The sequence below is a fragment of the Pleurodeles waltl genome, chromosome 3_1, assembly GCF_031143425.1.
Source record: "Pleurodeles waltl isolate 20211129_DDA chromosome 3_1, aPleWal1.hap1.20221129, whole genome shotgun sequence".
Lineage (NCBI taxonomy): Eukaryota > Metazoa > Chordata > Amphibia > Caudata > Salamandridae > Pleurodeles > Pleurodeles waltl.
Window position 1 is genome coordinate 182,989,956 of NC_090440.1, and position 71,860 is coordinate 183,061,815.

General features: G+C 46.2%; 1 protein-coding gene across 2 annotated transcripts; it reads right to left on the bottom strand.

Moving 5' to 3' along the window:
• Window positions 1-26,440: 26,440 nt before the first annotated feature.
• Window positions 26,441-41,119, bottom strand: CYP1A1 (cytochrome P450 family 1 subfamily A member 1). 2 transcript variants are annotated; one of them, XM_069222130.1, is made up of 7 exons: window positions 40,576-41,119; window positions 36,648-37,505; window positions 36,207-36,333; window positions 35,649-35,738; window positions 35,421-35,544; window positions 32,037-32,123; window positions 26,441-28,460 (listed from the first exon to the last, which is right to left on the bottom strand). In XM_069222130.1, exons 2-7 carry the CDS (start codon window positions 37,485-37,487, stop codon window positions 28,169-28,171), a joined length of 1,560 nt encoding a protein of 519 aa, XP_069078231.1. In that variant the 5' UTR covers window positions 37,488-37,505; window positions 40,576-41,119; the 3' UTR covers window positions 26,441-28,168. The 2 variants fall into 2 exon arrangements, with proteins under 2 accessions (XP_069078231.1, XP_069078232.1); XM_069222131.1 differs by lacking the exon at window positions 40,576-41,119 and adding an exon at window positions 40,111-40,195.
• Between the last annotated feature and the right edge of the window lie 30,741 nt (window positions 41,120-71,860).

The following is a 71,860-nucleotide window of genomic DNA, read 5'->3' on the forward strand; positions in this document are numbered from 1 at the left end:
GAGTTTGTGAATCTTTCTAATGGCCAGACATTTCTCTCTGTGTCAGAGAAAGTGTGCTTTCCTGACCCCTCGTCCACATTTCTGCTTTTATGTGAACCTTAGAACCCTGCACTGACATTCCATTTGCTTGTTGAGTGTTCGACGGTGCAATGAGTTTATGTCACATGCATGATAGTAGGAACTTGTGTGTGGTATAACTCTGGGTACTAAAAACAGTGGGATCAATTCTGGATGCCCCTGGGTTGAATGGCACTTGAAAGAGGATGAGGACAGCATTCCTCACAGAGTGGAAGTGTGCTACCTGCATTCATGTTGCTTGCTGGTGGAGACAATTAAGTGAAGTGGATGGAGACAGTGCTCTCCTTAGAAATTGACTAAGGACCTTGGCAAAGGGTTGTTGATTAGTCAGCCTGCTATTGATTGCCTCTCAGGGGAAGGCAAGGGCCAATGGCTAACCTCCTGCCAGAGTGTGCTGTGCATACTAGAAGTTAGTTTCATTTTCTTCAAACAGCCTTTCCAGTTCCCACGTGTAGACAGACCTTCTGAACCAAGCACTGGAAAAGAACTGGACCTCTCCATAGCTTACTTGACATGGTGCTCCTGAGTTCCAAGGCTGAGCCGCAAACCATAGGCTTTTCATTGTTCATTTGAATGGCCTCATCAGGTGAAAGACAATGGATAAATAACAGTTTTATCTTCTTGAAAGGGAGCCTTGGCCCACACTACAACGGGAATTGCTCCCATCAGCGTAGACAAATAAAAGAAACGATATTGAAAACGTACGCTTGTGCCTGTATATACATCAGACACATAACTCAGAAACGTATACATTACAACCCGCATAGCACCGCTACCCGATTAGACACAAGCTTCTTAATGTGCATAACCGAGCTGCACTTGATGCCACTCTGAGAGTTACAGGTTATGTGTAGTCGTCATGTATTTGGATTAGTTCCTGGTATATTTAATAAAATGGTATATGTACGTACAGAAACACACACACACGCACGCACACACACACACACATCCCCCCCCCTCCCACCGAGCACCATAGCATTTTAGCAGCATTGCAGTGCTTTGGCAAACTCGTGGTTTTGTGTTTGCCTTTGTAAACATGGGATTAGAAATCCTTGTTTGCACAGAGATTTCCGATGAAAAGTCAGGGTTGGCTGAATGTGTTACATTTGACATGTTGTCACTTGGCAGCCGAGCAGAACCATTCCTTCGTGCTGCTCATACATCCCCTTTTTGTGCAATAGGCTTGTTCTGCTTTTGTAGTATTCTGCATCTTTTAGTAAGAGGTGGTTGCATTATAGCTGCCCATACTATAACTCTATCATTCTTGTATGGGCAGCTCTCATTGTCCCTTGTTTTTCATGACAGACTGTATTTGTGAGAGATGCTTGCAGTGCTTCTAGAGATGCGTGCAGTGGTTCTTGAGAGATGCGTGCAGTGGTTCTTGAGAGGAGCTTGCAGTGCTTCTTAAGAGATGCGTGCAGTGCTTCTTGAGAGATGCGTGCAGTGGTTATTGAGAGGATCTTGCAGTGCTTCTTAAGAGATGCGTGCAGTGCTTCTTGAGAGATGCATGCAGTGCTTCTTGAGAGATGCGTGGAGTGCTTCTTGAGAGGTGCTTGCAAGGCTTCTTGAGCGGTGCTTACAGGGCTTCTTGAGAGATGCGTGCAGTGCTTCTTAAGAGGTGCTTGCAGGGCTTCTTGAGAGATGCTTGTGGTGCTTCTTGAGAGATGCGTGCAGTGCTTCTTGAGAGATGCGTGGAGTGCTTCTTGAGAGGTGCTTGCAGTGCTTCTTGAGAGATGCGTGCAGTGCTTCTTGAGAGATGCATGGAGTGCTTCTTGAGAGGTGCTTGCAGGGCTTCTTGAGAGATGCGTGCAGTGCTTCTTGAGAGATGCTTGTGGTGCTTCTTGAGAGATGCTTGTGGTGCTTCTTGAGAGATGCGTGCAGTGCTTCTTGAGAGATGCGTGGAGTGCTTCTTGAGAGGTGCTTGCAGTGCTTCTTGAGAGATGCGTGCAGTGCTTCTTAAGAGGTGCTTGCAGTGCTTCTTGAGAGGTGCTTGCAGTGCTTCTTGAGAGATGCGTGCAGTGCTTCTTGAGAGATGCACGGAGTGCTTCTTGAGAGGTGCTTGCAGGGCTTCTTGAGAGATGCGTGCAGTGCTTCTTGAGAGATGCATGGAGTGCTTCTTGAGAGGTGCTTGCAGGGCTTCTTGAGACGTGCTTGCAGGGCTTGAGAGATGTGTGCAGTGCTTCTTAAGAGGTGCTTGCAGGGCTTCTTGAGAGACGCTTGCAGTGCTTCTTGAGAGATGTGTGCAGTGCTTCTTAAGAGGTGCTTGCAGGGCTTCTTGAGAGACGCTTGCAGTGCTTCTTGAGAGATGTGTGGAGTGCTTCTTGAGAGGTGCTTGCAGGGCTTCTTGAGAGACGCTTGCAGTGCTTCTTGAGAGATGCGTGCAGTGCTTCTTGAGAGGTGCTTGCAGGGCTTCTTGAGAGGTGCTTGCAGTGCTTCTTGAGAGATGTTTGTTTTCAGTATCAAAGATAACGACCAACCTGAGCTCCAGGCAGGCATTACTGCCCAGCACAACCAGCATTCTACATTCTTAGCTTTCATCAGTCCATGATTTTCATGACAATATCTTGTCATGCCAGCCATGTAATCTATACAACAGCGAGGCGTGATGAAAGAAGCAGGGCGTTGAGTGAAATGGGAGATTGGGAATGAGCAAATGAATAGGAAAACGGGAAGCTGAAAGATATATTTGAGCAAATGATGAAGTTAGAAGTGAAGGAAACCAATGTGATAAAGTTCTGAAAATAAGAAAGAGGGCTATAGGTGGAGGTAGTTGGGGAATTAGAGTTACAGAAGAGAGAAGATTACAGAGGAAGAGGTGGTGGTAAAAGTGCCATTGAGTGAGACAACGACAGGAATAAGGCTGGGAATATGATGAACTTAAGAGATAGTGATGTTTAATGATCAAATATAGGAATGAATGTGAGAGAGTGAGTGCTACACAAATTAGATCATGAGGTGTGCAGATTGAAGGCAAATGTGAGGGGAGAATGAGAGATAAAACTGAGAGAGGTAGGGGTGAGTATGGGATAAGTGGCAAAGTTTAGAGAATGGGTGTACTAGAGCTGGAGGTAAGCAGAAAATAGGAAGAGAGAGTGAACTAATGAGAGATGTAGGTGCAAAGGTAACTCAGGAGAAATAAAGGCTGGAAAAGCTGTCTTTAACAGATGTGAGAAAACAAGAAGTGGAGGTGTGAGGAAACACGTTATAGGTGTGCAAATGAGACATACATGAGTAAAATTGAAACTGCAAGGGATGAATGGAATTGGGGACAAAGGCGCGGTAAAAGGGAAACTGGGAGGCAGATATGAACAGGGTGGGCAGGGAGGAAAACTGGGAAAGAGGAATTAGAATGACAGAGGTAAAGGACATGAGTGCAAGTGAGAGGTGGGGGCAAAAAATTGGTAAGGGGTAGAAGAAGAGAGAGAGATTGTGTGATATGTTAGAAGCCGAATGGGGGAGATGAGAGATAGAGAGGAGAGGCAGACTTCGAAAGAGGGAAACTGAAAAATGTCAGAGATATTAAAGGACCAGTAACAAGGTCCATTGGTGCATTGCGAATTGACTTTTTAATAGTACAAAGGCAGAAGTTTGGTTCTCTCCCATCTATGATAGGTTCACGTCTCTGTATCTGAGCACCGGGTCTATCCATGTCACCAAGAATTTCTTTTTTGCAGCACTTCTTTACTGGGGTTTTCAACACACAAACGTGATAGAGCGAGCAAACCGTGTGCAGACAGAGCAGCAGAGCTAACAATCAGGGGAAGACGCTGGCCATGTACAGAACCCAGAGGTGATGGAACCGCCTGATCAAGAGACCCAGAGAAGGAAGAATAAGGGCCAAAGCCCGGGACCAGAGTGTGGGGCCTGCCCCATCATACCAGAGTGGGTCAGTAGCACGGAACACCCAGGGGCAGGAGGCTGGGGGTGTCAACAGCGGCCACTGACCCAGGGTAAGGGGAAGACACCGAGATACCAGGTAGAGGGGATCCATGAAGCACTCGAGGGCAGCATCCTTGGGAAGGAGGGGTACCGGACAAAAGGGGCCTCTGCCTATCCGCGGCAGGAGCAGAGCGCTACCAAGAATTTCTACTCTTTCAGCCCCATAAACCCCTCGTTTTGTAAATCAGTAAAACCAAAAACGATTTTTGAAATGCCCTGCTATCTCCCTGACTACAGAACTGTCTAGAAGCTAATTGTATCACTGGAAATCCTGCTGACATATTGGGAGTAGGTTGCGAGGGTGATATGCTTATAATGTGTAGTAATTGTAAGTTCCCCCTCTCCACAGTATCTGGTAGAGATGCACCCTAAGGTTTCACTATGCTCCTATTTTAAAGGGAATCAGCCCAAACAGGTTCTGAAAACATAGACAGTGGACCCACATACTCTTTCTGGAATATGTGTATAGCAGTGGGATCCAAACCAGCACACTTCATTCCAGGTTCAGGTTTGTCATGACCAAGGATGGTAGTGCTCAAATACTGCTGTGTGATCAGGGCTGGCGTCTGCATGACTGACAGGCTCCTGGAGGTGAGGGGGCTTCACCTGATGTCTGCACAACTTGCTGGAGAAGCTGAAGCTCTACTCGGCACTCACAAGCCTGTCTGCCGGCCTGCTCATAGAGGGCATGTGAGTGCCTGATCCTGCAGGAGGCGAGACTGTCCAGGAAGAGGAGTCATTTGTGTTCCCAGCACGAGGAACACCCAGAGACTTCAGAGCAAATGGAGCAGACTCAAGTCATGAGGGTTCTCCCATCATAGAACGTGAGGTGGACTACACCTTAAAGTGGTACTAAAAATTAATTCAGTGCAGTCCGGCACACCTACGACATGCAAAGGCATGTTATTGCATCTGTCAACTCACCCTCTCAAGTGATTTCAGAGCAGGAGCTACAGCTTGAAGGTCACAACTGCCCAAAGAAGCAACCTCCCACCCCCCCCCCCAAGTGAACTCAGACCAGAGAACCCACAACAAGCACCTGTCCAATTTTGGCATGGAGGCCCCATCTGTCGAGAAGGGTACACTTGTAGCAGGCACGCCATGCTTTTGCACCACTCCCCGCAGTCCCATGTGAGTGGTGTTGTAACTGAGAGTACCAGCCAGAGGATCATCTGCCAGCCCTAGTTAACCACGACAGGGCGAGCGGGTAATAGAGCCTCGCATGAAAGGCAGAGCTACATCTGCAGACTGAGCCTTCAGTGGGAACAGTGACTGTTGCCTGAGCAATCCCTTTAATTTGGGTACAAACTATTGAACTGAGGTGCAAGGTACTCCAAGGAAGTAGAGGGCTGCATGCCTAATCTGTTTCTAAGACTACAATACAACAGAAGATCTACAGACATAATGGCCCCTCCTGTTTAACAAGGCATCGTAATTAGATTTGCAGTCTTGCCACTGAGCCCCATTGAAAGGTGTTATACCTTTTCTGTGAATAAAGAGCTTTGGTTTTAATAATGTAACCACTGTGTTGGAAAACATCTATTGTGTCTCCTTGACTGTTAAGATCTGTGCTCCTGCCCTCCACACAGCCTCCATGGGAAGCCTTTGAGTGCCTGCCCTTGCTACCCTAAGAGTTAAATGCAGAAAGGGTGTACCCAGTTTGCAGCGCCTAGTAGGACGATCCCTGCATCCCAGTAGCAAACAGTCTCAACCACCAAGGATGGGACCTAGACGCCCCCGTCTGCTCGGTGTCCTGTGGGTCTAACAATTATACAGTGATAAGCAAAAGTCATAGTGCTATAGAAAATACATAGGCTTCAGAAGGAATAGTATATACATTTAACAAATAAATCAGACCTCCAGCAGGACCTGTGGAAGAGTATTCTGCATTATCTAGTTATTACTGGTGGTGTGGGTCGAAGGAGGATGTAGGAGTTTTGTTAGGGAGCCTTGTAAAGGTGAACAGACATTCCAGCATATAATTCTGACACATTCCCAAACATCTTGGTGTGGGCCTGTAATCTCAGGAGCACTCGTGAGCCGCATGTTTCTCTTTTCCACTGGTCTTAACCTAGGTTCCTTGTACATTCTCTGCCCCCCCCCCCCCCCAAACAAACCCAGAGTATTAGATACTTTACTCATAGTTGCTTCATTTTGTTTGACCGCGAGAGTACCACCCAAATCCCAGGGACGCCTTGTGGCTCCCCAAGAGCAGAAGCAGCAGAGGAGAAGAGGCCTTCTGTAAAGTACAGACTTTTAGACTAACAAATAGTAAATCACTGGCAATATGACCCATTGACGCCAAGATGACAAATTCTATTGCCGAGACAAATGATAAACCGCCTATGAATGGACAGCCTCACTAACAGATTGTGCTTACAGGGCACTCGAATAGCTGAGCAAGCCCACTGCCTACAGCCCCCTGCTCACTCTGCAACCTTTGGAAGCGTCAGAAGTCTCCTTTGTTGTTGATGTTCCACCTCCTGCTGCTGACAGGCCTCAGGGTAACGCCGAAGGCTTCTCGGTGTCTGTGAGTTTTAAAGTTTGAGTGTCGGGGCCGGACTGGGAACCCAAAGGAGCCCTGGCAATTTTTGTCAGACCAGCCCTCGAGTCGGGTGGGGTGGTGGGGTTATTCAGTGGGGAGGGAGAGAGTGTGAAGCTCTGCTGCATTCGTTACTGGGGCAGCACTGCTGCAAAACCGGCCCCCACCGCTTCAAACCGGCCCCCACCCTTTCAGCCTCCCGGGAAAAAGCCCGATGCCCGCTATGGCCAGTCCGCACTGTTGACTGTGGCATTTTTTTCTTTTATCATTTATTAGTGTAACTCTGCTTTGGAGGTGGCGGCTACGGAAGGCGCGTCCATCCCGGGCAGCTTGATTTTGTTCATCAGCCCAGAGTAATAGCCCAGTGCGAACAGGGCCGTGTAGAAGAAAGGTCGGACGCTCCAGTACAGCAATTACAATTTAGGTCTTGGTTTTGGGACTACTGACTTGTGCTGCGACTTTTGCGAATTTGAACCCTCTGTTTTCTAGATTTTGGGACCGCCTCGACTTGCATAGAACCCCTCTTATACCTCAATATTGAAAATTTGCTTTTGAATTTGGGCGGAGGTGGCGTCTGAGTTGCTTACTACTGGGGATTTTATGGCAAGGTAGAGGTAAGTGGAATTGGACTGATTTTAAGTTATGACTATGTTTTATGAGCTTTATGATTCACGTTGAGGATAAAGGGAGGCATAAGACCCCCTACCAAGTGTAAAGGCCTGGAAGAATTAATTGAGTTATAGCTTTATGTGTAATTGGCTGTTTTTAGGGTCGAGAAGTCAGCATAATAGTTAATACAAATGTTAGATTCGTGTCGTTGAGCTACGGTGCCCTCAGATAAATCTGAACTATGGAAGGCTGCAACCCCAGAACACTGGAGAAGAGGAGGGAGGGGAGGAGATCATTCATCGCAGGAATTAGAGCCTCAAGAGCTGCAACACCAAGGGAATACATCCAAAGAAAATATTGCTATTTTAAAGTAAAATACATGTGGACCAAAGAATAACGAAGTGACTGGCAGAGCCAAGCTGAATGTATCAACCTGAAAGCTCTCTTCATTGATAAAATCAATCAAATACTTTGTGGGGAAACATTTAAAGAACAAAGTGAGTCAGACACAAAATATATTATCACCAACCAGCGGAATCCACATAAGTGTTGACCTGCCAAAGTTATACTTTATCAACCCCAGGTTCGGCCTGAGCTCTGACATTACAGGAGTAACAGACATGGCTAATACTAATGAGGGCCTTCCAGAACCAAGAGGTTCCTCATCTTCACAGGTATTTATGCCCTCGTCAAATGGACATATATACAAGGAGAGAAAGTAGCGAAGCTGGGTAAAAGATCAAACAACACAAAGAGGAGTAGAGAACCAGTAGTATCCTTGTATTCCCGATGAGTCTATCCCTTCAATCGCGCTGTCTGATAAGGAAGAAACTGTAGTGCTGAATCCCCACTCTTGGTTGAATTTGGAGACATCAGAGTCCCCAGACGCTTATGCTGGATATAATGTTACCAAAGCAAATAACTGTAGGAGGAATATTTGAAGTAATAGTGCTCCACAATGTTGTTCTTAAGTCTCAAAAGACACATCTGCAGACAACTGCATTAGAACTAAATCAAATAAATACTCAAAAGCTTAGTGCAGGAAGGGTCAGTGGTGGAACTTCAGAAAATACCAAAATAGGAAGAGCCCCATTGGAATATATCTCTGTAAGACCAATGTCAATTTAAAAAAAGTGGGGCACAAATTGCCTATAAAAGTTATACTCTAAGAACTATGAGAATCTATACAAAATTAATTAGAGGTCAAAGGAAGGATAAAATAGAAAATGATTACTCAAACACTGTTGACCAACAGGACAAAGTTTACTTAAATCCAGTTGGTAAAAAAACATCTGCAATGAAATGAACGCTGCAAACACACAGAAACACCTAGACCTACAATAAATTCAAATAAACCATACACTGAGGCTCCAAGTACAGAATTCAGAGTTAGGCAAGTGGAAGCATAACAGAAAAAAATAATCTAGCAATAAAGAATGGGAGCAGGGCATAAAGACTTCAGGGATTAACCTTTTACAACTGAGACCTTAAGAAGCAAAGGGAGAATAGTCGAGTTAGCGGTAATTCACCATATATTATGATTGAGACTCCGGCAGATAAGAGTTTCTGGACCTACATGAAGCCACTACAAAAGGTGAAAAGTGGGAAAAGGATTAAACCCCCTAAACTGGTCACAAATACTTTATTCCTTGTCTAAATGCCCAGGCCTGAAAACGGTCTACAAACCATTTAAACCAGATGGGTGTTGCCACTAGTAAACCAGGATTTAAATTAACACAGATTTTAGTTTTCTTTGAGATAGTGCAAGAAGCACTCTTGAAAGGAGAGGAACAGCTAGTGATTCAAGGTATTAACATTATGTCGGAAAACATAGTTGTGAATGTAGATTTTCCTAGTAATTTAAGACGGAAAGTCTTAATTTTATTAAAGACACGGAGGCAAATATTATGCGTTCTTTTCTTACTTTAATTTCAACAGCAGCAGTCAAGAAACTACAACTCCCAAGAGGGTTAGCTATAGACTAACCAATGGGAGCAAAACAATAACTAGAAATGGACCAATAGGAATAGGCCATAAACCATAGAGAGCACCCTTGACTGCAAGCAGCCCTCTTTTCTTGAACGAGCAAGTCAAATAGAGTCATGAAACAAAGGGTAAATAAGTCCAATTATTGCCAAAGATAAAGAAATGGAGCAAAAGTCTTGAAGCACAGTGATGAGCCGAGAGGGCGATGGATGAGAAAGCTGATCCTGGACAGGTTGCGATGACGCCTCCGGGGGTCTCTTCTTGAAGAAGGAACTGATTGAGCTAGCGGCATTATCCGGAAGCTGGAGGCAATGCTGGAGTCGCTGGGAGGGAAACAAAAAGTCAATATTAATAGAAGTACTGTGGTGGGATAATATTCGCCTCCGTGTCTTTAATAAAATTAAGACTCTCCGTCATAAATTACTAGGAAAATCTACATTTTATGACAAGACCGGAGGCTCTATTATGCGCGTTTAAAGCTTTTCAATAACTAAGGAAGAAGCAGTTCTAACAGGTTTACAATAGAAGGTTTTGAAAACATTATCGTTTGACCAATCTGCCGACCTGAGAATGTCCTCTAAACTGGACCCAAGGGCAAAAGCTTTGGAGGCCATAGCCCCCCTGGAGGAATGTGCTCCAAAAACAGAAATATCTATACCCGCTAGAGACATAATCAATTTAATCCAGCGGGCCAAAGTTGCCGAAGTCACTGGACTGTGAGGTTTTCGAAAGGAGATCAATAATTGATTGGAAGAGGACTTTCTAAGGTTAACAGTTCTTTTTTCATATTCTTTTAAACAAAGACCCACACATAACTTTGGCTTGTCTGGAACGAAAGGATAAAAAACGGAATGTAAGTTAGTTTTGGTGCGTTTGGAAATGTGAAATAGGACCCCAGAAGGTAAGAATTGCCGGGCAGAAACATCTAAGGACCTAACGTCCGAAGTCCTTGTAATAGAAATTAAGCAGAGCAACATAGTAAGCTTGGCAGAGAGCATTTTAAGAGAAAGACTTGGATTATCTGGCCAGGAAAGGAAAAGATTCAAAACAAGGGAGACGTCCCAGATATGTGAATACTTGGCAGAAGGGGGTTTGGAGAGCTTGACTCCCTTCAGGAGACGACAGATCAAAGGATGGGACCCAATCGGGTTGCCATCAATATTTGAGTGGTTCATGGATATAGCTGATCTGTAAAGATTTATTGTGCGATATGACTTACCTAAGCCCGCCTGGGCGGCTAGGAAATTAATAATTAAGTTTAGATCTGCTGAAAAGGGATTGGAACATTTTCCCAGACACCAGCTTGCCCAAAGAGCCCAGGCTGATTTATAGGCGCGCCTCGTGCCGGGTGCCCATGCGTTATTAATGAATTCTGAAGCTTCTGCCGAAATAGAATGGGTCTGCTGGGCAGACCGGAAATGAGCCAGCTGAGAGTGTTAAAGAGTGGTCGAGAATCAGTTTGTGAGGGCGACCGAAAGGATCTTGAATAAGGGACGGGGAGTAAGATGGGGAAATCCACTGTGAGCTCGAGAAGGGGAGGGAACCAAACTTGAGATTGCCAAAAGGGAGTCAACAGGACGATGGATGCCTTCTGACGTCTGACCTGGTTCAGGACTCTGTTGATGAGGATAAAGGGAGGGAAGGCATAATTGAGGGATCCGGACCAATCTTGTAGGAAGGCGTCTGTAGCCAACGCTAGAGGGTCCGGGCGCCAGCTGAAAAAGTGGGGAAGCTGGGTGTTGAGTCTGGACGCAAAGAGGTCTACCTGAAAAGGACCCCATTTCCGTTCTATCTGATGAAAAACTGACTGGTGTAATTTCGAATCGCTGGAGTCCGAGAGGTGGCGTGAATGCCAGTCTGCATTGGAATTCAATGAACCAGGTAGATATTCTGCTACAAGGGAAAATTTGTGGGACAGGCAAAAATCCCAGAGGCTCTTGGCTAGCAGGGCCAGGGGTCTGGATCTGGTGCCCCCTAAATGGTTGATGTAAAGCACCGCTGATATATTGTCCATACGGAGCAGAATGGAGCATCGTGCTCTGTTTTTTTGTGAAGCTTCTGATCGCAAAGGAGCCTGCAAGAAGCTCTAAACAATTTATGTGCAATCTGGACTCCTCTGCGGACCATATACCGCCAGTCGATATTGAACCACAGCGGGCGCCCCAACCCGTGAGACTTGCATCTGATTCTAACACAAGATCGGGCACAGAGGGGAAGATGGATCTGCTGTTCCAAGCCTCTAAATGGGATATCCACCATTGGATTTCCATCTGAGATTCCTGATCCAACGAGACGAGGTCGGAAAAGGCCAACCCTCGACGAAGATGAAGGATTTTGAGACACTGGAGGGCGCGGTAGTGAAGGGGTCCTGGAAAGATGGCCTGGATAGAGGACGAGAGAAGGCCGACGACCCTTGCGAGGGCCCTGAGAGAAATAGTATCTTTTTGAAGAGTTAAGATTAGTTCCTTTTTTATTGCGGAAACTTTGGAACGGGGAAGGAATAGAGCGGCCGAAACGGAGTCTATTTGGAAGCCCAGAAATTCTATTTGTTGACAAGGCAGGAGAACTGACTTTTTGTGATTTATCAGGAAACCGAGATCTGAGAGGAGTGTGGATGTTATCTGTAGATGGGTCAGCAAAGATGATTTGCTCTGGTGCATGATCAGAATGTCGTCGAGGTAGATAATGAGCCTGATGCCTAGGGAGCGAAGGAAAGTGACGACCGGTTTCAATAGTTTTGTGAAGCACCAGGGTGCGGAGGATAGACCGAAAGGGAGAGAGGAAAAATGATAAGTTTTTGAATTCCAATGAAATTGCAGAAACTTTCTGTGGGAAGGATGAATAGGAATGGTCAGGTATGCATCCTGTAAATCTAGTCTAACTAGCCAATCGAATTGGAGCAAAATGTCCCTGAGATGGATAATGGTTTCCATCTTGAAGTGTCGATAGATGACAAACTGGTTGAAAGATTTCAGGTTGATAACCGGCCTTAACTTTTTGTTCTTTTTGTAGACAAGAAATATAGAGCTGATGAATCCGGACGGGTCTGGAGTGCAAAGGTGGATGGCGTCTTTTTCTAAGAGAGATTGGATCTCTGAATAGATTAGAGAGGACATTTCTAGAGAAAACTTTGGAAGAGGAGGAAGACCGTGTTGGACGGGAGGAGAAAGGAGTTCGATCTGATATCCCTGAACAGTGGAAAGGACCCAAGGGTCTGCTGAGATTGACTTCCATTTCTGAAGAAAGAAACGAAGTCGACCTCCCACGGGAGGGCCAAAAGGTTGGCTTACCTTGATTAATGGGCGGTCTGGAGAAACGTTGACCACGGTTGCGGAAACCCCTAGATCTTTGTGGATAAAAGTGGGGTTTAAACTTGTGGTAATAGGTATTGAAGGAATTGGCGGATCCTCTTGAGCCTTGGTTCCTGTATGTGCGGCCGGTAAAGCGGCTCCTACCTCTACCAGCCCGGGAAAAAACACGTTGGTTTAAAACTTTCTTGAGATTTTGTTGGGCTTTGTCCAATGAAGAGAATGTCGACACAAAACGACTGATGTCTTTGATGAAATTGTCACCGAAGAGTTTCCCGTCGGCCTGAATGCCGGGGTCCCGAGTGGCGAAGTTAGCTAACTTGGGGTCCATTTTGAGCAGAAGGCCCTTGCGCTTTTCATGAATAATAGCAGAGTTCGCATTGCCCAAGAAACAAAAGGCTCTCTGAATCCAAAGGGAAAGATCCAAGGGATCAATAGTCGAGTCCTCTAACCTGGCTGATTCGGCTAGATCAAAAATTCTTGCCAGAGGACCCACCACGTCCAGAAGCTTGTCCTGACACGTGGTCCAGGCCCTGTCCACTCCTTTACGAGGATCCTTACCAAATTTGGTAAAGAAAGTGATGAGAGAGTCATCAATGGTTGGGGTTGCGGTAATATTGGAATTTAACGACGGTCTGGGGCATTCGGATTTTAACTTGGATCTCGTCTGCTTATCTAGAGGAAGACGTAAGCGGGAAGCAATGTAATCCCCTACATGGTCCAACGGGAGCCATTCTGTCGAGTTAGGATGGTGTATGAGAGATGGGTCGAACATGGGAACACCCTCTGAGTCGACCACACTGGTAGAGGGGTCACCTGCCAAAATTTTTATGCGTTTGGGGGAAGGGGAGGATGGGGAAAAAGTATCATCAGGATTATCAGACTGAGATAAATCATCCATGTCCTCATCGTCCGTGTCCAAAATTTTTGAAATCACAATCTTTTTAGGCGCAGTGATATGTTTTGATTTTGCTTTGCATTTAGATTGCGATGCCGTATTTTTGGCAGGAATCCCCTCCTTAGAAGGAGGCCTGGGAGGAATCAAGTCCTCAGTCTGGTGTGAGGCAAGCTCACTTCCTGTTTGTGCGCCTTTACTTAGTTTGAAAGAGGGTAGTTTTCGTTTTCTGCTTTCCCCCGCAGAATGGGCCATAGATTTGGACACCATGGACATGACAGAATTTTCAATATTGTTTGACATTTTGTCCATAGATGCTTTCATAGCGTGTTTCACAGAGGACTGGATAAACTTATTAAGATCCTGTGTAAAGGATCCCTCATCCTCCTCGGAGGCAGACCTTGAAGGAGAACTCCCCAGTTCCATAATAATAAAGGAGTTAGTGTGGGCAAACACTAGAAAAACAAGCCCAAAAAGTGTGCTGTAGGCAGAAACCCAAAGAGAGGATATTTAAGGGTTAATAGGAGCAACACGCTCCTTGTGCTGGTAAATGGCTCCTCCCCGGGGCGGGGACTCAGAAGAACAAATGAGGAGCGAAGAGGCGCTGGGGAGAGGCTGCGATACAGACGCTGTTCCGTGCGCGCTGTGAGAGACGCGCGAAGCCATTTGAAGGAGGCTGGACACTGGTTCCTGCGCACGGCCGGAGACGCGAAACCGTTTGAGGAAGGCTGCCTCTGACGGGAGGACCGGTAAGGGATTCCCCGTGCGACGCGCGTACAACGCGCTGACTAACCAGAAGGAAGAGCGCGATCGAACGCTCGTTGGAGCGCACGCTACCCCGACGGTTGGTGCCAGATGGGAGGGGGGGGCTGGAAAAAAGGGGTAAAAACTGGATAAAACGGCCGCGAAGCGGTAGGCACTAAAAACAAATTACTCCCCCAACTTGGTAACAACAAAAATTACGCTAGAAAGATAAATAACAACAAATACAACATCTGCAAACCATTAAGTACTTAGAAGACCAAAAGAGAGTACTTATCTTGACTGCGAGCAGGAAGAAAAGAGGGCTGCTTGCAGTCAAGGGTGCTCTCTATGGTTTATGGCCTATTCCTATTGGTCCAGTTCTAGTTATTGTTTTGCTCCCATTGGTTAGTCTATAGCTAACCCTCTTGGGAGTTGTAGTTTCTTGACTGCTGCTGTTGAAATTAAAGTAAGAAAAGAACGCATAATAGAGCCTCCGGTCTTGTCATAAAATTGTGAACCTTTGGCAAAAAAGGGTCAGATTTAAGAGCCCCTTGCCCCATCTACCGACACATTAGCTTCATTTTTCAAGCTAATGTGGCGTTAGATGGCCATAAAAGCCGTACCAGATTTACAAAGTGGTGCAATACATGCATTGCGCCATTTTGTAGCCCTTTGCGCAACATCATGCATGCGCCATGCATAATGTATGCAAAGGGAGCGTTCCCCAGTTAGAGAGGACCAAAAAAATGGCGCAAAGAAATCGAAGAGATTTCTTTAAGTCATTTTTTTCTGCACTTTTAACGCCTACTCAAAGCAGCCGTTAAAAGGAGGCACACCATTATTCATAATTAGTCTCAATGGGCTTTGCAGGATTAGCATCAACATTTTTGACGCTAATACTGCAAAGCTCCGAACTAGCGTAAAAAATGTTGATGCTAGTTCCCTATCTAACTCCATGGTGCACTGTATCTTAGATGCAGAGCTAACATGGTGGTGTCAGGGGGCGCTAAGTGGTGCAAGAAAAGTGGCGCTTCACTGACGCAGCGCCACTTTTCTTAAATCTGGCCCTAAGTTTATTAAAAATTCATCAAAGAGTGGTAAGAAATCAAGTGCAACCAAAAAACAGCAGAGTACAAGGCAGGTGGACATTGTAAGTAAAGGAATATTGAGTGGTAATGGTGCCTATACTGTGGTGAATGGATATACCTTTTTGACACCTATTGATGAATCGGATGGGACTATGGTAATTTGAGTGCTAGAGACCAAAAGAGTTACTTTGCATAGCATTTTACTGATTTGAAACATGTGTGATGTAAGGAGACAACAACATTTAGAAATCTTTAACACTACTATTCACACTTATGGAATTACATGTTTCCTAGCTGCACGAAGACTCACCTCCTGTAGATGGGTTTCTTCGAGTAAATAGTTATGCGGCATAAAGTAGTTCCGTCTAGGGGCACTGTGATTTTGATATCCACTAATGTGGCTGGTAAAATAACGGTTATAAAATCCTCTTGCAAATAGATCGCAGTATTTCTCACTCTGAATTCATAATTGTCATAAATGTTTATATAGATTCACCTAATGTAAATGGCTATGAAGCCCAATTGGCCCTCGTCTACGAAGACCTCACAAAGATTTGTATCATGTATGAATCTTATTTAGCGCTGTTACTGGAAGATTTTAATCACAGAACCATAAAACGAGATTATAAAATGCTATTGAGTAAAAAGGAAACATTACATTATGATAATTGCTGGAAAAGTATTGTGATGTGATTGCAACAAACATTAAAAGAATCCTTCCAGTTGGTGCAACATGGGATGGGCAAGGCTTAGCCAGGCAAAATACGGTGCTCGACCGGTAAAAAAATACTTGGTAAACCTACTTTGAGAAAATATATTACAGCTTCTATGTAGATGAGCACAGTCATAACTCCTTTGTAATAGAAAAGGAGGTAGTAGCCCAGTTTTCAAGTGTGATCATAAAGGATATAATATTGTCACTAAAACTAACAAGACCGGCCAGCCTGAACAACCTGCCGGTAATAAAAAAAAAAAAAAGTTGATTGGTGGATTAGGATGTATTACTTGGTGTTCCAAAGAAGATTAAAGCCAATACTTTTTCCAGAAAGCTGGAAGGGAGCCATAATAATGTCAATTTTTTAAAAAGATGATCCGATTGCCCCACAAAATGACAGGTTGCTAAGTTTGCTAGATGTGGGTGAAAAATTTATTTTCTTAAATCATTTTGGGCCTATTGAAGGAATGGACTGAGCTAAAGGGCATAATCCCAGTTGAACAGTGAGGCGGCTTCAACGAGGGGCATTCTACTCTCGATCATTGCTTCAGGTTTGGTCCTTAGCACAAAAGCCTATCAAGCAAATGGGTAATTTCATTTATTGCTTCATAGACTTTCGCACTGTGTTTGATCTGGTAGACCCGAATCTGTTGTGGGAAATGCTAGTAAAAGTAAAAATCCTTCAAGACCTTCTCTTAATCCTTCAAAAATTACATAGAAAGACCTGTGCTTGTGTTTAAGTAGACAAGGAGGGAACACTATCGCGTAAGGTTCCTATTAAAAAAAGATTGAGACAGGGATGTGTGTTTGCCCCACCTTCACTCTTGATATTCTTAGTGGATCTACCATCTGTTGTAGTAGCAACTAATAGTTGTAGCCATAAAATGAATGGTTCACAACCCCATGCCCTCTATATGCAAATTACCTTGTCATTATGGATTTGACAGAAATAGGTCTGCAATGGAAACTAGATGAATTTTATAAATTTTGTAATAAGAAAAAATTATATTAAATATTAACAAAACAAAAGTCATAGCATTCAGGAAAAGGAATTTCTAGGCATCTAGTTCTGTGGTTTGGGAAAAAGTTGCAGGGAAGTGACCATATTGAACTTTTAAAAGTAAAATCACTTTCCACTATTTGTGGGCTTAAAAACTTTGGTAAAAAATATGGTGGACCATCCTTAAGACAGGTTTTATCTACCTAGCAAGCTATGGGTCACCCAGTTTTGCAGTATGGTGCAGAATAAGTGGTGAAGATGAATGGGATTATGTAGAGGTTAAATGTCTGAAGAATCTGCTGTCTTTACCCAGCTTCGCAATGATTCAGGCTATACGAATGGAAGCCGATTTAATAGCCTGAAGCTATTTAACCTCTGCCGATGTAATCAGATGTTGGGGCTTGGATGAGAAGAAGTTCTTGCCAAAACGGTGAGGTGTTTTCATATATTGATATCTTACCTGATGCAGCATAGTGACAAGCTGTGCTAACATTTAGAATTGGGATGAATCTATTTCTAAAATGTTCCATGGTAAAGAATGCAATTTCAGATAACAATAGCAACTGCACATGTGGCTTGAATATAAGATGTAACTACATATTTTATTGTATGTGGGTAATGCTGGTATGGAAAACTTTTTTAATGCCAATTTTAATTACATATGGAACTTTAGATCGAAGACAAGTTTCCGAAATTTTAATGGAAAGGAGGTACTTGGATGTGACCTGTGCAATAGGAGGGTTTCTATTAGCTGTGAATGCCTTTTTAAAGAAATGTGGAAATAGTTTTATTGTTTTTAATCCAGGAAAGTATTCATATATTGTACGGGTACATTGTGTTTTAAAGACTACAGCCTAAGTAAACATATTTTTTACTAACTATCTGACTATGTCGGGGGTCTACCAGGGAATTAGCAAGCTAATTGGTCAGATGACTAACTGGGTTATACTGGGACAAGAATGGATACTGGGTTTGTGTGTGGTCTCTGAAGGCAATACAAAGAGAGTACCAGAAGGCTCTAAGGGAAGCCGGACGTAACAATATATTGCTTTTGAAAATCTGCCAGAGTTAGAAAAAGTTACAGATTAAAACGTAGACACAAATGGCTGTTTTGTTTTTAACTTAGTTTCAATATTTTTTTATTTCAACTGTTACTTTCAATAGGAAAGCCTTGAAGGATCTACATTAAAGACCACTTGCTGAATTCAGAATTTTGTCTACTCTTCTGAAATGTATAGCTTTCTGGGATCCACCATTGGTTTCGCACCCATTTCTGCAAATAACTGGAAGGAGGTTGAAAGCACAAAAAATAGAAAATATGGACTATGTCCCAGTAAAATGCCAAAACTCTATTGAAAAATGTGTTTTTCATATTCAAGTCTGCCTGTTCCTGAAAGCTGGGACAATTATGAGTTTAGCACTGCAAACCCTTTGTTGATGCAATTTGCAGGGAAAAAAACATTGATGCTTTCTTATGCAGCACTTTTTTCCAATTTTTCCCCAAAAAGTCAAAATGTAGCTTTATTTTGCCCATTTTCTCTGTCCCCTGCAGGGAAATCCCCAAACCCTGGGTACCCTTAGCATCTTTATGTGGACAAAACATTCCGGGGGCCTAACAGTGAACTACCCCGAATAGACAAAAAATTGCTTTGCTCGGGGGGACGGGAATAAGGCCTGGCGGCGAAGGGGTTAAGAAGAGTGCAGACAAGAGACTATGAACTATGGCCAACACTGGAACAGAGATGCAGGAAAACTAGGAACAGAAGCAGGAGGCTATGAACTATGGCTACTACTCGAACGCAGATGCAGGGAAACAAGGAACAGAAACAGAAGACTGTGAACTATGGCTAACACAGGAACAGAAAAGCAGGAAAACTATGGACAGAAACATATACAACAAATACCCAAAAACAGGACAATGGGTTCAGAGAAAAATGGAAACAGAATCAAAGGACAAGCCTGAAGTAACAGCAGCAGGAACACAGAGCACAAAGACACACAACAGGAGTCAGCTGGAGGCTCAGGGGAGGAGCACTGGTGCAGGGAGCGAGCCACATGCAAGGAAATAACCAGTTTCAGGGAATCATGGAACTACCAATGAAGGGAAGGGTGAACTGAGGCTTGTACAAAGGAAAACCAAGGAAACCAGGAGACACAGACAGGGAACAGAAAAACCTGGAACAGAGAGTGAACATAAAGGGTTAGAATACAGACATAAAGAGTTCAAAACAACCTAGGATCCAGGACCACATCTAGTGAACAAGAAATCACCACTAGGACATGATCTAGGAAGGGTCTGAAGACAGAGGGAACTTCAAGGGCCATGATGCATCACCGGAATAGAGTAGAGTGGAAGCCGGGACTGGAATACAAAGTGTATCTGGCAAAGCAAGTTGTAGAAATGTAGAACATCATATTTAGTGATAACGTTAGGAGTCCAGTGGGCCTTTGTGAGCACTGCCTAGTGGCAGGATGGCATAATCCTGACAGACTGCCTCCATGTATTACAGTGGCACTCAACATAATCCAGCTCTACTTGAACATCCAAAGTCTTGGAAATCCACTGAAAGCCATCCATTATATTGATGGTCAACATATTCATATTCATATAAACATTTGTTGATCCTTTTACATTTGAGTCAGGACTAGAAGTGTGTGCTGCCCGTAGTCATGATGATTAAAACAATATGCCACCCGTAGTCATTCCACTAGGGTGAATGTAGTGACCTCATTACCCGATAATTCAATTTTCTGGACTGATAATCTCCAGTTTCAATCATGTTTAGAATACTCTTTTTCCTTAGATCTGTGTGATACATTTTGGGAAGAGGCTCTCCTTAGATCAAAAGAGACAGAAAGGAACACCTGACAAAGAATAGGAGACAAAAGTGTTCCTCTGTTAACACAGACAAGATTATCCTCCTAGCTAACCTGTCAGAGGAAGAGGTTCATGGATGTGGACTATATTAGGGCTTGCAAGCTGCCCAAAGACAAGAGCCTGTCCTAGTGCTTGATATGAGGGCCATCCTGCCTGCCAGGACCCTGCAGGAAGGTCTTTATTTTATTTTAAAAAAAACCTTAGTATTGTATTACCTAAAGCCAGATAAAAATTGCAAACATTTACTAGTACCCCGTTCTTTTATGATCTAAGTTTTACATTTAGCTACACAGACAGCTGAGTGGGAGCCATCAGGGGAGGGCAAAAGGAGCAGTAGTTGTTACAATGGCTCTATTGGCCTAGGTCATCACCCCTCACTGCCAACTTTAAAATCCCACTTATTTACCAAAAGCCCCCAATACAGTCTTTTCCCATTATTGACACTCCTTTTCACTGAGTAGGGATGGACCTAGTTCGTCTTTTGAATATTCCTTCATATGACTATAATTACATTCCTGTTCTGTTTTCATAGCGAGCCTTGTGTCCCCATTCTGTAACTTATTAGTAATAAACAAAATCCATATGTCTACTTACCATCCTCAGCAGATGGCTTAGTTCAAAGATACAACCAGACCCTAAAATCCCTGTTAAAGAATACTATCCAGGAAGACAGAAAAATAATAATAACAGTATAACATGAATCCCGGCCTAAATGTCTTTCAACCAGAGATATGACTGTGATCTTGTTACATACACTCAAAATGAAATGTTTTCCCATTGGCAGGATCCTCATAAAAGCATATAAAAAGTCACCTTATTCACTTATCAAGTAGCTCTATCTGGCACAGAGAACCACCACCAGGTATATCATCCTAATCACCTAAAGATGTTGAGGAGCCTATAGAAACATGGGGGTTCCATATAAGCAGAAGACAATCTATGTAATTACTAACAAGCCGAGAGAGGTGTTAATCTCCAATTGTGGGGTCTTCAATTCTCCCTTCTTTGCCCTTCAGTACCACTCTTAGCCTTGCAAAGCAAAAGGACGTAACCAAAGGGGCGTAACCAATTTTCTGCAGAAATTCCCCTATGACCTACCATCACATCATCACTGAGACAAATAAACCATTGGGCAACACCTGTACCGAATCCCTGCCACTGGAAAAGAAGAGGTAGTGGAAAAGAAAGTCCCCAGTTGTTCCAAAACAAGATGAAAATATATCAATCAATCAATCAATCACTGCATTTGTAAAGCGCGCTACATACCCGCGAGGGTCTCAAGGCGCTGGGGAGGGGGGGTGCTACTGGTCGAAGAGCCAGGTCTTGAGGAGTCTTCTGAAGGCCAGCAGGTCCTGGGTCTGTCGTAGGATGGTGGGGAGAGTATTCCAGGTCTTTGCGGCGAGGTAGGAGAAGGATCTGCCGCCGGCGGTGGTTTTTCGGATGCGGGGGACTGTGGCGAGGGCGAGGTTGGCTGAGCGGAGGCTTCGGGTGGGGGTGTGGAAGCTGAGTCGGTTGTTGAGGTAGGTGGGTCCGGTGTTGTGCAGTGCTTTGTGTGTGTGGATCAGGAGCTTGAAGGTGATCCTTTTGTTGACGGGGAGCCAGTGCAGGCCTCTCAGGTGGAGTGTGATGTGGCTGCGGCGGGGGACATCGAGGATGAGTTGGGCCGAGGCGTTCTGGATGCGTTGGAGTCGTCTCAAGAGCTTGTTTGTAGTTCCTGAGTAGAGGGCGTTCCCATAGTCGAGTCTGTTAGTGATGAGGGCCTGGGTAACGGTTTTTCTCGTGTTGAGGGGAATCCATTTGAAGATCCTGCGGAGCATACGGAGGGTGTTGAAGCAGGACGCGGAGACGGTGTTGACTTGCCTGATCATGGAGAGAGTGGAGTCGAGGATGACCCCCAGGTTGCGTGCATGGTCCGTGGGTTCCGGGGCTGTGCCTAGTAACGTGGGCCACCAAGAGTCGTCCCAGGCTGATGGGGTGGGTCCGAGAATGAGGACCTCCGTCTTGTCTGAGTTCAGCTTCAGTCTGCTGTTCTTCATCCAGTCAGCTACGGCCTTCATTCCTCGGTGGAGGTTAGCTTTGGCGGTGTGGGGATCTTCGGTGAGGGATATGATCAGCTGGGTGTCGTCGGCGTAGGAGATGATGTTGAGGTTGTGTTGTCGTGCGACGTGCGACGTGGGCGAGGGGGGCCATGTAGATATTGAACAGTGTCGGGCTGAGGGAGGATCCCTGTGGGACGCCGCAGATGATCTCGGTGGTTTTGAAGCAGAAGGGTGGGAGGCGGACGCTCTGGGTTCTGCCGAAGAGGAAGGGTGTGGTCCAGGCCAGGGCCTTCTCTTGGATACCGGCGTCATGGAGGCGTGCTGATAGGGTGCGGTGGCAGACCGTGTCAAAGGCTGCTGATAGGTCCAGGAGGATGAGGGCAGCTGTTTCTCCTTTGTCCATCAGGGTCCGGATGTCGTCAGTGGCGGCGATGAGGGCAGTTTCGGTGCTGTGGTTACTGCGATAACCGGATTGAGAAGGGTCCAGGATGTTGTTGACTTCGAGGTAGCGGGTCAGCTGTTTGTTGACAATCTTCTCAGTCACTTTTGCTGGGAAAGGGAGCAGGGAGATGGGCCGGAAGTTCTTGAGGTCCTTGCGGTCCGCCTGGGGCTTCTTCAGAAGGGTGTTGATCTCAGCGTGCTTCCAGCTTTCTGGGAAGGTTGCTGTCTCGAAGGAACAGTTGATTGTTTTTCGGAGGTTGGGCGCAATGGCTGCTCTGGCTTTGTTGAAGACGGGGTGAGGGCAGGGGTCCGATGGGGATCCGGAGTGGATGGATTTCATGGTTTTGATGGTGTCTTTGTCATTGACGCTGGACCAGACGGTCAGGCGACTGGTGCGAGTGGTAGTCGCAGGGGTGGTGGACTCAGTGGTGGGTGCGGTGGGGTCGGGGTTGAAGCTGTCGTGGATGTCGGTGATCTCGCGGTGGAAGAAGGTGTCCAGGGAGTCGCACAGGTCTTGAGATGGCGGGATGTCGTTGGTGATGGAGCTGGGGTTGGAGAGTTCTTTCACTATGCTGAAGAGCTCTTTGGTGTTGTGTGCGTTGTTGTCTAGGCAGTCCTTGAAGGCGGTCTTCTTGGCGGTCCTGATGAGTTGGTGATGTCTGCGGGTGGTGCTCTTGAGGGCTGTGTGGTTGTCTGGTGTTCGGTCGTGGAGCCATTTCTTCTCCAGCTTCCGACAGGTGTGCTTGGAGATCCGCAGGTCCTCGGTGAACCAGGCGGCTTTCTTGTTGGTGTGGTTGGTTGTAGAGGTCTTGAGAGGGGCGAGGGTGTTGGCGCAGTTGTTGATCCACTGTGTGAGGTTGGTCGCGGCGGTGTCTGGGCCGGTGGGTGGTCTCAGGGCAAGGGCGGTAGTCAGTTGGTCCTCTGTGACCTTGCCCCAGCAGCGGCGTGGTAGCTGTTGGGTGTGGTGGTGTGTGGTGGGTTTTCTGAAGGTGAAGTGGATGCATCTGTGGTCGGTCCAGTGTGGTTCGGTGGTGTGGTTGAAGGAGACATGGGGGCTTGCGGAGAAGATGGGGTCGAGCGTGTGTCCAGCGGCGTGAGTGGGTGTCGTTACGAGCTGTTTGAGTCCGAGGTTGGCAAGGTTGTCGCTCAGGGCGGTGGAGTTGCCGTTGTTGTTGTTCTCGAGGTGGAAGTTCAGGTCCCCGAGGAGGATGTAGTCCGTGGAAGCGAGGGCGTGGGTGCTGATGAGGTCGGCGATGGTGTCACTGAACTGTGGTCGGGGTACGGGAGGTCTGTAGATGAGAGTTCCTCTGAGGGTGGTGTTGGGGTCGGTGTGGATCTGGAAGTGCATGTGCTCGGCGGTGGTGAGGGTGTCATCGGTGTTCGTTGAGATTTTGATGGAGTCTTTGTGGATGATGTTGATTCCTCCTCCCACTCCGTTGGTGCGGTCTCTGCAGGAGATCTTGTAGCCCTGTGGGATGGCTATGGCGATGTCTGGTGCTGAGGTGGCGTTCAGCCAGGTCTTTATCAGGAAGGCGACGTCGGGGGCAGTGGAGTCTAGGAGGTCCCAAAGTTCGATGGCGTGCTTGCGAGCGAGGCGGGTGTTGAGGAGGATGCAGCGGAGGTGGTTGGGTTTTCTGGCTGGTGGTGTGGAGGGTTGGATGCTGGTGAATCTGCAGTTCTGGCAGGTGAAAGGCCCCTGGGTGCGTTTCGGGGTGGCCTGGTAGCAGGGGTGGTCTCGTCTGGTGTTGAGTACGTGGAGGGTGCTTACGTCGTAGTGCAGTCTGGCATTGCGGGGGGTGCGGGTTCCAGGGGTTCTGGTGCTGGGTGCGGTCCAGGCGCGGACTGGCACAGACGGCCGCAGACGGGCTTGCCTTAGGCGTGCCTTTGGCACGCCAGCGGTGCGCCCGCTTTGCGGCCTCCATATGAGGGCAGAGGGAGGGAGGAGCATCTGGGAGGTGGGAGCGGGGAGCCAATAGGAGCGAAGGGGGCAGGGCACCAGGGGCTCAGCGGCGAGGGAAAAACCCAGCTCATTTGGATACAATTGATTATAATCAGGCACACAACTTGTTGTGTGCCTGAATTTAATCAATTGTATATTCGTCAACCATTGTGTTGATCACAGGGTATTTTGGTGGTTTTCACCCTATTCAGTGCACAGTCTGGTTAGACAGGAAGCGCCATTTACTCTCTGAAAACTCCCTTTTCTTTTTTAATTTAGTTTATTTTGATAACATTATTATTCATAGTCCAGATTGGCAGTCTCCAAGATCATACCGCCCAAAGCTTGACAGCTGCCTGACAAGCTTGATACTCGAATTAATCTAGGAGAGCGGTGCAAAAAAAGTCGCAAGTAGTAAAACTGGTAGCAATTATAGACATACCAGTCTCCCAAACTAAGAAGGATATGAGTGCACGTTTAGTGATAGTGGGGATATTACAGGCTTGTCCCTAACTCTGAAACTACCACTGCTCCTTTCTCCAGCAACAAACTGACAAGCCCTACATTATCCTGAAACATTTTCTAGCTTAAAACAAACTACGTGTGATTGACAAAACATTCCACCCCTTGATATAGGCTTGTGGGGTGGGGTTAGAGGTAGTGTTGTCCTACTGCAAGCAGGACCCTTACTTTTGCGAAAAACTCCATCCCAGAGAAGCCGACTACTCCACCCTGGACAAGGAGTGTTGCACACTTAAATGGGTTGTTGATTCCCAACAACACTACCTGCTGGGGAGTACATTTTTACTCTACATTGACCAGCTCCCCTCCTGTGGCAAGCTCATCATAAGGAACCAAACTACAGTTCCCAGATGGCTCCTGTCTTTGCGACCATTTGCTTTCTGCATGGTCTACTGCACAGGACGTCTGCAAGCTAACATGGGATTTCTTCTCCTGGTATGCTTTGCATGCATTGCCTAATCAGTTAAATCTATGGGTATGCTGTGAGCCTTTACCCTCTCTTATGGATCTCACTCCTCCATTTGCTGGTTTCATAGAAATATTTCCCCATTCCTGAGACAGGTAGGCTGGGAGAGTAAAGGACAGCCCACCCACCTCAGTGATGCCATCATGTTCTGGCAGCATGAGAGGTGGGGCTGGACCTCTCTACGGAAACAGACATTTATGGGAGAATTGTCTGCACAATGCTATTGCACTCTATGGAGAAGACAAGTGAGGCTGTCAATCCTATTATGGGAGGAATCGAGGAGGAATTGACTGGACCCGACATGAAGAGAAGGGAAGATGGAAAGAGCATGACAACAGCACAACATAGACAGATTTAGGTGACCCAGCACTCACCAGAACTGCTTATTCCAGTGCTTGGCGAAACCACCCACAGACCCAGTCAACGAGCGGAGCCGATGCTTAGACTCCAAGCCCCAAGACTCAGTGCCTGTGTTGTGGCTTACAGGCAAGTACATCCTGCATTGTGGTGTGGGTGTAAGGAGGAGGCAAGATTGATGAGAGGGTGCCTGGGAAAGGGGGCATACACCCCAGCATACAACTCTGGCACGTTCTGTAAGGCACTTGAGAGACCCATGTTTCAGCTTTTACACTGGTCTCGACCCTGGTCCCATGTGCAATGGCCAATAACAGCTAGTGAGTTTTGCTTTTCAAAGAGTACAGATCAAATCTATGCAAATCTTTGCAGTCAAAGAGAAGAAAAGAAGTATGCCTGGACTAATTTATGTTTGTTTTATGAGGCCTTCCATAAAGAACTCAACTCAAAACGAACAAGCTATGCCATAGTTTACTGTGTTGGCACTGGAGGGAACTATTTAGAGTGCGGATGTGCTCCTTGTGAAGAACACAATGGCATCACCCACAGTGAAGTTAGCCAATGGCTAAAGTGGGCTCGCGTATTCTCCCATGATGTATGCTGTAGTGGGGAGAGGAAAAATTTGAACGACACAGCAGACGAATGTATAAAGAGGTCTGGCCAAAAACCCTATTAGTATGTACATATGCGCACAGTTCTACTCAAATCAGTAAGTCTTGGCTAAAACCAGACCTAATTATCATCAACTGAAGAGTGGCCCAGTACACTGACCCGGGTACAACAGGCAGTCTCTTACCTAATTCGGCCTTGGTAATGGAATGCAGAAGAGGCAGCGGTACCACGTGTATGCGTAAAATGGCAACTTAAGGTGCGACAAAGAGAACCAAATAAACCACCTTTCTCTTCATAAATCTTTATTGTGTAATTATCTCACAGAGATTAAACAGTGGCTCAATTATCCTTCACAAACCATTTATTTGAACCATCTTATGTATGAAAATATAGATTCACTTTACTCCTGAAAGCATATTAACATTATAAAGCCCCCGGTAAGACAGACAGCAATGTGGTATTTACAGGCTTTCGTTGTTTTGTGGGAAGGTTCCTGCAATGGTCCAGAGCGCCCCTCCACCAGCACGTCTTGCCTTTCAGTAAGAAAGCCACAGGAAGATGTGCCTGTGATCTGGCTCCATGGGAGGCCACAGACTTTCTTTAGACTCTTCCTGTCACATGGGATCCCTACGACAACCCAATCGGTGAGTTACATTCACAGTCTCCTAATACTTTTTTCAAGCCTACAACATAGATATGCATTGTAAAACACAAACAAAACCATGTAAGGCTATTTTTATTGCACAAAGAGCAGTGGTTTCAAAACTCATATTTAATGGGAATAATGTCATACCTGTAAAGTATTATTCACACTTCACATGAATAACATCATTCTTGCAAATTAATTATTCCAACTAAGGCGAAGCCTAGAATTATGTTAATGTAAAGTACAAGACATGTCACTTGTATTATGGCCTAATAACAATATCTTTGGGTTCTAGTGATAATTCATACCATATCACTTTTTCAGCAGCACTTCTTGAAAGCTGAGAGGTTGTAAAAGCTGCAGTAAGCCATCAAGGGCCAGATGTAGCAAGCAGTTTTGCCCATTCTGTGTCTATGGGAAAATGTGTTCGTACATATGGCCCCAAATTCCTTGTCATAGATTTTACCCCCGCCTTGTAAGTTAACTGTTGAACAACTCTGAAGATCTAATGTCTTTTTTTTCTTTTAAAGCTATTACATTTTGCTATGGTATATCAAAAAGCACCAGTGACCCACAATATATTATCTAGTAACACATTTATCTGATGAAACGCCATTTTACCTGCACCCATTTAACTTCAATAACATTGCCTGGTAGATTATCGATTGGGCTGATAAAAAGCTGAAACTGGGCTGGCAAAACATCCAGTATGCTATGCTTGTTTATTAATAATATACGCCTATAGATATGTACACACCTGTTCAATATGAGCAGGTTGTCTGTCGATCACAGCATTTTGAGAGGGTTGCTTTTTGTAGAACTGCAGTACAATGCAGTACAAGTCCACTCTACTCACACACAGTATCCATAAGCCATCAATCAGATTCCCACCTCTGTGTTGCAGACCCAATGACAGCCGCAGTGTACTGACAATAAAAGTATGTATTTCATACACAAAGCCTGGTAGAAAATTAAGTCCCTGATGGACAATGGCTGACAACCACTGCACACATAAGGCAGCTCCGGCATACTTTATTATTGTCAGCAGTGAAAATACTTCCAACTGGTCCTTTCTCCAAGGATGTCTTAAATTTCCATAGCCCCCATCCTAGGTGATGGGTTGTTATAAAATTGATTTCACATTTTCGTGTCAAAGAACAGGCTACTTGTTGTGATATTAGCTTAAAATTGATGCCAGAATGCCCCATGCAGGTGAGATTGCTTTGATTTCCTTGAGACTGCACACTGTCGGTTGTTGCAATCAACCTTCTTCTTGGAATGGCATCCTTCACCGCTGGCAGTGATGCCAACCAGCCAACAGTTCTGTGCGAAAGCGCCCTGAAGTCTTGAGGTTTTCACTCAGGGCTCTAGAGCTGAAACCGTGGCCGTGCATGCATCATGCACCGCTTGTGCTTCATAGTGAGGCCATAGTCAGCAGACATGTCAGGCTTCTCCCCGCCTGCCATGCTGAACTCCAGCTGCTGAACCAAGGTGGTGAGGAAGAGGAAGACCTCCGTGCGGCCGATGTGCTCCCCAATGCATCGCCTTTTCCCCAGGCCGAATATAGTGACCTTTTCAGCCTCAGTCTTGCTCACGCTGGTCCCCTGAGCAGAGAGGAATCGATCCGGATTAAATGTGAACGGATCCTTCCAGATCTTCCTGCAAAGAAAGAAGACAAGAACTTAAGGTCCTGGTGGTATGTTCTCACCGCAACCTACAATAATATTTAGAGTTGTACACCGGTCCCTACAACAGCAGGAGGTCTATAACCAAGAACTATCATATGCATCTCCTGTGCAAGAGTTTCAGATCCCTAGGCAAAAAAAGTTTTTGGGGGTTATTCTAACTTTGGAGGAGTGTTAATCCGTCCCAAAAGTGACGGTAAAGTGACGGATATACCACCAGCCGTATTACGAGTTCCATAGAATATAATGGACTCGTAATACGGCTGGTGGTAAATTCGTCACTTTTCCGTCACTTTTGGGACGGATTAACACCTCCTCCAAAGTTAGAATAACCCCCTTTGTCTTTTGTAGTTGCCCTTCCAACACGGACTTTATTGAAGATACTGATGGCTTCTTGTAGTGTCGCCCAAAAAGGGATGCCTAAGATTGTCATAAAGTAGCACTAATGAAGAGCTGAATTATCTATCACAACAACAAACTACCAAATAGTAGAAAAGATAACAATGCCCTTCACTCCCAAGGGTTGGGCGGAGCTGCCTTGCTCTCCTTGTCCAGGCTACTCTTCCATATTTCCATGGACATTCATCCGATTTAACAACCCCACGCAAGTGTGCATCGCAACAATGATTCTTTCTGGTTTGTACTGAGAAATACTGAGGTCAGGACTACCGCAATACACTGCTACTGGGGACAGAACATCAAGAGACAAAATATTGAAGGGTGAGTGCATGTAGAGGGAGTATAGGTTTACTAGTCCTAACTCCACATTTGTGCACCTTGAAGATATATATACACATTGTTAAGGTACTTATATGTGAGTTAGGTCTAGAAAATCGATACTTTCATCTTCATAATTTGTTCTTCCATATTGTGTCCAGTATATTGGGCGCCTTAGAGATTCCTACCTCGGAATTCCAGGGCCACTCATTTTTCTGTACTTTACACTTCTGAGCAGGAGATGGGTGTAAAACAGGTCAGATACAGAGGAGGGAGCGAGGACACATTGAGGGTAAGTGGAGAAGAGGGTTGGGTAGTGGTATCATCTAGAAGGGGGCATAGCAACTCAGACGGGAGGCAGAAGGGACACGAATAGGGCAGGGATAAGAGTGTTGAAGATGCAATGGCTCTTCGTGAAAATACTGAAATGAGATTATATTTCCAACTTTTCCGTTCATTGTGAAGTTAAATGGAGGTAGCTCTGTCTCAGCTGGAAGACTGTCAGCTACCACCACTGATCATATTTTGTATTTCTTTTTTAGCTTCTCAGAACAGTTGGAATCTCACTGCAGATGAACCAGAAAAGGGTACAGGCCGGGCACGCACATGACATCAGTAGTAAGTCATGGTCCATTCCAGTGGAGGAGTAGATGGGGCAAGCCAGGGGTGGCTGTGAGGTTAGAAGATGCTATTTATTATGTATTTGTTTATGATGTGTTAGGTGCCACATGAACATTTAAAGCCACAAAAGATGGTAGAATTTGTAGGGGACTGGGTAAGGCTAAGAAAAATCAGGACAGGTCATGAATGGTCTTAACATAAGTCGTAATTTGCTTTCTATCAAAGGTGGTGGTTTTCTGTTCCCAGTGGCACATATAGAGGTCCTATTACTGGTTGTAGAAGTCCTGTCAGACAGTCAGGCCTTTTCACTGCTGCATTAGCTATGTGCCAGTACTTTTGTATCACACAGAGAGGGCTTAGCTGGAGAGTATGGTATTCAGTCCCTTCCAGAACCTAGAGGGGTCGAGTTCCTTCGGTGATTGCTATCTCTTGTTCCTGACATATAGTCCCTGCAATCGTTTTGGTTTAGAAAAGCCTGTATTTTAAATTTTACTTGAAGGCAAAAGGAAGGTGATGGATGAACGTATACTCATAAAAAATGAACTAATAATTTCCAGGTGTTAGCCTGCATCAGACATGATATAGCAGCCACCTTCTTCTAGGAGACTCCATTTCATTCTGCCAAGGCAGTCATTTTACTTTAAATACTTAAAATGTCTCAGGTTTTTCCTCAGCATATTTTTGAAGTTACATGATTTAGAGCTTTTTTACAATTAAAAGTGATGGCACGTGTTTTGCTCATACTACCTCTCTTTAGAAGTAGGGTGATTGCTAAACACTGGCTTAAATGTGGTTCTCATTATTCAGCAGCAAGTGTCCAAGTATCTTTAAGTGAAGGCTGCAGAATAGGCTTCAAGATTTTCAACAGGTTTTCTGTCACTTAAACAAGCAACCGAAACGAATACAGGTATCTGGGCACTTGGAACATAAAAAACTACAGAGAAGTCGGTGTTTACCATTAGCTACTAATACATGGCTTGAGCGAGACTCTAACATTTGTTTGAGAAGGCTACCAAAACTATACATGTTGGGGGCTAACAGCTAAAATATAGTTATTTGCTGCCAAGTATGAGTGCACCCATCACCTTAATTTTGAAATTTGAATTCTGGGTACCTTTCAAATGAAACACCAACACACATGGGAGATTGCACTTATAGAAGTTCAGCAAGAGGGAACTGCAGGGTGATATTCTTGAAGACTAGGTTCGAGGGCAGGGCAGTTCTTATTTTAGGATGCCAAGAATAAATTCTCCAAATCTGGAGGTGCTAATGGGACCAGCCGCTGGGTATGTTGAGGGGGTAGAAGTGATAACCACTGCTGTGTGGGGGGTTCAAGGCACAGGTTTATTGTGCTAGCTAGATCTCTCTTTGGCCACAGAGTCTCTGTTATGGCACCACACAGGTTACTTGACTACATTACTTATTTAGAGTTTATGTTATTTTTTTGCTGTAGCCTTAAGACATGTGGGGCTTAATCAGTGCTATTAGTACAAGTCTAGAGGCCCACTTTAAGCCATTTCAAAATTGACACCTGTATTTCACAAAAACAATAGTGAAGCCATCAAAACTGATTATTTAGGAAAAATACTTTAGGTGACAGTGTAGTTTGGAAACTATGTTACTCTGAACTGGCACTTAGATTAGAGTTGATTGCCCTTCCTATAATTGTGCACTCACATCTTTCATACAGCGTGTTAAACATACGCCTTTTATTTTCGGATTTTGGTGCACATCCTACTGGCCCCTTGCTCTAGAGAAACATACAATATTTATTCCGATCCAAACAAGGCCAGACTCACCCAGAAAAGTGTTCCACTCAAATCTGAAAATTTGTTTCAAAGAGACCATGAACAAAAACCTATTGTGCTCCTATCAGCGTATGGGTAACGAATTCAGTAGGGACACATAATTGACTCATTTGCTTCATCTTTTAAGGGTCATCTGGGTCCAATGTAAGGATTTAAGGGGTGGGGGTGGACAATCTTGTCATACTGAGAAAGTGATTATATATTTCAAACAGGAGTTTTGTATTTGAAACTAAACATAGTTGAATAGAGGTATGAAGACAGTATTGAAGTCAGAGAGTTTGATCACCAATAGATTGAAGACTCCCTCAAGCACTGTGAGACTTTGACTTCCCAAAATATTCTTTTATATCCAAATAAAGTTATGGTCCTGTTGAGCCAATTTGCCTTTTTGCAAGACTACTTACTCATCGTGGTTCACTTGCCACTGGTTCACAAACACACAGGTGTCCTTGGGAACGAAGTAACCGTTCAAGGAAGTGTCTCTTGTCGTGCTGAAAGACAGAAGGTTAAAGAGTCCTCAACCACAGTCAATCCATTTGAAGAAGAGAAGTTATGCAAACCAGGAAATCAAACACATACATGAAATTCTACTATAGCTTGTTTTATGTTACAGAAATGCAGAGCTTTGAGTACAGTGGGAGTTTCAGAAGCAAATCCCACCTTCTGTGAGAGACTGCTGAGGTATGTGGCTTGTTTTTTTTTTAAAATAGTATCCTCTGTCTTAAATATTAAAAGTAGCCGACGATAAAAGGGTAGTGCTGGAGGTGGACTGACCACAGGGGAATCAGGAGCTCCCCTGAAAGGACAACACCTCTGAAAGACCAGTAGGTTTTGGCCAAGTCATCACATAGATGTAAATTTTGAGATTCCCCATCAGGCTATTGCTTATGTAAAACTTATGAGTGTGGTATAGAGCCACCCTTCACTCTATTCTTTCTGATTCCAGTACTGTCTAGAAACTCAAAAACAAACAGGCATTGGAATGAAAATAGAAACTAAACAATGAAACTAACATGAACATTAAATCAAAGGCTGAAAATACCATATAATTCCAATGAACTAATATAGCACTAAAACCAACATTGAAACTGAAATTGAACAACAAAACTGACATTGAACTGAAATTATCACTGAACATTGCATGAAGAATTAGGACAGCAAAGTTAGTCTGAAATCACACTTTTGCATGTTTATTATTTAAATGAAACGAAGCGCACATGCTTACAGTTATCTAACACTTCAATTACCGTTAAACTAGAATACTGATATCACATACCAAGCATTTTAAAATTACACTAAAACCAGACTGAAAATGGCATGGATTTAGACAACAAATCGAAGGCCGAACTGTAACAAAGAACTAAAAGTATCACAATAATTGAATAAATGTAAAAACCAACAAATCAAATACTAAAGAAGAAATAAAAACACACACAAGAAAACACCTAACAAGAAACTGCAATTAAATATTGCACATAATATAACAAACAGTTAAAGTAACTGATGGGGTCAGCAGAAATGTGACGATTGTTTCTTTATTTTTAAATACCAGTAAAGTGGATTAAAATAAACTGAAATCAAGCACAAACTAAAATCAAACACTGAAAGTAGCTCCGATTTCAGTCCAGTCAATGAAACTGTAACTAAACACTGCAATGGATCTGGAAATTAAATGAAACAGTGAAACTGATTTTAACTTGAATTTAACCACTACAACTAATACCAAACACTGGACATTCAGATGAATTGCATTCAGAACACTCAAAGCAACAGAAACTAGAAGACCACTCAACCATGTGCACGTCATGGGCCTTCGGGTAGGAAAAGAGGGTTGTGTCTTGAATCTGTACTATTGATGGTCTAGCTTGACAGCACACCTGTCACCAATTATATGAAAAACATTGGAAAAGGAGCTTTGCCTCTGCCTGCATGTTGGGAACAAGGAGCAAGTGTTTTGACCGAGCAGATGTGTGCTTCCACAAAAGACGTGCTTGCCCTCCAAACAGCTGAGATCATTTTGTTATTGATCGAGTTTCCTGAGCCAGTTTCATTAAACTACATGACTTTTTAGGTCTGGTTTGTAATGCTTCCCATTACCATACAACATTCCTTTAAAGCCAGACCTATTGGCATTACCAGTGCTAGTTTGTTTTAATTATACCTTTGCCTTCGCTATGCCAAGAACTGGACTATAAGTGAGAACAAGGTATGAGTCTGCACGTGTGTTCGTGAGTCTGCACGTTCAAAACTGAAGCACTCTGCGAGGACTACAGTTCCCCAACCTTTGGGCTAAATCTGATTTGAATTATGCCTCGCTCCACGGCAGGCTACATGTTTTCTTAGGATTTCTACAATTGCCTTAAAGCCTGCATCGCGTTTATAGCACTCGATCACTGCTTCCAAAACATGTCTGCGGTAGCGAAAAAAATGTCCTGTGGTCTCAACTGCAAGCCTTCTGAGTTAAAAGGCCAGAGGCCAAATCTCTGGTCTCTTAATAGGCCATGTGGTTTTCACTCAGTGTTTTTTAAGTGTTTGCACGTGCTTTTCCAGGCGGAACTCCTGATTCATTTCCTGCTGTAGCCTCTGCCGAAGGGGGGCCTTCCCAGGGTTCCAGCCTCTCTGGGGGTTGGCCAACCACTGTATTAGAGTGAACTGTGCCAGGCAATGAGGTCAGCACTATCTGGAGACTTGTAGGCATCCATTTGTTTAAAGTGAGGAGTGCCACAGTGGACTAGTTTGTGTAGCCTGACAAACATGTGGGGTTGTGGTTAAGTGAGTAATAATGTCAGTCTGGGAGTAATTGATCGTCTGTAATATATGTATATCTGCATAAGAATACAAACATTGACAAAGCTAATAAGGCTGTCCATGGCAGATTATTCTGTTCAAATTATAGTTAATTATATTACAAAAACCGATTTAGCTATCCAATAACAGCATCTTTAACACTTATAACCAGCCCTGGTACTACACACTGAAGAGAGGAGACATTCCATCGCTCCAGGTAAAGGGAGCAAATACTGACCCGTTGCCCCATAGTGCATGCTGTGATGAGTGGAAGCAAACTGTGAATGATAATTTAACACACCAATGAATGAAGAACTCTGACCAAAAGCCCTGCTATATATTGTATATTGGGTATGAATTCTAGTGGAAAACAGTTATTATGAGAAGCAAACGTCTTTCCAAACAGCTGAAGGTGTCTTGAAGGCCAGAACAAACAAATCATGCAGTTATTTGTGGAAAAGGACCATAAAAATGCAAATTAACTAAATCTGGTGTGCGCTAGGCAAACATCTTATAACAATACGTTTGTAATGCAGCATAAAAGCTTGGATCTATGAAACAGTATGACATCCTGAGCAGTAAACACTTCTATGGTACTTGAGATATTCCTGCAACAACTCATGATAGGTGTTATTACTTCTCTGCTCAGTGATACTCATGTCATTGTTCTTAAAAAGTTCCTCCTGGAATTCGAGAACAAAGGAATGCTAAGATTTTTGCACCAGGTTTGTTGATATTCTGAGCTATCTAATCAACTCTTAAAATAAAATTAATCAAGTTCTACTAAAGGGACGGGACAAGGAATTCACATTATCCTCACAAGGGAATCTTGAGCCCTTCTGATAGGACACCACCTCTAAAAGACCTAATTGGATCTGGCCTTTCCGAAAAGAAGGTCTTTGCTATGCAAAGCAGGATAACGCCTGGACCTCTGTGAGTCGTGAAGCTGAAGAAAAGACTACATTAGTTTAACATAAATGGGAAGCAGTTCAAGGACTTACCAGTGTGGGATTGTGAAAGGCACAAAGGATGAATGGCGGAACATCTCCAAGATGAAGGCTTCGGCATATGGCAGCATGGCCTTGTCCGACAACCTGGGCCTTCTCTCTTTGCCAATGATGCGATCTGTAGAAAACACGAGATGGGTCAGGATTGAGCTAATGTCTGACACAGGGCATCCAAGTGCTCTTCCTGTCAGAGTGGAAACTTAAAGTGCATATACAACTTACCCAGCTCTGCCTGCAGTTTCTTCTGTATTTCTGGATAAGCCACAAGGTACATGAGGCTCCAGGATAGGGCTGTTGTGACCGTGTCGAACCCTAGTAAAGAAGAAGGAAGTATATGGCCATGAGCACAGGAATACTTTAAGAGATGCGAAGGGGCTGGGACTATCATGCCAGAGAGGGTCGCTTTGCAGTAGATGGGAGCTGTTGGCACACATGTCCAGTCAGTGTAGAATGCTTTTGTTAAGTCACCCCTCTCCTACACTTCCCCATACATGTGTGATGACCTCCTGGGACACAGCTTGCTTCATATTCTAGGCAATTCTTAGAAAGGATGGTATAAAATGCTGGGTGGTTTTAGATTTACACACGCTAAACAGTGTGGTTCAAGCAGTTTAGGCTAGGTGATGAAGAAGCGATATGATCTAGACCCAATGAGCTGTTGTCTAGGTTTTATGTGTTTCACCGACGGGAGTTCCCTAATCCAATATACACTTGTTAAAGTTAATTATTTTTGTTGGTGTCACTGTCTGATTTAGGGTAACAGAGAGCTTGAAGGCTTACCAGCTCCAAAAAGATCATTGACAATGTTGACGATCTTCTGATCGGACACCTGGATGTTGGCATTCTCGTCCACCTTCTTCTCCTGGCAGTGGTCGATCAGAGAGTCTGTTATGTCCCGGATATTATCCTGAAGGAGAACAGGCCACCAAGTTAAAACAGTGTTGTGGTGATGACAGAGCAGCAGAGAGAGTGGGAAAGGACAATCTGAGAGATTCAAATGAGGGAGAATCAAACAAGAGCAGATTTCGCCTGTTACCTCTATGTAATTTATGTGTAATTCTGACCCTTCTGATCCTTTTAACTATTTCGGTCCTCCCATCCCATGGCCACCACCCTCTGTTGCAGTATTTCCTTCCCACCTTGCTTACGTCATATCTCAAGGGTGCTGTTTGGTCCCCCCCTCTATAGGTCACCCCTAAAAGTGGAGGCCTGGCCACTTACCTTGTCAAAGCTCTGGTAGTGCTGCTTGACCAGTCCTTGTATAAAGGCGAACACTTTAGCATTGACACGCTTGAAGTTCTCCATGCTGCGGTTTGGCAAGTACTGGAATATGGGGATGAAGTCAGCTAGGTTCCCAGAGCCTGCAGCCCTTCCAAACTCATCAGTCAGATCCACCAGGCTAACCAGCTCCTGGTCTTCGTGGCCGTAGCGGGTGGCAAAGCACATTGCACTAATTACATTGGCAACCGACACCACAATGTAGCGGCAGGGGTCGAAGCCGCCCTTGGTCTCCATTAGTTCTGCAAATTTGCCAACCAGGTAGTCGGCCTCTTTACAAATGTGCTCCTCTACCAGGCAGGAGCAGGAGGAACCCGTGCAGGGTGCAGAAGCAAAAGCCTTTAGAGCACTCTGGGCAAGCCTGCGGCGGGCCTTCCAGATCTCGCCACAGTCGTTGCTGAACGCCAGACTCTGGCCGTCACCAACATGGCGGAAGGTGTAGAGGTCTGGCCGTCCAGCAAAGTCGTCTCCTTGCTTGATCAGGGCCTGTTTGAAAGTGTCAAGCCCGCTCAGCACCAACACTGAGCGCATGCCGATCTGGATCTGCATCACCTCGCCGTAGGTCCGGGCCATCTCTGTCAGGCTAAGGTGCGGGTTCTTACCCAGCTCCAGCACATTACCGATCAGCGGGTATGGCCTCGGGCCAGGCGCCTTCTTCAGGCCCTTTGGGATCTTCTGGTAGAAGGAACGGAGGAACAGGAGGACCCAACATAAAATGACAGTGGCAAAAAGGAGCTGGTTAACTGACAAGGTTACTGCCAGGGGAAGCGGAAAGCTGGCCATCCCTGCAGATCACAGAAGCTGTCAAGAAGACAAAAAAAAAAAAAATCTGAGTTATAATGAAACAAATACAGGGTGTTTCAGGCGGTTTATAAAATACACATTTATGACTACATAATTTTGTTACTCTCTACTTGTGCAATACAAGTGCCATTACTTACATTCAAATCCAGTCTTAAAATAAGCACTGCAAAGCCAGTTAGTCTGGTTTTAATGTGCTAATGCATACAGGCTAGCATTTTACACGTGACGACGTGGGAAGGAGCCAACAGGAGCACAGAGAGAGAGGGCTATAGTTGTAAAATAGTCCCTGTTGCAGTTCAGAGCAAGAATGTGAGTGAAGGAGGAAGGAGACACTCAAACTGCCAATAGAATTAGGTGAACGATAAGTACTCCATAGGCCTGAGCCAAGACGTAATTAACAAAGTCTCAAGCCAATGTCTGAAATAGGCGGAGTGGTGGGCAAAAAAAAAAAAAACAATGGACTAAACCCAGATTCTAGTGAATGGGGTGAATGTTTGCATTGTGCAGCATTCCGCCTATCATCTGCTCTTTTTGTTTTTTGTTCCTTCTAAAATGTTGGCATGTATAGAAAAATGTACCCCTGCCATCCACACTTAGTGTAGTGCTGTATGGACCAGTTCTTGCCAAATCAATTACAATTGCTGGAAAGGCTGAGAGGGGTACCCTGCCACAGTAGCATAATCTTACATGTTAACAAAAGTTGTTAGAAAAAAAAAAACAAGCAACTAAAATAAAATTGACGCTTTACAAAATGGGGGCAGGCCATGTAGCAGAAAAACAAAAGACAAACTAAAGTAATAAGGGTTAAACAACCAGGATTTTTTTTTCTAAGTCAGTGGTATGACAATGAATACAAGGACAGCCTCAGCCACAGTAAGAAAGGGGTAGTGGGCAAAATGTTTTCCTCCTGAACATGTGTGCACCGTTTCCTATCTGAAGTAAATGTGTGGAAAAATGGACGACGTGTGAGGTATGAGCTGTTGCAGTGCTGGATTGTGGGAAAATTGTAATCATGGTGATGAGAAAGAGGGAGGACGGGGAGGAAACATTTCAAAAAAATAATGTGATGCAGACGAATGGGCTTCTCCGTGGCTTTAAGTGGGCCGGGTTCTGATTGTGCTCGGCACCAGCAGTTCTAAAAAGCAGGTGCTGCGACGGGCCCCTATCGGGCTCTCTCATTTTCGCCGTCACCCTCACGGTGAAAAACATCTCAACTCTGCAGCAGTGCCACCCTTGACTGTCTTGGAAATAACTTCAGACTCTCATTATAATTATTTCAGTCTCATCACTTCAGAACTGAAGCATTTTCAATATTATATACAACAAAGCCATTGTTTTTACTTATCTTATGCAACTAACAACCTTTGACAAAGTCAATAGTTCTGGCTTATGATAGTTGTAATGTTACTTGTATTATATATATGAGTGCAATGACAGAAAGAAGCAGTATAATAATACCAGTCGGTTAAGCACACTATGCTAAGCTTTTTATGTTGATTTTTTCTGCACGGGAGAACTCTAAGGAATGGGCTAGAGTCGCGGGTTCCAAGAAGCACTGACAGAATTTTGCTATGAGGTGCCACAGAATCTGAAATGTGCTCCAAACTCACGAGTAACCCCAAACGCTGGCGCCATATTGGCGTTCCCTGAAGTGGCGCCAAAAGTTGGGGTGAACTAGCAGTGTGAAAAGGTGTTGTCGAATGCGCTTTTAAAACTGGGACACGAGGGGGCAGTAGTGCTCCACCTAAAGTACGACAACTAACAGGGTCGCTTCGTGAGGGGCGTGCTAGACAGACAGCAGGGGAGTCGATAGCTCTTCCCTCTCGGAGACAGCGAGGTTCATCAGGCGTGTTATCCTAGCCAGTACTAGCGTTTAAAGTATTTCACTGATAAATTTCACTGACTTTAACAGATGAGCGGAGTGAGCCACCGGCAGAAAATACGAGCTACTCATACCACGCATGTGTTTTTTTATTTATTTATCTTAAACACAGAAGTCTTAAATCGCTAGTGTCCTAGACTACACCCGACATCTTACTATATTTTATTGCACTGGCATTTATTTATACACCCTTGACCATGCGCTAATTACATCACCTCATGTATGACAAATTGTGTATTTATTTACGAAATGCCACCTTTCACCCTAGATCCTGTGTGTGTGGTATATATATGGTAAGCAACTCCGCTTTACCATATATCTCCTGTTCTGCTTCCGCCCTCGTCATCCGCTGCACTTCAGCGCCAAGCCGTCTACCCCTGGTCATCCCTTTCTCTCTTTGTACTTCAGATTTCCTTTCTGCTGCAACTCTCTCTCCAACGTGTCCCTTTCTCCGCCGCTCCACTTCAGCCGCCCGCTAATGCTGCACTTTATCCCCTCGCGTTCTGACGGGCTTTGACCCTCACCCGCTGCACCGCGGAGCCCACCCGGGCGGTGCTCCGCCGTCTCGCCCTGCGACAGCGCTGCTCTTCAGCCGCCCCAGACCCTCTCCTGCTGCCGCACCCTCTCTCCCGATGCACCTTCCCTCCTTTAGGGCACCAGTTCATTCTCCCCTTTCTAGCCCCCTGCATCCTTTTCTGTATGTCATCCTAAGGCTCTTACCCTTCTGCTCGCCTCCTGTTGCACTTTTTTTTCTCCCGTTCTTTACTTCCCCGGCTCTCTCCTGCAGCCCTCCGCGCAGTCTCCCCTTTTGCAGCACTTCTTCCTTCTCCTGCGCGCTGCACTTTTTCACTTTTTCTGCTCCCCGTCTTTCTCTCCCCCTACCCTTCCTCTATTCCCCCTCCGGCGGCTCTCCGTCTAGGTATCCTCTGTTAAACGTCATTCTCTCTGCCTTAATAGCGCCCAAACAGCGCACATGACACCCTGGCTACGCCACCGCCGCTGCACTTCTTCACCGCCCCGTCCTGCTGCACGTCACCGTCTCTATTCCACGTATCACCCACTGCGGTCCTGTGCGCCCCACCGACCCCCACTGCGCCCCCCTTCACCAGGAGTTCTCCTCCCCCTGTGATCTCTCCGTTTGGTGTTAGCCACATTTGGTAATCTGTGGGGTGGGAGAATCCTTACCTGCACACGGTCTCCAGAAGCTCGGGGGGCTCGGTCTCTGCTGGGCTGGTGCAGGTACCTCCGCTGGGCTGGTGCAGGTGTCTCAACTGGGCTGGTGCAGGTACTTGTACTGGGTCAGGTGTCTCAACTGGGCTGGTGGTGCAGGTACCTCTGCTGGGCTGGTGGTGCAGGTGTCTCAACTGGGCTGGTGCAGGTGTCTCTGTAGCTGATGCAGGTGCCTGTGGGGTGGTGCAGATGTCTCTGCTGGGCTGCAGGTGCCTTAGCTGGGCTGGTGCAGGTACCTCTGTTGGGATGGTGCACCTATATGCAGGACTGGTCTATGTACCTCTGTTAGGGTGGCGCTGGTACCTCTGCTGGGACGTGCAGGCACCGCTCCTCTGCTGCAACAGTGTATGTGCTCTGCTTTCTCCCGAGGGGAAGTGCAGGTAATGTCTGGATTGCTGCCGGCGCGCTCTGCGGGGATGCTGCAGCGAGGTGCGGGTTTCTGCTGGGATGGTGCAGGTATCTCTATCAGTCCCTCTCTGAGTGGAAGGTAGAGCACCCTGAGCTGAATGCAGATAGCCTCCCCCTTATATCCACCTCCCTGCGCTCGGATTGGCTCTCTGCCCTGGGTCATGTGGCCAAAGTACAATCACAGGCACTTGCGACACCCAGCCCCCACCGCGGAGAGCCCGAGCATCGCACGCACTCCTGAGCGCACGAGCGCTCCTGGCACTCTTGCACATATAATAATTACAAGGCATTTGGGGGGTTGCCAGGGAGGTACGCAGCACCTCCATTGAGAGCCACAGCTCGGGTGGGATAGCTGGACGGTACAAGGAGCGGGTACGCAGGGAGCAGGAGGTGGGGGATATTACAGAAGGTGGTCTGTGGGTTAAGTGAATGCGCAACAACTTATACAGACAGTGACGGGGCTAGCGTCTTGGGGCGGTGTATTTGTGTGAGAGGGGCTCACAATGGACTGAGGCAGAAGTGGCACGAGGTGAGGTAGGGTTAGTGGCCCCAACAAAGGAGTAAGGTCGGGGCCCAAAGCTGAGGAAATATCAAGGCACCTCAGGTTCGAGGGAAGGGTTGGGGGACAGAGGGGAAGGCGGGAAACCTTAGAGGTGATGCCAGGGAAGGTCTGGGAACCCCAAAAGTAGCAGGTGATTAAAAGGACCGGGGGAGGCGACAGGGAAACAGAGGGTCGCATAGGTGAAGCTAAGGCTATGGCCCCGAGATGTAGGTCAAGTCACTTCAGGGTTGATAGGAGGTAGGTAGGTCGGGTCTCTTGAGGTAAGGGGGTCAATGGGTGTGTGTGGGCGGGGTGTCAGGAGACCCCCCCACCAGAAGATCAAAACTAATCCATTTTAAGGGACCGCACGTTGTGTGCTTTCATAACGACCAAAATACGTGTGTTATTACACACTCTATATTAGTACAGTTTCTGGTGTCAATTTTCGTCAGAATGTATTCGGCTTCGGACAATTTTTCGCCTTTCACGTTGACATATTTTTAGTATCGGACGTTTTCGTTATTCTTTTTACGAATTTCTCAAAAACAGCGCACGGACGAAATATGCTATATTCCCCGTCGGTGGCTTAAACAAGTACAGTATTTGTCGTGGGAATAATTCTTAAAAGCATATTTTTGCCATGTTCAGATACTGATGGTGAGCTGTGTATGTTGGAGAGGGTTACAAATACACACCATGGAATACGTCACAATTACTAGCACAGCTTGGCACTAATATCTTCGTTAATTCATTATTTCGGATTTTTTACTGGCCTCGCTTTCATTTTTCCAAATGTATTTCCCCCTCCTGGAATATGAGAAATAAAAGGCTCGCATCTTTTATTGTGCATGCTCAAAAGTGCCTCCTTCGGGGGTATATTGTATTTGGCGGTGTGGATTGTCCACATGTAAGCGCTATACAAATACAATTACAATAACATGTGCGAGGGCTGTTCGCCGCCTCTCCGTAGCAGTGCATGTCAGGACAGTCCTAAAGTATATTTTAAAGGTAACATACTAATAAAGTATATACATTCCGGCAACAATCACTTGTTCATTAAATTTAAATCGCCTGGGTGCGGCCACTAAGATCTCACAAGGTCAATACTGTGCCAATTCCGTGCCTGCGAGCTCCCCATGCTGCGCCTACGGAGAAAGGGGACGCTCCATCTTTGTATATCAATTTTGTGCGCACTGATATTTATTTATACACACACATATATATATATATAGGTAATTATATAGCGCTTCCTATCGAAATGTATGGCGCTCTCCACATCGAAATGTATGGCGCTCTCCACAGCTGACAGACGAATACACCATCACTGAATGAACGAATGAACGAATTTACGCTTAAAAGAGAGAGGGACGAGGAAATGTAAGGAGAAAACACACTTTTACTACAGAGAAGCGACAGTGGTGACGCGGGAGGCATCTACATACACTAACCAGACTAGTTAATACATTCATCCGGTTGTCCATTCATTCATTAATTTGGAGATCCCGTGCAGCTCACTTCTGCCATTTTGCAAATCTCACGCGTCAGCAATGCGTGCGTCGGAAGTGACTGGGCACTCTTGGCAGCGCCCGCGCGTTGTGTTGGAGACTTGGGGATCTCACACGATGAGAGCCCCGGCTCGTCCCGTCGGTGAAGAGGAGGGGTCTCCCCTACTACCTTAAAACATACTTGACATATATTCCCAAAAGCTGAAGCTGTTCTTAATTTAAGGATGCACGTGGCGTGTGTGTGTCCATGTATTCGGTGTTAGCGTCAACAGCTGTAAGCATGGGCACGGGTAATGCGCGCGTACTCGCAAGCATGGACATATGGTTAAAGCTATCAGCGGTTTCTGTGCCATGCTGGGGCGTGTGCCAGGGGCACCTTCCCCCGGACACCGAAGCATCGGGCGCTGAACGCATCCCAGCTGTCCCTGTCCTGCGACCTGGTTAAACTGTACCATGGGGTTTTGAGTACCACACTGGTTGGCACGGAGTGCTCAGAACGGGAGATCTCCGGTTCGATGGCACAGATGGGGGCATGAGTTAGAAGCAGGAGATGCCTATGGTCAGAATGCTTCTAACCACAATCGTAGCAGGGGCATTATCTGACTATTACTGGCTGGCAAAGAGAAATGGGCTACGGCTGTTTGTGCCCCATGGGTAGTAACGGGGTAACCCATATCATATTAAGTGTCTATTTCTCTCACTGCATTTTTTTATCAGTTCCCATGTTGAAAGCTTTAGCTTGCCATCCATAGGGTGGTTTACTTGCACCACATCCCTGCGTCTGCCCTGGGGTGGTTAACGTGTACTAAACGCTGCAGATGCAATTCACATTGCATATACCCTGGGGTGGTTAACTTGCACCGGGTCCTGTGAACAAAGACCTCCCTGTATCTGCCCTTGAGTGGTTAGCCTATGCCGGGTCCTGTGAACACAACCCTCTCTGCGCCTGTCCCGAGGGTGGGAAGCATCTTTGACTCTGTGCTGTAGATGAAGATCACACTGTATCTACCTTGGGGTGCTTAGCCGACAGGCCCCGGCAATACAACCCTTTCTGCATCATCCACATGGGTAGGTAACTTGGAACGCGCCCTGCTATTGGCACTGATCCCATTGTATTTACCCATAGTCAGGGCCACCGGAATTGTGCAATTGTGTGGCCGTAGCGATTTTTTGCACAATTTTAGATTTACCGCATTTGCCATTTAATCCATCAACTGCCGCATATTCCGCACATTTTAACACAAAAAAGTTTGTTTCTAGCTCAGACGATTCAAACGGTACTAAACATAGAGCGACATGTGTTGCCGTTCATAGGAAGGCCCTTTGGAAAGCTGGACTGTCCCCTTTCTGTTGCTTACTTCAATATTTAGGAGTGAAACCGGTACTAATGAGATGCAGCCTAAGTCCAGCCAGTGTCACCAAGTTTAAACATGACGAAATAATTAAGTAATACTGTTACAAAATATGCCGCATTACGCCACATAATTTGCCTTTTCTTGCTGCATAATTTACTCAACCCTGCTGCATAATTTGCCCACCCCCTCCTGCCGCAAAATTCCACTGGACCTGCCCATAGTTAACCTGCGGAAATCCCACCGAAAGAGCTGTAATTGCATCTGTCCTGAGGTGATAAATCAGGGACTGCACACACAGAACTCACTGCACCCGCCTGCCCCACGGACTGTAGGTCCACCTGTCACCGCATCTGTTCTGGGATGATAAACCTAAAACACATACCGTAGATACAGGTGTCACTGCATCTGTCCTGAGGCGATAAACCTCTACCAAGGACCGTAGTTACAGGTGTCACTGCATCTGTCCTGAGGTGATAAACCTATACCAAGGACCGTAGTTACAGGTGTCACTGTGTCTGCCTTGAGGCTGTTAACCTGTACCAGGTCCTGTAGATACAGCTCTCCCTGCATCAATCATCAGGGATTACCCGATACCAAGTACTGCAGAAACATCTCTCACTGCGTCTGCCTTGAGGCGATAAACCTATACCAAGGACCGTAGCTACAGCTCACTGCATCTGCCATGGGATGGTCAATCTACACCTGGAGATACAGCTCTCTGTGCATCGGCTCTGAGGTAGTTAACCTATACCAGGTCCTGTAGATACAACCCTGATCATGTCTGTCCTATGGCTATGTATCTGAATCAGGTCCTGTAGATACAGCTCTCACTGCGTCTGCCTTGAGGCTGTTAACCTCTACCAGGTCCTGTAGATACAGCTCTCACTGCATCTGCCCTGAGATGGTTAACCTATACCAAGTCCTGTAGCTACAGCTCACTGCATCTGCCATGGGATGGTCATTCTATACCCGGAGATACAGCTCTCAGTACAGCGGCTCTGAGGTAGTTAACCTATACCAGGTCCTGTAGATACAGCTCTCACTGCCTAGGTCCTGAGATGGTTGCCTATACAGGATACAGCTGTCACTACATTTTCCCTGAGACGGTTAACCTAGAATAGATCCTCTGTATACAGCTTTCATTGCATCTGCCCTGGGTGGTTAACCTATACAAGTTCTGTAGATACAACTTTCACTGCATCTGCCCTAAGGTAGTTATCTTTTACCAGGTGCTGTAGATACAACTGTTACTGATCTGTCCTGAGGTGGGTAACCTATACCATGGTCTGTAGATACAGCTCCTAGTGTATCGGTCCTGAGGGGGTTAACCTATACCAGGTACTAACCCGAACCGGGTCTTTCAGATACAGCACCCACTGCTTCCTTCCTGAGAGGGTTAACCTATATAGGGTTCTGGAGGTGTGGCTCTCACTCCATCTGTCTAGAGGTAGTTAACCTGAGTGAAACCCTGTAGATACAGCTCTCACTGCATCTGTCCTGTGGTGGTTAACCTATGCCATGTCCTGCAGGCACAGCTCTCACTGCATCTGTCCTGAGATAGTTAATCTGAACCAGGGCCTTTAGGTACAGCTCTCACTGCATCTGCCCAGGGGTGCTTAACCTATACCAGGTCCTGTGGATACAGCTCTCACTGCATCTAACCTCGGGTGGTCATCCTGAACCAGGCCCTCTAGATGCAGCTCACACTGCATCTGTCCTGGGGTGCTTAACCTATACCAGGTCGTGTGGATACAGCTGTCACTGCATCTGACCTTGGGTGGTCTACCTGAAACAGGTTCAGTAGGCATAGCTCACACTAACCTGCCAATGGGGAGGAGTTAATGTTCACTAGATGCCATGAACACAGCTCTTACAGCATCGGTCATGGAGTGGGTAATATCTACCAGGTCTTGACAATACTGCTCTCACTCTATGTGCCATTCGGTAATTAACCTGTGAAAGGTCTTGGGAATACATCCCTCTCTGCATCTGCTCCAGGGTGGACAACCTACACCAAATCCTGTGAATACAACTCTCTACACCTGCGCCATGGGTAGTTAGTCTGTACTAGGCCCTGCTGTAGGCACAACCCCAATTGTATTTTCTCACAATTACCATATGCTGGATCCCATCGTAACAGCTCTCACTGCATGTGATCTCCGGTGCTTAACCTATCCCAGTCCTGCAGATACAGTTGTTACTGCACCTGGCCTCGGTGGTCCTGTAGGTACAGCTCGCACTGGATCTGCCTTGTTGTGGCTAATCTGTAGCAGGTTATGTGAATATTTCTCAATGAATTGGCCCCTGGGGTTGGTAACTTGCTCCAGACGCCCTGAGCACAGCACCCAGTGCATCTGCTCCCCTTAAGAGCGCCCACATGCCACAGCACGTCTCATCCCCGGCCCATAGAAATGCCATTGGTATATGCCAATAGTAATATCACCAGCATCCTGAAGGATCTCCACTGCCTCCCCTTGCCACCCCCACCATCTTCAAAATGTACAGAGCCTTCACAAACAGCACCACCTGCCTTGCTGACAACTTTACCATCTCCTCTGACTCTCGGTAACCCAGGACACCATCAGAGTGGAGAGAAAGAAGTGTAAAAAAGTAAAAAACAAGACAGCAGGCCTTTTTCCTTGAGCTGGAACAACATCCCCATATCCAGCAGGATTGCCCCAACTCTGAGGCCATTTAGAAGGGGTTGAAGACTGACTCCCTTAAGGATGACTACATACCGTGCAGGGAGTCCTAGGACTAGTCAGGAGGGACTGAAGAAAAGGGGTTGGGTAGGGCTGAAGAAGATGCAAAAAACGAGGACAGACTAGAGTTATTCCTGAAAAACCCAGGTTTTCCGTTTTTTACCTAAAAGAATTGGGTTCAGATATGGTTTTAAGATAAGTGTAAGCCAGTTCCAGAGTACTGGTGCGAGGTACGAGGACAAGCGGTCTTCCAGGTGAGCCTTCTAATAGGTGTTATAGTTAGAGCCAGAGTAAAAGATTATCTTGTGGAGCATGATGGCAGATAGCAGGTGAACTTTGTTCTAAGATATACAAGGCCACTTTGATAGGGGAAACATCCTTTTTTACGACTTTTTTATTACGAAAGTCGTGGTTAACGAAAGCGTAACAACGCTTTTTTTAACCACGACTTTGTATTTTTGTGCCTTAACTACGTATGTTCTGAACAACAAAAATGCGTGGTTAATGTACAAAGAAGGGAGTTGGCGAAGGTAAGTGGTGGGTTTAGGTTTTGGGGTGGGGGGTCAGGGGGTTTTAGGTTTTGGGGTGGGGTTGGGGGGGTGGGGTGTTTTTGGTTTTGGGGAGGGGGTGGGGTTTTGGGGGATTTAGGTTTTGGGGTGGGGTTGGGGTGTTTTTGGTTTTGGGGAGGGGGTGGGGGTTAGGGGGTTTTAGGTTTTGGGGTGGGGTTGGGGGGGTGGGGCGTTTTTGGTTTTAGGGAGGGGGTGGGGGGTCAGGGGTTTTTAGGTTTTGGGGTGGGGTTGGGGGGGTGGGGCGTTTTTGGTTGTGGGGAGTGGGTGGGGGGGTCAGGGGGTTTTAGGTTTTGGGGTTGGGTTGGGGGGGTGGGGCGTTTTGGTTTTGGGGAGTGGGTGGGGGGTCAGGGGGTTTTAGGGTGGGGTTGGGGGGTGGGGCGTTTTTGGTTTTGGGGAGTGGGTGGGTGGTCAGGGGGTTTTAGGTTTTAGGGTGGGGTGTTTTTGGTTTTGGGGAGTGGGTGGGGGGTCAGCGGGTTTTAGGTTTTGGGGTGGGGTTGGGGGGGTGGGGTGAGGGATGTAGGGTGAATGGTGCCTATTGCTAATGATTTTATCAGGAATGCCTTTACAACGAAATATCGTTGTTAAGGCATTCGTGGTAAAATCATTAGTAGTAAGGACGAGGTCGGTGTTCCGACCTCGTTGTTAAGGTTAGTAGTTGTTTTTAATTCGGTGTTCCGTCATATAATCCTTTGATAGAGGCTAGGTGAGTAAAGCATTGAGATTTAAATTGACAGCATTTTTTTCATTGGGAGCCAATGAAGAGAGGAAAGATGGGAGAAACAGAAGCAGAAGACATAGTTAATCTGTTTGGAGAAGATACGTTTGTGATCAATGATAATCCCTAAATTCTCTGTATGAATAAAAGGAGAAGCTTCCAGGCCACCAAGACAAAGACCAGGCTGACCAGCAGGTGCGTTGGGTACCAAACAGAAGACTTTCAGTATTGTCTGAGTTGAGCTTGCAGCATTTGTCTCGCATCCAGCAGGCAACTTCAGTCCTATAGGAAATTAAATGAGTTAACTGGGAATAGCACAATAATTTTGGTGCTTAATACACCACAGTCTGCATACCTAAGCAGTTACAAGACCTTTTTTCCCTGTTAACTTCCAGCAGTTTCAATCTGCCATAATTTATCAGGGAATTTGCACTTTATCCCATCTGGTAATTGCTGGGTGCTACTTACTCTGTATAACTCAGAATTCCAATCCCTGCGCAAAGAGTAATCAGGGCCCCAATGTATTAATTAAAATTGATAGGTGGTTGAGAGTTCCTAGATGTAAATAGCACAATGTTAAACCCAGGGCTAATAGCTGACAAGGTTTTGGTTTTATGCATATTAATGCAGAACTCTATCAGGACAAACAACATTCACATATAACCAATAGAGTTAGTTGGAAGAAGTGTTGGTTAATGAATATTCTCTTGTGTTGGTAGAATCGTTTAAAAACTCCCCATCTGTCTTACATATAAGAGCAAGCCTGAGCCTGCACAACTCAGATGTCTACTAAATTGGATGTTAAAGTGGTCACTCACATGCAACAAAATGCAATTGTATACCTGTATCTATCCTGTATCTATTGTAGCTCTAAATGACTGGCAAACGTTTTCCTTTACTGAGAAGCTTTTGTTCCAGGGTTTATTCAGAGGCTGAAGTAACCACAAGGAGGTCTAGTCAATTTATTTTAATAAAAGTGTTCTCCCTTTTAAAGTGGACAATTCATACAGGAATGGAAAGAGTGCAGACTTGTGCATGAACAGCACAATACAAAGGGCACCAAATATAAAGAGCAGATGCATCCTGCCTTACTATGACTGGTGGCATGAATCTTCCAGGATAAGAAAATATTAATCCTGCAACATTATTGCTCACAGTCGCTTATTGTTTATATAGATGCAAATGGCATTGCTCCTGAGGAAGATCTGCATAGATATAGCTAAGACTGAAACATTATCGACTGTTATTCCAGGGAATATGTGAATTATATGTTAGAAAAAAGTCCAACTGCCTACTGTGAGAATCGATTCAACCAATGGTAAATCACCTTGATTTTTGCGTGAAGCCTCTAATATTTGGGTAATCATTATACTGGGATTAAAGATACAGGAACACCCATGAGTGGACAAATAGAGATACGAGGCATGACTGTGTTCAACGCCAGACTTTTGATAAGCTAAGCATAGTAATGGTGTCTGTTTGGAATGTACAGCAGATCAACATTTTTATGGATACTCTTTTTCACCATATTTGCATTACACATTATTTGCTATTTAACAATTCGTGATGGTGCCCCTATCTGAAAATGTCCTGCCCCCCACCCAATATCTCTCCCTTGTGCTCCACCACTGGTACACAACCAGCCTTCTCTGCCTGGCAACAGTAATGTTGTTCCTGTTTACATCTCACTTTCTACATACTCTTGTGTTGCCTAAGAGAATTTACATTTTCCAGAATGATGTGTTTTTGTAGTTTTTCATGCAACATATTACTCATGTTTAGTGCATAGTTTGAAAAGAGCTGCTCCTGTATAGCTGTGCGTGTCCAGGTTGTGAGTGGGCCACGATTGAGATCTGTTGAGTCCAGGCCGGTTGCAGTGCTGATTTCTCACACTGCCTGTCAGTGGATCCAAGAGTGGTTCGGGATGCATGCTTATCCAATCCTTGGCCACTCTGCAGAATGCACAGAGCAATGACCAGGTGTGCCAAGGAAGTACACAGCTGTACTGCGGGACTGGAGAAGTGAAGGAAATGTACGTGCAGGAGAGAGTGAAAGGAGGGGGCTCAAAGGAAAGATATGAGATGTGCGGTATGCAGGTTGAGTGTTTCTGAAAGATATGAGGTGAAAAAAAAGTATAAATGTCTAACAGAGAGACTGCAGAAGAGAGTGGAGTGAAGAGGAGAACTGAGCTGATTGATACAGTCCGAAGACCTTGTCCTTCCACAGACCATAGTAATGTTTTATTCACAGTCTGCTTAAAGAGGTTCACTACATATATATATATATATTTATATATATACACACACACATCCTACTGGCAGTAGTTATAGTTAGAACTAACTTTTCCCATAGACGGTGCGATTTTTGGTTTGCCGATAAGTTTGGCGCTGTTTGCTGAATCTCCACGAAATTTTCAAAACTAGTTTGCCATTCAATTTAGCTGCTGTGTGGAAAGTTTTGTGGTAATTCATCAAGCGGGGGCCAAGAAAAAGGAGGAGTCCCAAAACACTTTTTCCCCAGGCAAAGTCCATGGGGATTTAGCATTTTTTGAACATGACTATAGTCCGAACCGCTGAACGGATTCACACCAAATTTGACAGAAAGCTAGATCATGGCCCAGAAAGAGTGCTTTTTATAATTTGGTGTAAATCTGTTCAGTAGTTTCGGAGTAATAGAAGGAAATAAATAGATACCTAGGTACGCTGATCCTTTGCGGATCCACCTGCAGAGGATCCGCGGATCTGAGCAAAAACCAAGGCCCTGATTGGCTGGCAGTAACCAGATGGGAAAGTTGCAGCCGCCATTTTCTTTGTTGCTTAGCCTATGGGATGGAAAATATAACCTGTAAAAAGACATACGGGTTCAGGATGCAGATATCCAGACCCCATAGGACACAAGGAGGGGGGCCTAAAACTGGCCCCAAATATTTTTCTGGCCCATCCTTGAATCTGCAAATCAAGTGCAACGGCCAGCATGGCCCCCACTGTAACCCCGCGATGGATCAGCAGAGCCACCCAACAATGGGGAAAAAAGGCACTCACACACCAAACTCCTGCCGCACACGACCAAAGACCGTGCGCAGTGTGGGTTTGGGTGCCTGCTGGGGGTGGGGGTGGGCAACTGGACACAAGACCTGACCGTCATTTGTGCGGTGGTGGTTGTATTAAAGTATGGTACTTATATATTACTTAATGTTAACAAAACATAGAAATTCACTGAAAAAAACAAAGGGCACAGGGGCATTATACTTAGGTTTACGTTTTACTCACACAAAACCACAGGAATCCAGCAGTTATACTTATAATTATCTGAAGAAAGTATAACTCATGCTCTAAAGTAACTCCAAGTGTCGAGTTATTGTTTCTTAACGTAAGTAAAACTATAAGTACAACTATAACTGCTGAATGTCTCTTTGTGTGTGCAAAATGTGAACCTAACTATTACGTCACTGCAACCTTTGGCTTCTCAGTGAATTTAAAAGATTATATATATAAAACACATGCGCACAATCTTCATGATCACACGTTGTGGAACAGCCTGCCAGGTTTATCTGTAGCCCCCTGTATGCCCACCCCTCCTAAAAATCCCATCTAGAGACACCACTGCCTCTTTAGCTATCCTGGGTGGTGATCCTGTACCAGCTCCCCATGCACCTGTCCTGGATGTTTATCATGCATCAGGTCCTTTGGATGCAGCCCCCCACCTATCCTAGTTGGTGAACTTGTACCAGCTCCCATGGAGGCTGCTCCCCCTGCTTCCACAGTGGTTAGCCACTCTCAGATAGTGTGGAACCAGCTCTCCCTGCACCTCTCTAGGATAATTAACCTTTATCATGCCCTTCTATTCCATGTTTCCTGACACTAATACCATCCCCACCGCCACTGCATTAGGTAGGCTGTCAATACATTTCTTCCTGCTCTTGCTCCTGCAGTTGGTTACCCAGTGTCAGCTCTCGTGAATTCAGCTCCTCTGCATCTGTCCTCAGAGACTAACCTGTATCCAATCCCATAGCTACAGCTCCCCTACACCTGTCCTCTGTGGGTAACCCGTATCCAGTCCCATGAATACAGCTCCCCTGCACCTGTCCTGGGTGTTTATTCTCTTTGGTGTCCTTCAGATACAGTTCCCCTGCACTTGACCTGCACGGTTAACCTGCATTAGCTCTCATGGATAGGGGTCCACCATCGCCCGTCCGTGATGATCCAGTCCCATGGCTGAGCTGCATACGCCGTGGGTGGTAGGCTTCATCGGGTAGCATGGGTAGGATGGTGCTGATTATCCTGTTCATACCCCCCAGATAGGGCTCTTCCTGCACGTTGCCCGCGTGGTTATCTTGCATCATGTCTCTCCCTTCACCTGTCCGGGGTGGATATCAGGACATAGTGATAGAGCTCTCCGCCTACAGTTGTCCTCAGTGGTTAACCAGTATGAGATAATATGGGTTCAGCTCTCCCTGCACCTCTCCAGGATGGTGAACCTTTCTAGGAGCCTTTAATTCCATCTCTCTCTCTACACCAGTCTTTGGGGTGAACCCAAATGTGATCCTTTGATTCAGCTCTCCCTGCCACTGCACTGGGTATACGGGCAATGAACACAGCCCTTCCTGCCTCTGCAGTGGTTATTCGGTATCAGGTCTTGTGGGTACAGCGCCTCTTGCACCTGGCCTGAACGGATAGCTTGGATCAGGTCCCATGGATACACCTGCTCTGCATGCGTAACCTGAATCAGCTCCTCTAGCACCTGCCCTGCGTGGTTATCCAGTATCAGGTTCGACAGATACAGCTCCACTTGCACCTGCAGTAGTCATCCCGTTTCAGGTCCCATATACACAGCTCCTCTAGCACCTGCCCTGCGTGGTTAACCTGTTCCAGGTCCCATATATACAGCTCCTCTAGTACCTGTCCTGCGTGGGTCTCGTGGATACTGCTCCTGTAGCACCTGACCCTGCAGTCGTCATTCAGTTTCAGGTCCCATATATACAGCTCCTCTAGCACGAGTCCTGCGTGGGTCCCATGTATACAGCTCCCCTAGCACCTTTCCTGTGCTGTTAACCTGTATTAGGTCCCATGGATACAGCTCCGCCAGCACCTGTCCTGAGTGGTTAACCTGTATCAGGACTGTATATAAAGCTTCTCTAACACCTGTCCTGCGTGGGTCTTGTGGATACAGCTCCTCTAGTACCTCTCCTGTGTGGTTAACCTGTATCAGGTTCTGTGGATACAGCTCCTCTAGCACCTGTCCTGCTTGGTGAACCTGAATCAGGTCCTGTGGATACAGCTCCTCTAGCACCTTTCCTGCGCTGTTAACCTGTATCAGGTCCCATGGATACAGCTCCGCCAGTACCTGTCCTGAGTGGTTAACCTGTATCAGGCCTATATATACAGCTTCTCTAGCATCTGTCCTGCGTGGGTCTCGAAGATACAGCTCCTCTAGTACCTCTCCTGCGTGGTTAACCTGTATCAGGTCCTGTGGATACAGCTCCTCTAGCACCTGTCCTGCGTGGTGAACCTGTATCAGGTCCTGTGGATACAGCTCGTCTAGCACCTGTTATGCGTGGTGAACCTGTATCAGGTCCCATGGTTACAGCTCCTGTAGCACCTGTCCTACATGGTTAACCTGTATCAAGTTTTATGGATTCAGCCTCCCTATGCAGCTTTCATCAGTGGTAAACCTGCATCAGCTCCCATTGATACATATCCCACTGCACAAGTCCTGAGTGGTTAACCTGTAGCGGGCAACTGCATCGGTTAACATGGGTACAGCTCTCCCTGCATGTCTTTGATACCTGCACCAGTTCTGGGTGGTTGCCATGTTTCAGGTTCTGTAGATGTTGTTTCTAGCATCGTGGATACAGCTCCTCCTGCTTGGGAGGTTATCCTGAATCTGCACCTGTCTTAGATGGCTGATCAGTATCAGCTTCCGGGTATACAGCTCCCTCTTCACCTGTCCTTGGGGTTTGCCTATATCACTCCCATAGATACAGATCCCCTGCATTCGTCCTGGGTGGATAGCCAGGATCAGCCTCCATAGAAAGAGATCCCCCGCACCCGTCCTGGGTGGTTAGCCTGTGTAATTTCCCATAGATAAAGACCCCCAGTAACTGTCCTGGGTGGGTAGGCTCTATAAGGTCCCCTGCACCTGTCCTAAGTGGGTAGCCTCTATATGGTCCCCTGCACCTGTCCTGCATGGGCAGCTTGTATAAGGTCCCATGCACCATCCTTGATTTTATCCTGTATAAACTCCCATAGATAGACACCTACTGCACGTGTCCTGGATTGGTAGTCTGAATGAGCTCTCAAAGATAAAGGTCCCCTGCACCTGTCCTGGATGGGTAGCCTGTAGAAGGTCCCCTGCACCTGGTCCTGGATGGGTAGCCTGTATAAGGTCCCCTGCTCCTGGTCCTGGATGGGTATCCTGAATATGGATCCCCTGAACCTGTCCTGGTTGGGTAGCCTGTATAAGGTCCCCTGCACCTGGTCCTGGATGCGTAGCCTCTATATGGTACCCTGAACCTGTTCTGGTTGGGCAGCCTGTATAAGGTCCCCTGCACCTGTTCTGGATGGGTAGCCTGTATAAGGTCCCCTGCACCTGTCCTGGGTGGGTGGCCCGTATAAGATCCCCTGCACCTGTCCTGGATGGTTAGCCTGCAAAAGGTCCCCTGCACCTGTCCTGGATGGGTAGCCTGTATAAGATCCCCTGCACCTGTCCTGGATGGGTAGCCTGTATAAGGTCCCCTGCACCTGTCCTGGGTGGGTATCCTGTATAAGGTCCCCTGCATCTGTCCTGGATGGGTAGCCTGTATAAGATCCCCTGCACCTGTACTGGATGGGTAGCCTGTATAAGGTCCCCTGCACCTGTCCTGGATGGGTAGCTTGTATAAGGTCTCCTGCGCCTGTTCTGGGTGGGCAGCCTGTATAAGGTCCCCTGCACCTGTTCTGGATGGGTGGCCTGTATAAGGTCCCCTGCACCTGTCCTGGGTGGGTGGCCCGTATAAGGTCCCCTGCACCTGTCCTGGGGGGGTAGCTTGTATAAGGTCTCCTGCGCCTGTTCTGGGTGGGCAGCCTGTATAAGGTCCCCTGCACCTGTTCTGGATGGGTAGCCTGTATAAGGTCCCCTGCACCTGTCCTGGGTGGGTGGCCCGTATAAGATCCCCTGCACCTGTCCTGGATGGTTAGCCTGCAAAAGGTCCCCTGCACCTGTCCTGGATGGGTAGCCTGTATAAGATCCCCTGCACCTGTCCTGGATGGGTAGCCTGTATAAGGTCCCCTGCACCTGTCCTGGGTGGGTATCCTGTATAAGGTCACCTGCATCTGTCTTGGATGGGTAGCCTGTATAAGATCCCCTGCACCTGTACTGGATGGGTAGCCTGTATAAGATCCCCTACTCCTGTCCTGGGTGGGTAGATTGTACAAGGTCCCCTGCACCTGGTCCTGGATGGGTAGCCTGTATAAGGTTCCCTGCACCTGGTCCTGGGTGGGCAGCCTGTATAAGGTCCCCTGCACCTGTCCTGGGTGGGTAGATTGTAAGAGGTCCCCTGCACCTGGTCCTGGGTGGGTAGCTTGTATAAGGACCCCTGCACCTGTACTGGGAGGGTAGATTGTACAAGGTCCTCTGCAGCTGTCCTGGGTGGATAGCTTGTATAAGGTCCCCTGCATCTGTCCTGGGAGGGTAGATTGTACAAGGTCCTCTGCAGCTGTCCTGGGTGGGTAGCCTGTATAAGGTCCCCTGCACCTGGTCCTGGGTGGGTCGCCTGTATAAGGTCCCCTGCACTTATCCTGGGAGGGCAGCCTGTATAACGTCCCCTGCACCTGTCCTGGGAGGGTAGATTGTACAAGGTCCTCTGCAGCTGTCCTGGGTGGGTAGCCTGTATAAGGTCCCCTGTACCTGTCCTGGGTGGGTGGCCCATATAAGATCCCCTGCACCTGTCCTGGATGGTTAGCCTGCAAAAGGTCCCCTGCACCTGTCCTGGATGGGTAGCCTGTATAAGATCCCCTGCACCTGTCCTGGATGGGTAGCCTGTATAAGGTCCCCTGCACCTGTCCTGGGTGGGTATCCTGTATAAAGTCCCCTGCTCCTGGATGGGTAGCCTGTATAAGATCCCCTGCTCCTGTCCTGGGTGGGTAGATTGTACAAGGTCCCCTACACCTGTCCTGGGAGGGTAGATTGTACAAGGTCCTCTGCAGCTGTCCTGGGTGGGTAGCCTGTATAAGGTCCCCTGCACTTGTCCTGGGAGGGCAGCCTGTATAAGGTCCCTTGCACCTGTCCTGGGTGGGTAAATTGTATGAGGTCCCCTGCACATGGTCCTGGGTGGGTAGCTTGTATAAGGTCCCCTGCACATGGTCCTGGGTGGGTAGCTTGTATAAGGTCCCCTGCACATGTCCTGGGAGGGTAGCCTGTATAAGGTCCCCTGCACCTGTCCTGGGTGGGTAGCCTGTATAAGGTCCCCTGCACCTGCACCTGTCCTGGGAGGATACCCTGTATCACCCGATCCTTTAAAGCCTGCTCCCTCTTCACCTGGTCCTTGGGCAGGTAACCCCTGTAAATTCACGTAACCACCACCGCTCTCCCTGCAGTCCCCCGGGGTGAGCATAAGCTGTCCCGAGGAGTGCGGCTACAGCTCTCCCTGTCCCTGCCTGCACAGCTCCGGCAGGTTAAACATTTGCCCGGCTTTGCGTGCGGAGAGTTGGGGGAGATTTGGCCGAAAGTCAGAGAGGTGAAAAGGTTGAGGGGAAGTGGGGGACGGGGAGGAACACAAACAAATCAGAGGGAAGGGAAAGGGGACAGAAGTTCACGTCTGGAAAAAAACACGCGTTGATCTGTGACAGCGGCGAGGGCATCGCGTGAGAAGGCAGCAGGGAGAGTTCAAAACACACCAAACCTGGGCATGCCCTCTGTGCACCGGGGAGGTCTGCGGGGGGGAGGCTCCCGCCACGGGGGCGGACACAGATAAGGATAGGAACAATGCCGAGCTCTGGGAAAGTCACAGAGGGGTGGGGGGGCAGTGGACTGAGTGGAGGGTGGTGGTGGGGGGGGGGGGGGGGGGGGGGGGTGAGAGGCGTAGCAGCAGCAGAACCACAGACCCCCGACCACCCCTCGCCCCCCGCCAAGCAAGGGGCAGGAGATCTGGGCAGGTGTGGGACTCATGGGGGCTCTGATGGGGCCGCACTAAAGGGGAGATAAACTCGCTCCTGATTCCTTCATTTTTATTTTGCAGGTTTTATATAGCGCGAACTCGACCCGAAGTTATTTGAGCGCTTTACATGAGCACCAGCTACATTACACAAGAGCACATTCATCTTAGGTAGGCACTAGAAGGGTAAGTGTTTGCCCAGAGTCACAGGATGTTGAGTCGACTATCATCAGCCTTGTCTCCCATTTCACAAACTTGAAAAATGGGAGGCATTGCTAAAAGTATATGCATGCTTTATAAATGCAACAGGTTACAGTGGGAGAGGGCCCACAGTCGTGAGCAAACCGTTTATAAGAAAAAAAGAGCTAACCAAAACGAAAAAAAATATATAGGAAAATCGTGAAAAAGGTGTACTGCAAAAGTAAGTAATTGACAAACAAGCGATAAAAAAGCTTGTAAGTAGAAAAATGGTGAGAATGGAAAAAAGACAAACGAGAAGTTAGGAAATGGGAAAAGGGGAGCATAAAGTGGTAAAAATGGAATTAATTAGGGATACAGAATTGACCACAGAAATAAAAGTAAAGAACAGATCGAGAGAAAGGACAGACGCACCAAAGATGAAATGCAGAAAGCACAAAGGGAGAGTACAAGAAATAAAAGAAAGGCCTATAAAGAAAACAGACAAAAGATAAAGGGGATTTTAGGATAAGAAACATTAGGGGAAACTAAGAGCAATGTAATAAGCGGAGAACAGTTAAGAATAAAAGGACAAGAAAGAGAAAGGCCTTAGTTTACATTTTGGGCCACAGATGTATCTTTATACTTACTAGTGAAACACTTTCCAAGGAAGGACCTGAGAATTATCTTTCAGATAGAAAATGGAAAAGGAAAAGGGAAACAGCTGCAAGGGCCGGGGAAGAGTGGGAGCAGGAGTAAAAGAGAAAAGAAAGAGCAAGCGAAAGCCGTAAAAGAAAAAAGAAATACACGATAAAATGAAAAGAAAGATAAATAAGAAAGGAAGAAAAAGCAACAGGCAATAACAAAAAGCAAAGGGAGGGCAGAAATGTAACAGAAAATGGGAAAACAGCAGAAGTTCAGCAAAAAAAAACAAGGAAATTAAGAATAAATGGGAAAGAAAGGAGCAAATCAACAAAGACATATATGAGGATTAATAAAGACAGAAAAAGACAAACACAAAAACAAAATAATAGCAGAATGAAAAAGAAGGGGGAGTGGCAGAAATACAAAGGTAAAGGAGGAGCGTAGGAATAAACGAGGAGGAAGCCACAATTTTCTAATTCTGAAAACTTTGAAAACACTCGCGTAAAAATGGAGGTTCACTTGACGAGCTTCTAAGCTGTGAAAGCAGAGGTAGAAGCCCCAGCAGTGGGAGCAACATTTATGCTAACAGCAGCAATAATAGCTGCGGTAGCAATGGCACTAGCGGTAATAGTAGCAGCGGCAACCGTGGCAGTTACATCAGTAGTGACACTAATACCTAACGTAGTAGTAACAATAGCTGGAGCAACACTAGGGGCAGTAGAAACAGCAGCATTAAAACTAGCAGCAGTGACTGCAGTTATACGCTGAGCAGAAGTCTTTCCAGTAGCAGTAGTACTGGCTGAACTAAAAGTAACAGTAGTAACAGCTGTAGCAGCAATAGCAGCAGTAGTAGTAATAGCGGCAGTACTAGCGACTGTAGCACTAACAGGAGCAGCACTAGCGGCACACAGAAATAGTGTCAGTAGTACTAGTAGCAGCCTAAACATCAGTACTGGCTTTAGTAGCACTAACACCAGCAGTATTAGTAGAACGAGTAGTAGCACTAACAGCAGCACTCAGCATTGGCAGTAACAACAGTAGTACTAGCAGCACTCAGTAGTGGCAGTAACAGCAGTACAAGCAGCAGTAGTAGCAGTTGTAGCACTAACAGCAACAGTAGCAGCACTTCGAAATAGTAACAGTAGTACTGGTAGCAGAAGCAACACCAGCAGTACTGGCAGTGGTGGCACTAACAGCGGCAGTACTAGCAGCACTCAGTAGTGGCAGTAACATCAGCAGCACTAGCAGCTGTAGTGGTAGTTGTAGCACTAACAGCAGTTGTGACAGTACTAGCAGCACTCAGAAAATGTAATAGTGGTACTAGTAGCATCAGCGTTAATATCAGTGGTACTGGTAGTAGCAGCAGTACTAGCAGCACTTGGTAGTGGTAGTAGCAGCAGCACTGCAGCTTTAATAGCAGTTGTATCACTAACAGCAACAGAGATAGTACTAGCAGTACTCAGTAATGGTAGTAATAACAGCAGTAGCAGCTGTAGCACTATCATCAGCAGTGGCAGTACTAGCAGAACTCAGAAAACGTAACAGTAGTACTAGTAACACCAGTAACACCAGCAGTACTGGCAGTAGCAGCACTGACACCAGCAGTACTAGCGGTCCTCAGTAGTGGCAGTAACAACAGCACTAGCAGCTGTAGTGTCAGCTGTAGCATTAACAGCAGTAGTGGCAGTACTAGCATCACTCAGAAAACGTAATAGTACTAGTAGCAGCAGTAACATCAGTATTACTGGTAGTAGCAGCAGTACTAGCAGCACTCAGTACTGGTAGTAACAGCAGCAGCACTGGCAGCTGTAGTATTGTTTCACTAACAGCATCAAAGGCAGTACTGGCAGCACTCAGTAATGGTAGAAACTGCAGCACCAGCAGCTGTAACACTAACAGCAGTGACAGTACTGGCAGCACACAGGAAAAGTAACAGTAGTACTAGTAGCAGCAGTGACATCAGCAATACTGGTAGAAGTAGCACTAACAGCAGCAGTAACAATAGCAGCACTACAGCTGTAGTGGCATTTGTAGCAATAGCAGCAGTGGCAGTACTACCAGCACTCAGAAACAGTAACAGTAGCACTAGTAGCAGCAGTAACATCAGCAGTCCTGGTAGTAGTATACGCTGACGATGTAGTACTTCTGAGCCAAACTAAAGTAGGACTACGACGGATCATCATCAATTTAATTGAATACGCCGAACTGAACGGAATGGAAATCAATCAGAAAAAAACAAAGTGATGGAAATCAGTAAAAACAAAAAAAACCTTAGAGATAAAAAATGGCATACACAAAGGGGAGTCTTAGAACAAGTCAATCACTATAGATACCTGGGAGCACTATTTGATAACCGGGGTTCCTTTCTCCCCCAGAAGCAGGATTTATATAGAAAAGGAAATGTTCTACTGCTTGCCTTTCACACTCTGAAAAAGTCACTAAGTGGCCCCAGCTACCGTCCCCTGCTACAAGTTGTGGCAGCTAAACTAAATTTGACAATAGGGTACCCTGCGTGGGCCAGATGCCTCCATCCTAAATGGTATAGCTGGAAAAATATTTAGGTCTCTATTTCATTTATCAGGGTATACTTCCCAAGCTCAAATCAGACTGGAGTTTGGTTACTTAAACCAAAATATAACAAGGGAATGTAGCTATATTAAAATCTGGAAACACCTACAGCTATCAAAGGGAAATCAAATCTGCCAGGCAATTTGGAAGAAGATTAGTTTGAAACCTGCAGCCAAAACAAGACAGTACATTGATCAGGCATTAGAAGATTTGAAAGTATGGGAACTAAGGGACTCAAACCTTTCCTATTATGCATTTAAAAAAATCTTAAACCGAACAGCGAAGAAGAGATCAGTGAAAATGGATAAGAACCTGTTAGCAGCCAGGTCACACTCTTGGATGGTAATAAATTAGTATAAACTCCTGAAGTATCAGCCATGTCTGGAGGCTGGGTGGTCAAAAGCGGAGAAGGATCTTTTTTATTAAACATCGATTTGGCCTTATTCCTGGCGGTGTCCACCAAGCCCCATGGGAACGTACTGCACCAAGGGCCAGATGTAGCAAGCAGTTTTGCCCATTCTGTGTCTATGGAAAAATGTGTTCCTACATATGGCCCCAAATCCCCAGTGTAGGCTTTGTGGCTGTAGACTGGAAGACATTACTCAGCTGATCTGCATCTCTAATGGCCTACTGAATGAGCGTAAGACTCTATTAAAAGCAGCATTCAATCAGAGGGGAATACGGTCCTGCAGAGAAGCGGTGATTGCCTGCTTTAAACCTTCTGACTAGATCTTGAATACCAGATTTACAAAGTTTTTATGCCTGACATCTAAAAAACTATTGCAAGCTAATCAATTAGTATAAACTTAATATATGTTTCCGCTGGCCTACAAGTCCTCTGCACAGTATCCAGGAAAGTATTTTTAGCTCCGGAATATTAATTTAATTGTAAATAAATTTACAACTTATTTTAAAGAAAAAATATTAGAAATCTTTAAGATACCTCTCTAACATGCTTAGAATCGCATACATAAGATGAGGCGAGTGGGAAATCGATGCACTTTATAGGAAAACCTATGTGGCTATGACTAAAACATACTCATTCTAATCAGGGAGCATTCTGCCAGCAAAAACAATTAACAGTAATATTTTATGAAATGTATAATTAGAAGAAAAGTTATGGTTAGTTATACTGATCTTACATTTTATAAATTTAAGAAAAACTTTTAGACTGGAATGGAAGGTATTTGATTTTTAATTTGTATGGGGTGAGTAGTATCTTTTTAAAATGTATGATGTATTGGTTTTTATTAACAATGCATTTAAATGAACTTGGTAGTAGTAACAGTACTAGCAGCACGATGGAAGTGGCAGTTGTTAGCACTAGCAGCAGCAGAGGCAGTACTGGCACTCAGAAACTGAAACTCGCGCTGCTGAGAGGGTTGTCTTTTTTTTGGGGGGTGGGAGGGGGTCTTGCTTCCAGGCTGCCGCCTCTGGTTGAGGTGTGGGGGTCGGCGCTGAGTGCTGCAGGAGTCAGAGAAGTGCAGGTTTGGTGAACAAGCCAGGGATGCTCGGTCACCCTAATATCGAGTGGCCCTGAATTTACAAGCAGGGTCAGGGGTCGGGGTGCAGAGGTAATAGGGTGCAAGTTGGTGAGAGGAAAGAACGATAAGGGAGCACATTTCTGGGGGGGGGTGGCACGGCGGCTCCGGCGGGGGGGGGGGGAGGGCTGTACTGGTGCAGGGGTGGGAAAGGTGCTTCGGTGTCAGGGCGGATGCCCGCAGGCACGCGGCTCTGGGGATTGCGTGACAAGGCCCTGAGATAGGTTCCCTCCCGGGACAGAACCTGCCAGAGTCCTGGTCAGTCACGCAATGGGCGAGCTCTTAAAGGGCCAGCCGCCCAGAAAAAGGCAGACACGGCACGAGCAACAAAAGGAGCCTCACAGGCCTGGGTGTGCGTTTCACCCCCCAGGGCAGCAGGTATTGTTTGCAGAGAATAATGGAGCCCTGTCTCCAATCATCTCCCCCGTCGGGCTGCGGTACGTGTATGTGCTGCAGGGTGCCGCTGTGCTCTTCACTATCAGAAGGGTCGGCAGCCAAGAGGCGCGCTAGTAAAACGCACGATTAAAATAACGATTTAAAATAAACTTGCTTTGGCTCTTGTAGATACGAGGGTTTCGAATTGAGTACAAAGGGCCGATCAGAGGGTGTAGAGGGTACGTTGCTGTGGCTCGGAAGTCTTTTAATGTTGTAACAAGTGTACGTAATCCAGTGTCAACAACCTTCGAGTTGATCTGAGCTAGTAAAGGCACGTTTTGTGGTTGAATAGATTGTTTACCTAACCATTACTTACAACCAGCTGTTTAAACTATTGGGCTTCCAACAGGTAAATGTAAAATGTTAAGCCGAAGACGACAATCTAAATTACGGCCAATTTCAGCCATATAACATTCGAGGCCGCCATTGGGTAGATCAATTTTATTAAAATAATATTCATCGAAACCTCATACTTATAGCGTCTCCCCCCCAATGCATTGATATACATGCAATGCTAAGGCCCAAGTGCCAAGAAGTGAATTTGCTAAAAACGAGCGCTAGTTGAAACGTATATTCTGATGAACCGATGGAATGCTTGGATTCATCTAGCCGCTGGTAATCAGTCAATCTTTGCATTCCAGCCCGAATGGCTCGTGCTCATTGGCTGTGCCACTCACTATAGACATGGGCCAACTATATACAAATCAGACTTTGCTCTGCACAAAAAAGAAGTCTACTAAGAATTGTTAGAGCACGTTACCTGTGAACGGGACCTTTTTGGCCCGGGCGGTGCTCACCAATGAAGCGTCGCGTGCGTCCTATGTGCAAAAAGTGTTATGTTCAAATAAAACGGAATTCAATGCTTGAAAGCGATAATTTGTCAATGAAAAACTGCTCACAGAAAACCTACATACAGAAATACGGAGCTCTATTAGATCGCGTGAGCAATGATTGTAGTCAGTAGTGGAAATGACTGTGCTGGATAGAACAGTATGTTGACAACATATTGTACATGATGTATATCATATCACAGTTGTAGTAGGCACGGGGACATGACACACACTACCTAGACTCACAGGTGTGGTCAAGTTCCTAAACTGGAAAGTATATGTTTAGGTGCCAGGTTAGGAACTTTACCTCTAGACACTAGTGTTTGAGGAGTGGGCGAGGAGTGCGCGGCCGGCATTAAGACTCTGGACACAGACAGTGGCTTACTGCCTGCAGCCTCGTGCCTGTCATGCTTTTTATTTCTTTAATGCCCTCGTGCAGGACCACACCATCTAGCCCCACACGTGTGTGTTGGATCTCCCCCTGCGCACACGGCCCACTGAGCTGAAAGTCCCACAACAGTACATTCCTCCTTAATTAAACGCTTTCCATGCGGAGGACGGCTTGGACCCTCCTCCACCACAGTGGGCGTGTGCAGCTCCAAGCCGTTCTCGCACTCACCTGTGTTGGGAGCGATGGGCTCCTACCACGCCCCCGCAACAGGGCTTTATTGAGGATGGCAGCAGAAGCGCTTCTGCTGCCATCCCAAACCCCCCTCTGCAATCTGATGGCATCAGCACGCGCACGGCATGCCGTCATCACATGCTGCTTCGGGAGAGGGGATCTCCAGAGTCTAAGGGCCAGATGTAGCAAAGCTTTTTACCCATTCTGTGTCTATGGGAAAAAGTGTTGTACATATGGCCCTAAGTCCTTCTTCCGAAGAAGGGGGGGGGGGCAGGTTTTCTTACCACTGGACCAAAAGGGGTTTGTTTTGTTTTGGGGGAGGGACCCCATGGGCAAGGGTCGCTCCCCAAGTGGGGGTTATTAGACATCTCTGCCCCCCGCCCCTCTCCCAAAGGGGCTGTTTTTTTTTTTTGCTGATCTGCCCACTGGGGCGGGGGGGGGGGAGGTGTTGAAACCCACTAGATCGCAAGAATTTTATTTTTGTCATGATTAGGGGGAGCGACCCCTTGGGCAAGGGTCCCTCCCCTTGGGGGATAATTGTTTCGGGAATTCCCTCCCTCCACCCCCACACCAGAGGGCAGATTGGCCAGGACACCAGGGAAATGTGTGCAGAAGGGGAGAGACCCTTTGGCAAGGGTCGCTTCCCTTGGAGGACATTTTCTTTTGTGTTCTGATCTGCACCGGAAGGCAGATCGGCCACTTTTAGGCCGATCTAAGCTCTGGGGAGGGCGGAAGCCCACTAGACACCAGGGAATCATATTTTGAAGGGGTACAACCTGTGCTGACTGCCTTTAGGGGTGTTGCAGGGTGTAGAGTTACTACTGAAAACATTTTGCCTATACATTTCTTTCAGTTGTTTATGGACAATGTATTTTTGGATGAGATTGTAGACCAGACTAATTTGTATGATGAACAGTATTTGAGGAACAACCAGTCGCAGCTCGTGGGTCTCCAATAGGGCGGGGCGCGCGGGAGGGGTTGGGACATGGGGTTGGGCGGAGGGGAGAGACACCATAAAAAAAATATTAAAAAAAACCTTACCTCCGCACCCGCGACTTGCCGCACCAATCCGATCCTCTTCCGTCTTGCTCCTGCAGAGGTTCCTAGCCTGCCCTGCGAAAATCCTGATGCTGCTTAGAGCAGCGTCAGGATTGGCTGTGAGCACCCAGCCAGAGCACTCCCATGCAGACTGGAAGCCTGTGCAGACTCTCTCCAGCCAAGCAACCATGTTACTGGGCTGGAGAGACCCTTCTGCGCATGTGTGTTTGGCCGGCCCGAGATGGCCAGCCAAACATACATGTGTTGTGAGGGGGAGTCTTTGCTCGTTACCCCGTGGCCCCGCCCCTTTTCACCAAAAACTATAATAAACATAGTTTATTATAGTTTTTGCGAAAAAGTTTTGCACCTGCCGCTGCTGGCAGGGGGCGACGCTCCTCCACCCTCATGGAGGAGCCAACCCTGGGAACAACAGTGCCAGACTTAAGTCTTACTCTAGAAAACGTGTTTGTTTTGCATTTGTCACCCTAAGTGGCCAGGGTATGCCCAGACGTGGTCTCTTGCTCACTGTGCCATTAGATTTAAGCTAGCCTGGCTGATATGGGGTGATACCCTAAAACCAGTCTCGGGATGCTTGTTTCCGGTCCAGGGAGGACCTGGCCTGGCAGTTCAGGCTGGACTGTTCCCATGGGGACCAGGGTCAAGACTGATTTGTATATGGCTTGATCTAAACTGGGGTGACATGGTGAGCAAAAGAACGATGGATTCAACCCAGACCTGTGACTTGGGGTGAGTGTTTGAAAAGTTTCAGCACTTCGTCCATCATCCTTTTGTGTAGATTGAAAGGTCGCCACTTTCCTAATTACATTCCTCTAACACTCAGAAAAACTTTCCTTGTAGGAGGCGTAGAGTTTATGTCCGCAAAGGTATGTGGAAGGAGTCATTTGTACTGCCTCAAGTGTCCTTCTAATCCTTGGCTCTGTCTTTCGGCATGTTTTAAATTGTACCACCCGCAATTAAAGTATTGGGAGAAACCGTGAGTGTAAAAGTGAACTTACTGGTCTTTTTATATGTTTTATTCAGCTTCATGGTTGGCAGTAGTTTGATGTATTTAGTTGGACCTGTTGTGTTTGTATTCAGAGTTGTTTTTACATCTCCTTCAAATTGGTTTGTGTTCTTTTATCTTAAAAAAGAAATGTGATGGCAGTGGCGGTGTGTGGACAGTGCCTGGCTGGCGGTGTGTGTGGATTGGCGCTTGGTTGGCAGTGTGTGTGGACTAGCACTTGGCTGGCGGTGTCGGCTGCTGGTTTGCATGGACTTGCGCTTGGCTGGCGGTGTGCGTGGACTGGCGACTGGCTAGTGGTGTACCTGGACAGGCGCTTGGCTGGCGGTGTACCTAGACAGGCGCTTGGCTGGCAGTGTGTGAGCTGGCATTTGGCTGAAGGTGTGTGTGTTTTGACTTGCTGCTGGTCATTACACACACATTGCCAGAAAAACGCCAGTCCACATACTTTATCAGCTGTGAGGCGGTGTGATTGCTGTGTCAGTCCTGTGGGCGTATGAAAGTGATGGGCCCTTGAATGGCCCTGTTTGTTGATGTGAGTGTTGTAATGTGCTGGGCCCATGGCTGGCGGTGTGAATGGTTTTGTGTGTGTTACTCATGAAAGGTGTGTGAAAGGCCTGTAAAGTGGTTGGTGTCTTTTCAGGATTTTTCAGCTCGCGACCTGTGAGTCACTGGCTCAGTTTTTTGAACTTTCAATTATTAACAGTGTATTTCATTTTTGTGAACTTTCTTGTTAATAAAATGTACATTTTAAACCTTTCACTTACTCTTCTGCCAAATCCAACCAGTATGTGTGTGTACTTCAGGAACAGATGGCTGTGCAGTGATATTTGTCTTTTCTGTTTTTCTCTGCCAGGATGTACATTGTCTCTAGGAAAAATCGACTAACTCTAGATATTTTTGTAAAGTAGACACCAGGGAGACTCCAGTGTTGTTCGCATGGATCCCTCAAAGTACTGGAATCTGCTGGAAGACTCAAAGTTCCTGCCACCTAGAGTCCCTATATATCTACTGATAAAAATTGTACCTCACCTGTGTCGGTGGGCCTAGTGCCGCAAACGTACGGGGTCCAGGACGTAATATGGCAACATCAACAAATGGGGTAGCTGCAGTTTGTGGGCCTTTGTTCGACGTCCATCTAGAAAAACCTACCAAACCCAGGCATTTCTGTAAACAGACATTCACAGGAATTCAGGGTGGTGTGCCTCTCATGGATCCTTCAAAGTTTTCTTACCCAAAATGCCCTGCAAACCCCAAACTTTGACTAAAATCACACATTGTCCATGCATTTCTGTGCCATATTCTATAGGGAACAGAAGGAATCCACAAAATTCATACCACTCAGCATTTCCCCACACGTTCCAATAAAAACCATGCCCTACTTATGTGGCTGGGCCTAGTGCCCGCCGTAAGAATAGATCAAACTAACACCAATGAGAGTCCTCGCAAAGGGGCCCTCATTGGCCTTGGTTTGATCTGTTCTGTTGCAGGCAATAGGCACAGCCACACAAGTGCGGTACCATTTTTATCAGTAGAATGCTGTGTGGAAGGAGGTTTGAGGTTCCCTGCAAATTCCAGAACTTTCCATCAAAGAAATGTGAGGAAAATGTGTTAGAGGTTTGCAAGGGATTCTGAATAACGCAACCTGGTGAGAGCTCCACAAATCACCCATCCTGGATTCCCCTAGGTGTCTAGTTTTCACAAATATACAGGTTTGCTAATTTACCAAGGTGCCATCTGAGCTAAGGCCCAAAATCCAGAGCTAGGCACATTGGAAACAAAAGGGTCGTTGCCAGTGGAAAAATGTGATGTGTCTATGATGCGTTTTGGGCAGTTTCCTGTTGAGGGCAGTAAACCCACCCACACAAGTGTTATACCATTTTTATCAGAAGTGGGGGAATGCTGGGTGAAAGGAAGTTTGTGGGTCCCTACAGATTCCAGAACTTTCTATCACAGAAATATGAGGAAAATGTGTTTTTTAGTCAAAGTTTGAAGTTTGCAAGGGAGTCCAGGTAACACAACCTGATGAGAGCCACACAAGTCACCCCATCCTGGATTCCTCTAAGTGACTCGTTTTAAAAAATATACAGGTTTGCTAAGTTTCCCTAGGTGCCAGCTGAGCTAGGACTCAAAATCCACAGCTAGGCACAGTTAAAAAAAAGGGTCAGTTTCAGTGGAAAAATGTGATGTGTCCATGTTGCGTTTTGGGCTGTTTCCTTTTGCGGGCACTAGGCCTACCCACACAAATGATGTACCATTTTTCTCAGACGACTTGAGGGAATGCTGGGTGAAAGGAAGTGTGTGGGTCCTCACAGATTCCAGAACTTTCCATCACAGAAATGTGAGGAAAAATGTGTTTTTAGTCAAAGTTTAAGGTTTGTACAGGATTCTGGGTAACACAACATGGTGAGAGCCACGCAAGTCACCCCATCCTGGATTCCCCAGGATGACTTGTTTTCAGGTTTGCCAAGTTTCCTAAGCTAAGCTGGGGCCCAAAATCTACAGCTAAGCACATGGCAAAGAAGGATCAGTTTTCAGTGAAAAAATGTAATGTGTCCATGTTGCGTTTTCGGCCGTTTCTTTTTCGTGAGCACTAGGCCAACCCACACAAGTGTGGTACCATTTTATCAGGAGACTTAGGGGAACACAGAATAGTAGAACACGTTATTACCAATTGTATTTCTCTGCATATGTGGCTTCCAAATGTAAGACAGTGTATAAAAAAGAAGACATTTTGAAAAATGCCCTCTATTTCATATGCTCGTATTGGTAAACACAAATTCATAGATGTGCAAATAACAATTTTTATATTGTAAAATCCTGTTTTGTGCCCATTTCAGAAATATGTAGGTTTCCTTGATATCTATTTTTCACTACTTATATTTTACCATATTAATTCCTCCATACCAGGTACACAATGAAAAGCCATTGCAAGGTGCAGCTCAGTTATTGGCTCTGGGTACCTAAATTTCTTTTGAAAACCCAAAACCCTATATTTCCCTGCAGCCAGAAGGGTCTAGCAGATGTAATGGTATGTTGTTTTTGAAATTTGGCTATTGTGACGCGAAGTTCCAAATAAAAATGTTGTCACAAATGTCTGTTTTTCCTACCAATTTTCAATATTTTTTACATTTCAACACTTCAGGCCTGAAAAGTGAAAAGCGCAACGGGTGCTGTCGCACCCGACGCACCGCAATGTTGCCGCTGGCTCTATTACTAGCCTGCTTGAATGTTGTGGTGTTTCCCACCAGCCCAGCAGAAAACTCGTAATTGGTACTGTGGAGGGACGGCCACATATGCGGTCATCCCGATGCAGGAGTTTGGCAGGCGCCGAAGTCATTAGGAGGGCCTAGCTGCTTTGTGAGAACCTTAAAGGATCTACATAGATGAGCCCTTCTTGAATTCAGAATTTTGTCTAGTATTCAGAAATGATTACCTTGGGTTGTACACCTGTTTCCACCACACACTGGAAGGAGGTTAAAAGCACAAAAAATAAGAAAAATGTGCTTTCTCCCAATAAAAGGCAACACTGTGTTAAAAATTTGGTTTTCTGAATCAATTCTGCCTGTTCCTGAAAGTTGGCGATTTTAGCACCACAAACGTTTCATTGATGCCATTTGCAGGAAAAAACAGACACCTATTTCTGTTTTTCCCAAAAAGCACAAAATCTAGCTATATTTTGGCTATTTTCTAAGTCCCCTCCAGGGGAATCCACAAACCCTGGGTGCCTATAGAATCTCCAGGGTGTTGGAAAAAAAGGGCCAAAATGTGGCGTGGATAGCCTATGTGCACAAAACGTTATTGAGGCCTAAGCGTGAACTACCCCAAATAGCCAAAAAAAGGCTTTGCAGGGGGTAGAGCAGGGGGTAGCAGTGAAAGGGTTAACTGTGAACATAACAAACACAACATGGAAGACACCACAAACATAGGAGCACAGACATGGACTAACATACATTCACACAGAGCCTTGCTTGAGTTCTTAGTACACCATGGGCATACGTTCTTCCAGCACAGAGTCTTTGAACTCCTTCAACGGATAGGGACTGGATCAAAGCTGGTATCCTGTGGCACTGCCTTGCTGAGTAGATACTGGGGTGAAGCCTGCTTTGGCAAAACTTTGGTTGGACGTGTTACCCTCTCCGCCAGAGTTGGACTCTTGGGTTCTGATTTTGGCTGTTGATTTACACCTGCAGGTTTTTGTGGGGAGGTCTTCAGACCAGTTTTTGTGGGCTTCCTCCACCATGAAATTGTGACCATCAGTCAGTGGCAGGTGGTCATGGGAGGAATCTCGGAACTGCCTGAAGACTGAAGAGTTCTGGGTGACCACCTTCCAAGCTCTCTGGGCAGTTGTCATTGTGCCTTTTATGCGGGTGACGACCCAGGATGGGCCCTGTTAGTTGGAAGTTTCCTCCAGGAGCACGGTCTTTTACCAGTATCCGCTCCGATCTAGAGCAGTCACGGTCTGGCATGTCAGCATCGGTTAGCTGAGGTACTGTGGCGAGTTTGCCTGGAGAGAGAAAGGTTGTTAATGATGGGGCTCTTTATCCACATGGGATGATGTTGGTCAAAGCTCAGCCTAAGCATAGTCGGCTGTGAGCCACACCTGTGGTCACATGTGGAGTTACCCTCTACGCTCTCAGAAATGTGCATATGGCTCCCTCTACACTCTTTGCTGATGCTTCTGTGATGCGGATGACTCTAAATTCCTCATAAACCTTTCGGCCTCTCTGTTTATGTGAGGCCATCGTGGCATGATCTGCCAGTGTTTGTTCCGCCAGGATTGTGAGTACTCAGACCATTCATGTCTATCAAACAGGGACCCATTGTCTGTGTGGATTTCTAGAACGAGGCCATGGATCACCTTTATCTTTTCGACCTTTGGTATCATTTCTGAGGTTGCTGTGAATGTTACGATTTTGACTTTGGGGTCCTTTTGTTGATTACGATCACTTTGCATTGTTCCCAATTTTTTATGGCTGCCTCCGTGAGGTTGTCGAGCCCCCAGAAACACCTTAGTCTGCTTTTGGTTTTGACCGCACCGTGGTGTGATCCATGAGCCAGCTGCACGAATTGTAATGTGATAATTTGGAGAATAAATATACTAATTTCCTCTCATCAGGCAACCCTCTCCGGTAAGGGTGAGCTTGTGTTGTACATGCAGCACTTTCCAGGCTTCCTCTGTCCTTTGAGCCACGTGTTGTGAGGGACCTCCAGTCACGAAATGAGACTGTGGAGATGACCAGTTAGAGGCAGTCCTCTGTCTTGGTGCCTTCCACAATTTTGGGCAATGACATTGATAGCAATCTAGCACAGTCCGGGATTAGGCTTACATGCCCCTCTGTCTCTTGTGTGGTCTTCTCTTCTGGGGTGGCGGCCAAGTATACTGTGAAAGGTAGTCTGTGAGATTTTTAGGCCCTGCCTTGTATTCTATGGCGAAA

Coding starts and splice junctions, on each gene's coding strand:
- CYP1A1 (XM_069222130.1), bottom strand. CDS start 37,487: ATGGCCAGCTTTCCGCTTCCCCTGGCAGTAACCTTGTCAGTTAACCAG. Junction 36,334..36,647: donor ACTACCAGAGCTTTGACAAG/GTAAGTGGCCAG, acceptor GTTCTCCTTCAG/GATAATATCCGGGACATAAC. Junction 32,124..35,420: donor CCTTTCACAATCCCACACTG/GTAAGTCCTTGA, acceptor TCTGTCTTTCAG/CACGACAAGAGACACTTCCT.